Below are 72,089 nucleotides of genomic sequence, written 5' to 3' on the forward strand. Positions count from 1 at the left end.
TTGTCATAATTTTTCTATAGTAGGATATTTTGGATATAATAAGACTTTAGAGCTTATATCTAGAGATTTTTAGTAGCTTCAAATATAGAAGGCTATTAAAGAACTTATACAGACATGTGATCTTTGTTCAAGATCAAAAACTCCTCGTCATTGATCTTATGGACTCCTCCAACTATTACCTATACTAGAACAACCATGGTTTCTTGTCTCTATGGATTTTATCACAAAACTTCTAATTTCAAGTTCATATGATTTCATACTGGAGATTGTAGATCGTTTCATCAAGATGGCATATTTTGTACTATGTGCAAAATCTATCATAGGTGAAGGAATGGCTAAACTCTTCCTTGACAATATCTATTGCTATCATGGATTACCAAAGGATATAATATCAGACAAAAAAACATAGTTTTTATCAAGTTTTTAAAAAACTCTTTTCAAGATATTGAAGGTGGATATAAAATTATCTTTGACTTTCCACCCTCAAACTGATGGGCAAATAAAATGGATAAATTAAGTTTTAGAGCAGTATTTAAGGTGTACCATCAACTATCAATAAGATGATTGGACAATTCTTTTGCCATTGGTAGAGTTTGCTTATAATAATTGATATATTCTTCTACTCAAGAAACACCTTTCTTTGCCAATTACGATTATCATTTATGATTTGATACTTTTGACTTTTTAAAATTTGATAATCTTATAATGGAAGATGTGGCAAATTGATTTTTAGAGTTACATGCAATGATGAATGCATAATTAAAAGAAGCTCAAGAATGACAAAATGCCAACATAGATGTCTATTGCAAGGAACAATCTCAATTCTATGTGAGGAATAAGGTATGGTTACTTCATTGTAATATTAAAACTATTTGTTTTTGTGACAAGCTGGATTATTGTAGGCTTCGACCATTTTCTATTTGTGAACAGATCAATCTAGTTGCTTATTAATTACACCTATCAAAATCTATAAAAATCCATCTTGTATTCTATGTGTCTTTACTTGAGTCATATAAATCAATGTATATATAAAGAAGTAGACAAATGCTACTACCTCCTATAGAAGTGGATAACAATGAAGAATTTAAGGTAGAAGAAGTCTTAGATTCAAGGCAGTACCAAAATAGGTTAGAATATGTGGTACATTGATGTGGATATGATATTAATGAATGCACATGAGAGCCATCTAGGAATCTAATAAATACATCAGCCAAAGTTATAGCTTTTTATTAACAACATCCATAAAAACCAAAATAAAGAATTAAGAAATTCTTTGCTATAAAGCAAAGCAAGCCCAATGGAGATTTTATTCTATCTTGTATCATTGTTTCTTTGGATTTTTTAATACTCAGGAGATGGAGAATTAACAACCAGTAGATTCAACTCAAGAGCTATCATTTATTGAGCTAATAGATGAAACATTGTGACTATTATAACTTTTGAGATGGCAAAATCAAGATAAAGATCCTCAAGAATGACATATTCTTCCTCGAATAGATGGCAAGATACAATACGTTTGGTACCATGATCTTAGAAGGGCCTCTCGATGTTTAGTAATACTTTTAGAGATAAAAACTACTCTTGATGGTATTACTAATGTTTTGTTTGAAGGAAGTTATGAAAGCCTCAATAATGATCAAATATCAGGGTGGTCTTCTTGCCCTAGTATGGGACATTATTAATAGCTGAAAGGACATATCAACTACTTTTGAAGAGAATAAAGATTAGAGTACGTTGTCATAGTATGTATTTTCTATCCGGAAATATACTAGGTATCTGATTGTAGAGAGCTTATTTTTGGTTCAATGGCTTCTTACTCAAGAACCAATTTATCTTCAATAGAGAATCAAAACAAACAATTAAGAAAAGAAATTTACATAACTTAATCAAACAAAGCGTTTATATATCATAATCTTTTGTACATAAATTTTATCTATATAATCTTAAAAAAGTCTTTATATTCTTAACTACATCTTTAACTTCTTGAATTTATCAAACTATTTTTTAGTTGGTAATTATAGTTAAAATCACCCAACTTGAATTTTATTTATAGCACTTAGAAATTACTAAAATTTTATGAATATAGTAACTAAAATAGTAATAATAACCAAAAATAGTAAGAATAATTGGCTTTGGTAATAATAACCAGTAGCAATAACTATAATCGATAGCAATAATAGTAATAAATACTTAATAACAATGATCAATAATTAGTAATAATAACTAATAGTAGTAATAGTAACTAATAATAGTAATAATAATTAAAAACTAATAATAATAATCAATAACCAGTAACAGTAATCAATAGTGAATAACAGTAACTAATAGTAGTAATAGTAACTAATAACTAGTAACAATAACCAATAACTAATTACAATAGCCAATAATTAGTAATAGTAACTCCTTCAAAACATAATTTTTTTGCAAAGGTTTTCTTCTTTTTAAACTTTAGAAATTCATATCTCTTGATCTAATTGTTTAATTTTTGTTAAATTTATAAATAATATAGAATTTAACCTTAAGAATTATTATTAAAAAAATCAATTATAATTTGCTACCAATCGTTTGGCATCTTAATTCACAAGAATTTGAGTACTATTTTCTTCATATCTCACAAATTCAAAATCCAAATACCACAAAACTTATATATAAAGTTTAATAATATAAAAATATACATTTTTGAAATTTTTAAGACAAAATCTTGTCAAATTGTACAAAATATAGCTCAAAATCCAACCACTAGTAATTCAAGTCACTTACTACTCCTTAGATTCCAAGCATTGACTTCAACTTCTAATGTCTCCTTTTTCATGGCTTAGAATTCATCAAAAAGTATATGTAAAATATAGCCAAAATAATGTTCTGTCTAATCTTAGTTATCGATCTTCTTTTGCTTTTTGTATGCATATGTTATATCCAAAAGAATGACAATAAATACAAAATTGACACCTCGACTTTGAGCACCTATATTACTTTCATGAAAACTCCAAATGACTCAAAATTTTTACCAAAACCATAATAAAAAACCTGAACCTACTGACCCTAGCCTTTGATGTTTGAATCTCTCCAAAGAACTAACTCTAATTCCTAATATGGCCTCAGGTAGCCTCCTTGAAGTCCATTGGGTATGATTTTTGACCAATAGGAATAGACATTTGTATCATCCATCTCCATTTATCTATATGGATGCCCTAACCATTCTTTTTGCTTCCAAAATCCCTCTTCAAATTTTTTTTGTATCAGATTCCTATAATATTTTTCCATGTTACTAAATAAATTATACATTAAATATATAATCACATTATTTTCACACGGTAGCCAAACCACAACATGATAATGTGGCAAATATAGTTTAGTGCAATTTAGACCTCATCAACATGTAATCACCACTCTTTGTAGAACTTGTCCCTAAAAGGGGGAGTAATATCATGAATATACATATTTACCTTGATAATTATCTAGATAATAAAAATAGGTAGAAGTAAGTCAAAGTAAATAAATATGATAATATCTTGTGAAAAGCTTCCTAGAAGCTTCATAGACGTTGCTTTGCCTTTATACATGTCTATAAGTGATTGATAGGTTAAAAATTTGGCCAACAAGGAGGCCACATGTCAACATGTTGATCACTTGTAGTACAAGTTGGACATATGGTGCATACCTAAGAAACTTGCCTTGTAAATTAGACATGTGTTTTGCAAGTTGGACACATATTAGAGATTCTATAGTATATCGCAACATAATTCTTAGTTAAGTAATATATATAGAGGTAAGAATGAAGCCTTCTTCACTCTTATCAACTCCTTTCTTGTTTTTAGTCTAGTTTCAAGAGTCTTATGTTTTTTAGTCTTTGGCAATAGCCATTCCAATTCTTCCTTGAATATACATACTTTCTTCTATTTTGTTACTTTCCTTTTCATACAGATTTGACGAGTTTATGTATCTTCTTTTAGTTTGTGTCCTTGACAACATGAATAGATAATCAATTTATTAGATCATCCTATCTAGTAATTTGCTAGATGTTATTGCCAATAAGTTTTAAGTCATTTCTAATAATTATTTTTTTCAGCATAACTCATTATACTTCACCACAAAGAACTAGATTTTTCTAAAAACTTAAGTTTTATGCTTAAACATTTATTAGGATTTGCTTTCACCTAATATATTGATGCTTTATTGTTTGAGATTTTAAATGCTTCTTTTGAAAGCATCTTCATCCTTCCCTATCAAAGTTGATCTTTAATTTCTCTCTACTTTCTTTTAAATATATCATTTCATCTTTGAAAAAAGAAAACACTTTTATGTAGTTCCTTTGTAAAATCTTTCTATTCTCTTATTGGATAATCCATGCTATCACACCACATGTACCTATACACTATATTTTCCATAGGTTTTGATTTTTGTCTTATTGATGTTATTGATGATTGACTCTTCTCTTCAAGTTTTATAAATTTTATTTATAAATCTTTCATCTCTCATATGATTTCATTAATGTCCATTTCTTCTTTCTTTGAAGATTGTAACCATTGAAGATTGAAACATAGGCATAGAATGATTAGTAGGTATTTTTACCTCACATGGTTATTGAATATCTATTCTATTTTTTTCTTTCTCTCTTTGTAAGCAATCCTATTCCCTCTTCCACTTCCTTCCAATTTATTGTCAATCTATCTTTTTTTTTTTTTTTTTTTAAATAAAATTTTTAATTTTTCTTATAATTTTTTTTCAGATTTCTAAAGAAATAGCTCTATTTTGCTTAGATCTAGTAATTATCTTTCATTCTAATTCTTTAATATAACACCTCAAGTACCTTGTAATATCTTTTTCTTTGATTTCATTAATTTTATCTATAAATGCTTATAAAGCCTTGTTTGCCAAATCTTCTTTGTAATCTTTAATTTGTTATCATTACATGAATAGAATAAAAGCCACAAATATGCTTGCATAGCTAGGATCAAAATACATATCTTATTGTCTACTTGAAAAATAATCTATTGATACTAAACATGGATGGATGATAAAATTAGAAAATAATTTAAAAAAAGATTTGTATAGAGCTTGTCCAAATATTAAAGTGACGATATGAGATGTTATTCATGAACAAAAAAATTTGTACAAAATATGTCTATATATCCTATTATATTAAGACAACCATATATTATTGCCACATAAATAAAAACGAAGGTTATGGATGATGATTCAGCTCATGCAAGGATAAAAAATTAACATAGAAAGTAAGTAGTGTAATTTTTAAAAATTTGTGTTAATCATGAAAGAAATTAAGATAGTTTGAGAGAGCATCATTTGCTAAGGATATACAAAGAATTTAAAGATCTCAACAGCTCATAGGATTTTTACTAAAGACTATTGTGAAATGGAGTTGCAATATAAAAAACATGATAGTTTTTAGTCTAGTAAAAAAAAATGAGGCCATTATAAAATTATTATAAGATGGATATATTTTATTCAAAATATAAATAAATTTAAAATAATAATAAAAATAAATATAAAAAATATAGAACATGAGTTGAAGAAATGTAGAGTCATTGACGTAGATGAATATATATCACGGTGTTGTGATGTAATACAACTATATAGTGAAATTATAATCAAAATTGAATTTCTAATTAATATCTAGTTATCTTGGTTTAATTATAATTTGAGATATCTAAACATGGCTTTTATAAAAGCCTCTTAGTTTATTTTCTTATCTTAATAATTACTAGATTGAAGGTTAGTTAATAATTTTATCTTCTAGGTTGTAGAGATTCTTCTACTACCTGAGAAAGACCATAAATTGATGAAATCAAATTAGAAGAGATAAATAATTAGTATAGTTGATACTAAGGTTAAGTCGAAAGTAGGGTTGGACTAAAAAATCCTTATAATAGGATAGATTGATACTCAAGGGTCGACCATTTGTGAGACAGGGTCAAAATCAGACCTCTGGCCATTAAAACGACGGCCTAGGGCAAAATAGGGTTTCATTTGAAGGTCGAAGGTTAGGACTTGAGAGCTAGTTTGAAGTTCATTCCAGAGACATAAGATTTGTTTTGAGAGGATTTTAGGAAGGTTAGCAATTGTTGTTCAAAGTCAAGATTTGTATCAGTGATTTGGGTTTTATATAATATAATTAGGACTAGCAATTTTGGCTAGTTCGTGCAATTGGCATGACATCTATAGTTGAAAATTTTATATTGTTTGTATTATTGGGTGTGCTAAGTGTATACAAAATTTTGTGATAATCTAATAGCGTGGTTTAGAGATATCTAGTTTTTAGCACAAGAGGGTTTCAAAAGGTGATAGTTTGAGGTTGGGTAGGATTTCTATGATATTTGAAGATCTATTAGTCGGATTAAGGTGAAAATTGGCATGGTTTTGGAGGACTTAAAGATCAAGCTACTTACAAATTTTGAGACAAAGTTAATAGTTGAAGAAGGAGAAATCATTGTTGGAATTTCTGCTTCACTTTTCAAGTTGACGGCCGAGTGACATTGGTGCAATTTTTGGAGGTTTTCTCACAATCTATAAGTTGGATTGGGCTAAAAATTCTTAAGCATTTAGAAGACTTGTATTGAAAATTATATGCAAAATTCCACATCAAGTGGACGGTCGGATTGGATGCTACAGCTTATTAAAGCTCACTGATTAGGATTGGAGTTTACAAGAAATAAATCTAAATTGCTTAAATATGAAAGTAACAAGATAATTGGGATTTATGTATGGTTAAGACTACTAAGAAGAGTATTTTAAGCACTTTTGAATTGAAATTCAGATTATATTATTCTTGCATAGATGAAACCTATTAGGATTTCTTGGCTACTTGTAAAACATAATCTCACCTTCTACAGCTAAGTGCTCGGTGCATTCTTGAGCAAAACAACATATAATATGACAATGGATGTTTGAAGAACATTTCTTTGGTGATGCTATGGATAATTTGGAAATATTGTTGGATTTGGATTTTAAAGGTAGTAATAAAATAATAAATATGCATTCTAAACAATTTTATGATGAAGTAAAAAAATATATAAATAAGTATGAAGTGAAGGTAAACACAAAATATAAGACTGTTGCAATGAAGATTAAACTAGTAGCATTGTCACTACCATTGGATTTTGAAGAAAGAATTGAGAAGGCTTCTATGGAATCTAATTTAAGAAATCTATGAAAAATAGATCATAAATTTAAAGATGAATTGATATTAGATGATTTAAAAGTTTGGTGTAAGGTTTTTTTGACAAGAGATAAAGAAAGTTGTTTAAAAGAAATGCTTTCATGACAATAGTATATACATGTTACAAAAACTTAATGGAATAAAATTAAAGACATCTATAGCAAGGAATTGAGTCAAATTATTTAGACAAAATGGTGTATGCATATGCTTTAGTAAAGAATAAAATCTATTGAGTGATACTAAAATGGAAGTAAAAGAGCAGATTGAAGACCAAGAATTTGATCAAGATGAAAAAAATCCCACAATAATATATTAAAGAATCATTAGTACATGCTAGAGGATGCACAAATTCAAGAGAGATAGTTGTTGTATAATAACACAACTATTAAGTGAAAGAAGAAAGAATATATTTTATTATAAAAAAAACCTCATTAAAAATATATAATAGAGAAATATGAATAAGTAATAGGCAGGTAGGAAAATCTATTAGTATTAGAATTGCCTTTTATGAAAATAGATTCTATTTAGGTTGTAGAGCCATAAATAAGAAAAAAAAAATGTAGATTTAAAAAATAAAGAATATAGATATATGTAAGAAAGAATTAGGAGTTGATTTTATTAAAATTTATCTCAAATAAATAAAAATTGATACCTAAAAAGGACTCTTTACCAATTGGATTGAAAATTAGATCCTAAGGCACAAAATTAAGCACTTATGGCAACTCTTAGGTTTTTTTGCAAATTAAAAAATAAAATTTGAAAGCAGACTTGAAGAAAGATTTTTGAATGTTGGTTTCATATTATTTGAATTAATATTGATATTTTAAAGGATTTTCAAAGTTAATAATGTACTTGATAGATTTAAATTTTGAGAAATAAAAATAGATTTATAAATTTCATAATTTTATGAATTTCATACAATATATATAGGTGAAAATTGAAAATTTTATTGTTGTGCTTATTGTAAATGTATGAGAGAAATTTGAAGTTAATTGATCATTTAAATTAAAGTATATGAGGATTTTTGTGAAATATGACCTTAAAAATATCAGATTTAAGGTCAGTGAATGATTTTGAAATCTAGCAATATTTACTAGTTGGATTGAAATAAAATATGGTGAGAAAAATTAAGAATTAAATATCTATATACATTCTAAGTTTTGGAGCAATTGAATAGTTTAACAAGAAAATAATGGTGGTGAAAGATCAATATTGAAGTCGGATAAGGAAAGCAGCCAATGATTAAGAGGTTTTGAGAGCTTTTCTTATAATTGATAAGTCTAATTTTTTTCAAATTTTGTGTACTTATTAATTATTTATTGATTGAAGTTTTGATGAAATTTGAGTTAAGATCTACAATTAAATTAATATTTATTGAGGTTTTGAATAGCTATAGTAATTAATTGAAATCTACTCAGAATTTTTTTGAATTTTTTTAGGATTTAAGATTTGATTAAGATTTGATTAAGATTTATCTAAGAATTAATTAAAATTTAATTATTTTTTAATTAGGATTTTTTTAAAATCTAAAATTTTATTAAGCTTTGGATAGAATTGATTTAAAGTTTATTAGAATTTGTTCAAGATCATATTAGGATTTTATTAGGATTCAATTAATTTTTTTATTTTTGATATTATTTTATTATATGTATTTTATTAAGATTAATTTCTGATTTCTTTATTTTTCTTTTTTAAGTTCTTAAGACTTTTTTTGGATTTAATTAAAATTTAATTGTCATTCTTATAATTTAATTGGAGTTTATTTAGGATTCTATTAGAGTGGTTAGAATCATCTTATTGCAAGTTCCATGTTTCATTTTATAGTTAGGTATCCAATACATTCTTAAATAGACTTTACATAATATAACACCACACCAACTACAAACTTCTTGATAACATTGTCACATAACTTCTAGTTAGACAGTATATGTAGAGATAAAAGTGAAGACTTCTTGACTCTTGTCAATTCTTTTCTTTCTTTTATTTTAATTTTAAGGATCTTTAATTTTTTTTCTTTTAATAATATCCATTCTATTATTTTTTAATTATATATATATTTTATTTTATTTTATTTTATTTTTTGAAAAATATCTCATTATTTTATTTGTATTTATTTAATTCTTATTCTTGATGGATTGATAAGAATATACTTATAATATTACTATTTTTCTTTTCTTAATTAAGAATAAATTATTCTATTTTATTGATAAGACATAAATATAAGTCGATTATTTATTTTTAGATTGATATTTTTTTATATTATTTTTATTTTTAAGTTTTATTTTCTATTTATCTTAAGAAATATTATATATCTTCTTTTTTATTGTATTATCATGGTATAACTTGTTGAAATAAAGAGTGCAATAATTTAAATGTAAGCGTAATTAAAAAAATTAATGCTTATAATGTATCAACTCAATTTTCAGTTACAAGAAGCAACAAGATTGGCACAAAATAAAGATATAGAGATGATTGAAGGTGCTTCAATATCTATATCAAATCATATTACTTTTCTTATATTGAAACACCTTTCAAGTTATAAAAAACAAAGAATTACCTTACCTAAGAAATTTAATGGCATAAGATTGAAGCTTTAAAGATTTATCTATCAACTACAACTTATGATTGAATTATGATCTCAAAGTTGTCCTATTCTAAGATTACAAGTTAGATTCATTAATATTATTATCATGATTTTTATCTTTTTTTTGAATAATGTGATCTATTTTTGAATAATTTTGATGTTTTTTTGGCATAGTTTAAATCCATGTATAGAAAATATGATATAATTTGCATTGTAATCAATAAGATTTGTATTTTGTAAGAAGAAAATCAATCAATAATATTATATATTTTACAATTTGAACAACTTACAAGTAATATTAAGTGAAATAATGGTGCACTCATTAGCCAATTTTTCTACAGATTACAATATGAAGTAGAAAAATTGTTACTCAACTTATTTGATTCTCAAACATTGAATCAAGCAATTAACTTCACTATGAAATTTGACAATTGACTATTTGAATTTCAATCTAAGATTTGTATAAATGGACCTCAGTATTTTTATAAATTAATAGCAATATCAATATCTTTTAAATATATATATATATATATATATATATATATATATTTAAAAATAGAAGATATGCAAATTGATGTGGTACATTTTAAACTTTTTATTAAAAAAAAAGACTTGTCATCAATAAGAAGGATTATGCTTATATTATAAAAAACCTAAGTATATTGTTTAATATTGTCAAAAGAAACAATGTAACTAAAAGATAAAGAGTATGGCTATTAAAGAAGACAATATGTCAAAAAATAAGTTTTTTAGCTATAATAGGATTTGTGTGGTTGAAACATATACAACACCTAGTAAAGATCATATTCTCTCCTTAGAATCTTCTCTTTGTTTTACCATAGATGTTAGTTTAAGACTTAAACATCACAAAGTATTTGCCTTGCTAGATTCAAGAGTCTTAATTTGTTTCTTAAATGAAAAATTTGTTAAAAGACATAGTATATTTTTAATAAAGAAAATGAAATGTATTTATATAGAAATCATAGATTTTTATGTATTGTATTTTGAAGATATTACTTACAAAATCTTTTTTATAGAAATAGCAATTAATGGTCATAGTAGCTTTATGATATTTGATATAATTAAATCTTGCTATAATCTAATTATTTTAGATTTATTGTACCTAAAAAAATATACTCTTTATAGGATTTCAACCAAAAATATAATCCTAAGATTTTTAACTATTTCCAAAGTATAACTAAGAATTTTATTAAGCTAATAAAAAATCAAAATTCTAGTGCAAACAAATCTATATTTGTATATATAAGAAATTTTTTGTATGTTGCAAAAAAAACACCTTATATTATTTATGCTACATTTATTTTTAATAATAGAATTTTTTTAAGTAGCATTTCAAACCAATATTAAAATCATCAAGATATTTTTGAGAATAAGAATACAGATACTTATCTAAGATAATGCCTCTATAATTTCTCAATTAATCTTCAAGAAGGAAATCAATTGCTATTTGGATCAATCTATAATTTATTACAAAATGAGTTGGCTGAACTTAAGGAGTAAATTGATGAAAATTTGGCTAAGAATTTTATACTCTATTTAAAATTTCTAGTAGGAATTCATATCTAGTTTGTGAAGAAAAAAGATAGATCATTGCAGATATTTGTGGATTATTGAAAACTTAATAAGATCACCATAATTCTTTATCTTTGATATTAGAACTTCTTGATCAATTGAATCAAGTTAAGATCTTTATTAAAATAAATCTATGAGGAACATACAACTAAGTATACATTAAAAAAGATGAATGAAAGTTAATATTTTGAACCAAATATGGACAATTTATATATATTATTATGCCTTTTGGACTTATAAATGCCTCAATTGCTTTTAAAAATCTTATGAATAATGTCTTTTGAAAATTTTTAGATTATTTTGTCATTTTTTATCTAGATAACATTTTAATTTATTCTAAGAATATAAAAGAGTGTAAAATTCATATTTGTCATGTGTTACAAAAATTTAGAGGTGTAGGTCTATATGCTAAGATTAAAAAGTATACATTTCACAATACTCAAGTTGGCTTCTTATAATATATCATTTTAAATAATGGCCTTATAATAGATCTTTAAAAAGTTTAAAATATTATAAATTAAAATTTTCTAAAAAAAATAAGAAATATCTAATATTTTTAAAAATTTGCTAATTATTTTAAAGTCTTTATTAAAAAAAAAATTCAAGTTGTAACTGTATTTATATGTTTGATTTATAAAGAAAAACTTAAGTAGAATAAAGAAGTGAAAACATCATTTCAAGCTTTAAAAAAAATATTTATGTCTACACTAATCTTGTATTATGTCAATTTTTTCATAATAGTTTTTATAGAAATAGATATATTAGACTTTGCTTTGGATGCAATATTTTCATAAATAGGAACAAATGACAAATTCCACGATGTTGTTTTTTATTTGAAAAAAGTTTCAATAATCAAGATCAATTACAAGATCCACAACAAAAAAAAAATTATAATTATAGATCATTTTAAGAATAGCATCATTATCTAGAAGGTACTTCCAATCTAATCACTGTATTTAGGAATCACAAGAACCTCAAATATTTCATGTCAGTATATTAAATTATTTATTAATTCAATCTTTTTTAAGCAAGTTTAATTAAATATATCCTTTGATGCTCTTATTCATGATATTAAGAATATTTTTTTAAAGTTTTATGATATTTTTAAGTTCAAATTCAAGAAAAGTCTATTTTATTTTAAAAGATACTTATATAATCCAAAAGATGAAATATAATCATGTATTTTTAAGCCTATCATAGTTTTTCAATGATAGGATATTTTAAATATAATAAGATGGTATAACTTGTACTATGTACAAAATCAATCATGTATAAAGAAATAGTGAAGCTTTTCATTAATAATATATATTACTATTATGAATTATCAAGGAATATCATATCGAATAGATGGTCTAAATTTATATCAAGATCCTTGAGAATCATTTTTAAAATATTGAAGGTGGACATAAAGCTATCTTTGGCTTTTCATTTTTAAATTGATAGACAAATAGAGCAAGTAAATTAAGTTTTAGAGCAATATTTGAAATATACCATCAATTACCATCAAGATGATTAGAAAACTTTTTTTCTATTAAAAAATTTTGTTGATAATAATATGTTATTATTTTCTACTCAATAAATATATATTTTTTAATTAATTATGACTAACTTCTACAACTTAACACTTTTAACTTTTTAAAAGTTGATAATCTTATAATAAAAGATTTAGAAAATTATTTATCAAAAATACATGTAATAATAAAGATATAACTAAAAGAAGCTCAAGAATAAAAAAAGATCAAAACAAATGCCTATTGCAAGGAACAACATCAATTCTATGTTGGTAATAAGGTATGATTATTTTGTTATAATGTCAAGTCTATTTGCTCTTGTAACAAGTTGGATTACCTTAGACTTTGATAATTTTTTATTTGTGAATAAATTTAATTAATTGCTTGTGGATTATATTTACTAGAGTCTATGAAACATAGACTCTAATAAATATTTTATATGTTTCTTTTTGAACCATATAAAATAATACATATACCAAATAAAAGACAAGTTCCACATCTTCTAATAGAAATACATAACAATCAAGATTTTGAGGTAGAAAAAGTCTTACATTCAAGGCAACACCAACTTACATTGAAATATCTTATTCATTGGTATGGACATGATATCAATGAATATATATAAGAGCTAATAAAGAATCTTGCAAATGCATCAAAAAAGGTCAAAGCTTTTTATCAAAAACATCCAACAAAATCAAGATGAAGTATCAAGCAATTCTTTGCTATAAAAGAAATGATATTCAATGAAGATTTTATTCCATCTTTTATCCTTCATTGTCATTTCATTGTATTTGTAGCGCTAATGAGATAGAGAATCAATAATCAACAAATTCAATTCAAGAACTATTATTTACTGAGTTATCGGATAAGACATTCCAATTGTCACATTCTTTAAAATGACGTAATAGAAATAAAGACCTTCAAAAATTACATATCTATTCTTAAATAGATAGCAAGATATAATGCATTTGATATTAGGATCTTGAAAGAAACTCTAAATATTTAGTATAGGATATTCTAATAGTTTCTTAATTAGATAGTATATATAGAGGCAAGAATGAGGCCTTCCTCACTTTTATAAATTCTTTTTTTGCTTCTAGTTTAGTTTCAAGGATCTATAATTTTCTTCTCTTTTGGCAATAGCCATTTCAATTTCTTTTTGAATATATATACTTATTTTCTTTTTGTCATCTTTTTTTGAAAAAAGTCTCACCAATTTATTTTCATTTATTGAGTTCTTGTTCTTGATACTCTAATATATAAATAGTATAAGTAGAAATATGGGCTATAATACGACTTGCTTTATTTGTACAAATCCTAAGATTGCTATTTGAAATGCACGGCATAACAAAATGTACTTGCGAACATCTTGATGAAGTATAGGTGTGAACTAAAATAAACCTCCACTAATTAAAAGTCAATCCTAATTCACAACAATTTAATTATTTAAAAGTAGTAATTACTCCCAAGTTAACATTTATCTAATTTCTAATAAGTCCTATAACATTCTAGTTGTGAATTAAAATAACCACTCTAATATGTGATTTCTTCCAACTCACAACTATTAATAAACTTATAAACTAATTATCTAAATGCTTTCAATTATTTTTTGCTTAAAAATCTTTAAGCTTTCTAATGAATTTAATGGTACATTTTCAAGTTCACAATACCATACAAACTTCTTAACAATTCAAAAGACCACACACTTGAAAGAGAAATTTTTATATGATTTTTATTTTTATTTATTTTTCTAATATTAATTATCATCCAAATTTAGATTTTTCATGTAAGATAAATTTTCAAAATTTGTAAATGAGTTGTCATCTACAAATAAACATTCATCCAATTCTAATCAACATTCATCTATAAAGTTTCATCCATCAAAATCCTAATTCATCCATATATGACCTAATTTAATCAAAGTGATTTTAATCATGTAATTATTTTTATTCAATCTAAACTCTCAATGACAACAATTGATAGGCTTGCCTACTTCTCGTAATGCTTTTGGCCTTGGAATCCAGCCTGTTGAAGGATTGGACTTGAAGGAACTTGGTGAAGACCAATCTCCGTATTCATTGAGAGTCGTCCTTCCCTGATCACATTCGACTACAACTATTGATACAACCACATTCAAGCTAGACCTAACAGCACTACACCAAATTGACCTTTGAAGATCACAAATCTACAGAGATCACAACAGAAGCCTTCACTACGTCCAAATTCCTCCACGTTGACAAGTAATCCACCATCTGCAGACACAACTCTGACTAGCCCAAAAACCAACCTTGTCCTCCACCAGATTATTTCAGATGGTACAGAAACATTTTGGTATTAAGCAGGCAAGAAAAACGTACAATGCGATGACAGAGAGACAACAGTAGTAGAGGAGGAACGATGCCCTACCACTCTCATGTCGAGCGGAGCCTCGCATTGTTCACACCCACAATACTAGTCCATGAAGGCAACACTGCAGCCAACCAACGCCACCTCCACTGTTGCAATGAAACAGTATCCCACACTAGCCGCAACAACTCACCGGCGAGGAGGCACAACCGAGAATATTAGAGATCTTTGACCAGCACACAAAAGCAAGAAGAACCCGATGCTGCACCGCAGCAATCCGACAAAAACAACTAGGGAAAAAATAAGGCCACCTCGACGTAGAAGACCGCCTTGGACCTCCTGTACCGGTTGATAGAAGAAGAAAAAAATCAACCTCCTAGCACGTAATCAGAAGCACGATGAACATGTAATAACCCTTGCAATTCTTCATTCAATAGGATTTAGCCCAATGCCACACCCTCCAACAAATAAAATCAACAACAGAATGAGGAAAAAGTGTATGTGATTTCTACGTATAGCCGCATTCACCCAGTAGAAGGCCAACCCACGGACTCCGCTTCTTGCGGAGCTCTCAACTGTATATGAAAAAAAAAAAAAAAAAAAGAAAAAAAACTTGGGGTTTGAGCTCAGACCCTTATCGACACCTAATCTTTTCCCAGAAGCGAAGGTTGGCAACCACTGCTCAACACCAGATAGGTATATACTCGGCACCCTGCTTCCGGTTTCAGTACCATATTCCATATATAACATCCAATATTGTACTACTTACACCGTATGCTGGACACCGTATTGTACCAGTAGAAATATTGTCTTCTCACCATATCGTATTTGTATATTATACATCCAGTATAGTATTGTATTCCATGTGTATTACCTAGCCTTATACAAATTGTATCCAACTGGTATTTTGACAGTATTTTGCTTGTATCTACACTATCTTTGTAATCTCTAGTATTTCATATTAAAAAGATCTCATATTATGTATGACCTCTATACAATATCCATTACATATTAAATTGTATACTATATATTGTATAGTAATTGGACCCAGATTATACTAAAATTTTAACTATTTTAGATTCTTTTTAGATGCTCCAAAGATATTAAAAATATGCCAATTGAATACCCTCCATGACACCTTTTAAAATTAGAATTTTCTACTAGAATTCCCATATAACTAGAATTAATCTATAAACTCTATTTTATTTTTATTTAGCATTCTCTACATTCATCTTCAACTAATGATTGCTAATTGATACTACTCTTGCATTCTTTTGTCCTAAAACAACCAGTGAGTCAATTTGGTGGTCTATAGTAAGCCACCAATACTATGCAGCACGAAGTTTCTCAATTGTGGCATCAGCTCTTAGGTGTCTTCTTGTCGAACCATTATATGATACTTGAATCAACTTATTTTGCCGGACTACTGAGATGCATAATTGAGTAATGTAATGTATTTTAAGCTTGTATAGATTATCAATGCTATACATATACAATAATTCTTTATATGTAAAATTGAGATGACTCAATTCCATATGTATAGATAGAATTTGTTTGATGGTAAGATATTTGATAATATCATGTGTTTAATCATTTACGGGCAATGTTACAACCACAACAACACTATATATATATATATATATATATATATATGTGTGTGTGTGTGTGTGTGTATGTATGGATCTAAGAATAATTTGTTAATATTTGAGTCTAATAAAGAATTAAGTTTTCTTGACAAATAATCCACAATTATGTTTTATTTTTCAAAGATCTGAATAACTTCAAAGTCATATTTCATGAGTAGCATTATTCATCTTGCTATTTTTTTGGTGATCACTGATTGATTTATTAAATAGAATAATAATTAATGATCAATAACAATTCATTACTAAAACTTTGCATTATCGTATAACGTGAATTCTTGCTTAAAAATTCACTAAGTACCTAATTATAGGAGGTAAATAAAAAAAAATGCAACAATAAGATCTTATCAAGTCTAATAGAATCATAAATAAATTCTAATTAATCCTTAACAAATTTAATAAAATTTTAACCATTTAAAAAAAAATTAAAAGAAATTAATAAAGAAATATGAAAAATTTATAAATTAATTTAAAAATAAAATAATAAAAAAAATCCTAAAAAAATCCTAAAATAAAAAATTTAAAGAAAAAATGAAAATCCTTAAAAAAAATAATAAGATAAAATCTTAAAGAAATAATAAAAATCCTTTTAAAAATACTAAAAATAAATTTTAAAAATATTCTCTAAATAAATTCTAAATAAATCCTAAGTAAATTCTAATCAAACTTTAGTGTAGTCCTAAACAAATTCTAATGAAATTAGTACAAATCCTAAATAAATCCTAATAAAATCCTAAACCTACTTTAATTAAATTCTAATTAAATTCTAAACTAATTCTAATCAAATTCTAATCAAATCTAAATCAAATATTTATCCAAATCTTAATCAAATCCTAACCAAATCCTAAATAAATCCTAGACAATTCCAAAAAAATCCAAAGAAAATCTTAATTAATTTCTATAATTTTTTAAAAATCTTACTAAATTGCTACTAAATTTAAAAAAAATTAAACTTCACCAATTAAATAAAAAAGTTTCTAAACCTCTCTAATGTTGATTCGCTTCCTTTTCCAACCTTAATGTTAAACTTTCAACAATGATTTCTCCTTGCTAAACTATTCAATTGCTTCAAGAATTAGCTCATGGATATATTTCTAAGTCCAAATAGCCTTTACCAAATTCTTTCTTCAATCAAACAAGTGGATTTTGTAAGATTACAAAACTCTACTTTTTGAGACCATAACCCTTTTAAACATCAATAACCCTTAATTCAACTCTTTGATTAAGTTCAAACTCATAGCATATATTGAACACATATATATCCACAAAATTTTAAAATTTCACTTGTAGATCTACTACCAAACTTACGGAATTTTCCAAAAAGTATCTCTTATTTTATTTCACAAATCTAGAGTCACCTAAAATAAAGTGTGACTTTGCAAAGCTCTTAAAAAGTCAATACAAATTCAAATTATCCCAAATTAATGTCTACTGATACTTTATCAAGTTTTCTCTCTAACCTTCCTCTTTGTTGTGCCAAAGAATCCAAGAATCATTATCAAGGCTTGGTTTTGTGCCTCAAGGTCTGATTTCGACTCTAATTCATAACCGGCCTTCTTTGGGTATCAATATCTATTTTTTCTAGGTAATTTTTATTATAATTTAATTTTAACTTCTTTCTAAAGATGCCTATATTATTAATTTTTCTAATCTATTTTATTTTTTCTTATTTATGGCTCTACAATATAATTAGAAGTTACTTTTTTAAAAGACAGTATTACTACTAAATTTTTTACTATCTTCTTATCTTTTATCTATATTTTTTTACTTTATCTTTTAACTTGGATCTTCTATAATAAGATCCATATTATCATCTTTCACCATATAGTTATGTTATAACACAATAATATGAAAAAAAAATTTATAATTTAGTGTCAATAATATTAGATGGTTTATATACATGCATTTGTCTTCATCAAAAGCTTTAGAAACCACCAAGTTCTAATAAAATTTGTAGTTATATTTGGATTAATTAAGTTCCAATATAAGAGAGATTAGATGTACTAATTTTTTATAAAGGCTTTGTTGAACTAAACAATCTTGAGTACACTTTTTATTACTTTTTGATTACAAGACTTAGACATATTTGGGATTTATTTGATTTTCTTAAGGTTTAGAAATTGGCTCAAGCCACAAATGATGTATTCAAATATGAGCCCAAAAAAAAAAAAACAAAAAAAAAAAAAACAAAAACATACATTTATTTGTGTTGAAGCTTATGCCATATTTTTGACAAGCTTTAAAGATTTGCCACAAATGTTATATATGTTCTTTCTTGGATCCATAGATTATTCTAACATTAAAATATATTCTTAAGAAATTCTTGAGGTATGGCTTAAAAGTAAACTCCATCATAAGTTGGAACATCTTTAGTGTATTTTTAGACCAAACAATATTTGTTTGAATTATAATAACTTCTACATTGTGGAAAAAGTAATTTTGTTTTTGTCTTGTTGCACCATAGCTACTAGTTAATATCTCAAGAAGTAGTCTATGAAGCTATACATTTCATGGTCATCTACCTCGTCAATAATCTCTTCTATACTCTAAAGGAGATAATAATCTTTTTTGATGGTGATATTTAGCATGCAAAAATCTATGCAAATTTGTAGAGTTCATTATTTTTTTAGAATGATTATCATGTATGACAACTATGAGCAAAATAAATTTGGCTTGTAAGAGTTTTACTAACTTGTGCCTCATGATTTCCACATAGTTGGGATTTATTTGATATTTCTTTTGTTGAAATGGCATGGCATTCAAGACAAGTTTAATCCAATGCTCTACTATCTTTGTAAATATTTCCTTCAAATTCTTAAGTGACCATGTAAATATATATTGATATTTATATAATAATAAGATTACAATGGTTTTTATGTTATTATACTATTGTTGATATTATAGGCAAGTGTAGCTATTTAATGCTTGTGATTGTTATCTACTTCAATATAGATTATGGTGATTTTGATACATCACCTAATGTTGTCGTGTATGAGTACAATCATTGATTTGGTGATTTCCTCCACATTCAAAATATGGGCATGTTTCTATTGGTTGGTTGTTTGGTGTTCCATTGCATTGTGGATGGAACATGTCACATTTGATTTCTTCTTGCAATTTTATGGTTACAATAATTGACTTTCCTTGGATATTATTCAAAAAATTGTTTGGATTTGAGGGATCCCACCAATAGTCTCCAAAGTCAAAGTGCATCTTGTGGCAACATTTACACATTGCCAAAGTTTTTTCTAAGTTATTTTATTTGGATTCTTGTGTGAATGATAACATATGTCCAATCTCAAGAGCAGCCTAAATTGTTTCTTCCATAATTTTGAATCACGGACACTACTGTTGTCTTGCATTATTTTGGTATCCTTTAGTATTGTCACATTCATCAGTAGGTGAGAAATAATGGACAATGTAAATATTGGATATGTGCAACAATAAAAATATCAAGCTACAAGCATAAGGAGATATCCAATATGGGTCGCTTTGTTGAATAATTAGGAGTCTTTTTTGTGACCATGGGCGAGGTTTCCAATTAAGGAACAAAATGAACTCAAGATTGAACCTCTAGTAAGATGGCCGACAAGCAATCTGATTTGCATTTCATTCCTTCCTATTTTGTTGGATCATTTTGCCGGATGGTGTGCTGAGGTAAAAGCGACAAATCTAGATGGGGATAAGATGTTAATGTTTGTTTTTCTGCTGCAACATGCGATACCGACGGCGATCCTGTTTTTGATAATAAATGAGAGATTTGAGTGAAGCACTTTGACCTTTGCTTACACACACACATGTTCAGGAAGTAAGCGACAGCCTGCACTGCCTCCCCCCCTACTCGGTCGCTGAGGAGTTGCTGGATGCGAATTCTAGTGGCTTGGGGAACAAGGGTGCTAAGTTCTTTGTATTTCTTGAGGACATCGGATTTGTGCTGGATGTAGTAGATAAAAAGGCAAATATCACACATGCCCCTGAACTTTCTCAAAATATCAAGAACACCCTTCAAGTTTTGAAAATATCACACCTGCCCCTCTTGAAAATTGCAAATTTGCCCTTTAGGCTGATAACCTATCTTTTCCTATTTTTTTAGTTTTAACCAAAGCCTCCGCTTTTCCACAGTGCCTGGGCCCTGCACAAACTGTTGAGGTAAAAGATAAAGATATTGAGATAAATAAGTAATAGTAAAAATAGAATAAGTTATCTTATAGAGAATATTCTCTTAAGTAAGTTGCTAATGGTCAAAGGTAACTAAGGACTAAGTGGCGGCTAGGATCTCGACACGTGGCTAGGTTTAATGTCTCGACAAACGGCTAGGTTTAGAGTCTCGAGAGGCGGTTAAGTTTAGGGTCTCGAGTGGCGGCTAGTTATAGATGAATGTGGATGAAGTCTATACATATTGGATGTGAACTCTGATTATAAGTAACGGGTGTTGGAAGTAAGAGTCATCTCATTCCACACTTCTCTTATGTGAAACCTTGCTGATTTCTACTTACTTGTGTTATGCTTATAAAATATTTCTTCAATAGGTTATGGGCCCACTCACTCTCTGTTGTGCTATTCAAGTAAGTTGAAGTCATTTTCTCTTTGTTGCTTTTGTGTGGATTAGATCTTATGGTATTTGTTGATGTTAGGTTTGTTGGTATAAGGAGGCTATTGATATTAAACTTATACATCTCTAACATTGCTTTGTGGGTTCTTATCTCCTTGCTTTATGAGGTTAAGACTTTGTAGAAAGACCTTGTTAGTGTCTTTTGAGTTGGTGAAGTTTCTTCATTATCCTTGAGTGTTTTGATAAGAAAGTGATTAAGAGGAGTGATTGTGAGTTCCATGAGGGTGCAATTACTTATAGAAAGCTTCACAAGTTGAGTTGAAAGTGTTTTCAGTGAGATACCACTCTTTTGTTCATAACAGGGCATTCTGAGATTCTGCTAGTGCAAACTTCGTTTGCTGACTTTAAGCTTTTAGAGACTCCTTCTCTCAATATTTTTTGATACACTCCTCCTTAGACATGGCTTCTAGTGAGGGTGAAGGTTTGAGAGTGATTGAGAAGTTTAGAGGCAACAATTTCTACCATTGGAAGGTCAAAATGGAGCTTTTGTTGGCGTCTTTGGACCTTTGGGACATTGTAGATGAGAGTGAAGACCCTCCAAGTATAGATGCAAGCCCTAAGGACCACAAGGACTTCAAAAGACGTGAAAAGAAAGCTTTTGGCATGATTGCCACCAATTTGGATGAAGCCAACTTTTCTCACATTATCCATTGCAAAGGACCAGCGAAAGCATGGAAGACACTTTGCAACATATATGAGAGCAAGAACTTGTCCAACATCCTCTTCACAAGAACGAAATTCTTCACTTGTAAGATGGAAGAAGGTGAAGACCTCATGGCACATGTTAATAAGATAAAGGCTCTTGCAAATCAACTCGCAATTGTTGACAAGCCTTTAGAGGATGGTGATATTGTCATGACTCTCCTCATGAGTCTTTCCGAGTCCTACAACTACCTCATTGTGGCATTGGAGTCTTTGAGGTTGAAAGAGCTTACAATGGACTATGTGACATCAAGACTTGTACATGAAGTAACTAAAAGGAAAGAGAAGGAGCATCAAAGTGAAGATTCAGCTCTCTTCTCAAGACAAGGCAAAGGTACATATTCCAACCAACGTGAAAATGTGAGAAGCAATGCAAGAACTTGCTTCATTTGTGGAAAACCGGGTCATTTTGTGTGAAATTGCTACAAGGCCAAGAAAGAATATAGAGAAAATGCTAACAATGCATGTGATGAAGTTGGTGGAGATGATTATGCATTCATGGCAAATGAAGGCACGTCTATGGCTACCATGTCCAAATGGATCATTGATTCGGGTGCTACCAAGCACATGACTCCATACAAGTGTTCATTTGACACTTATGAGACTATTCCAACAACAAAAGTATGGTTAGGAGATAATGGCATGGTGCAAGCCATTGGAATTGGCTCCATTGTGGTGGAGATTGTTGTGAAGAATCAAATGAAGAAGATCAGATTGAAGGAAGTGTTACATGTGCCAAAGATGAAGAAAAACCTTCTTTCGGTGAATAAACTTGTTTCTCATGGTTGTAAGGTGCAATTTGATATGAATGGATGCTTTGTGAAGACAATGGATGGAGATAATCTTTTGAAAGGCTTTAGAGATGGAAATCTTTACTTCATCAATTGTAAGAAGGTGAATGGAGTTGAAGTGGTGGCATTTGCTGAATTTCCACAAGATCAAGACAAGTTTGGCATTTGGCATCAACGCCTTGGTCATTTGAACGCCAAAAGTATGAAGGAGCTCCAATCCATGGTTAGTGGCTTAGATCTTGGTCAATCATGCACAAATCTTACTTGTGACGGTTGTATTCAAGGCAAACAACAAAGAGCCTCATTTCCAAATGGAGTTGCAATACGTGCAACTAAATTGTTGGAGATTGTGCATTCTGATGTTTGTGGACCTATGAGGACACCATCAATGGCAAGATCAAGATACTTTGTTACATTTATTGATGACTTTTCAAGGAAGGTGTGGATTTTCATCCTTAAATCTAAGAGTGAATGCTTTTCAAAGTTTAAGGAATTTAAGGCACTTGTGAAGAAGCAATGTGAGTGCAAGATCAAGGTGTTGCGTACAGATAATGGAGGTACCAAGGCATATAGGCTCATGTGTTTGAATACCAAGAAGATTATCCAAAGTCGTGATGTTGAATTTATGGAGCATAAAAGTGCTTGTGAGCACTTGGAGATGTGTCCAAGTGGGAGTAATGGTGTGTTTGTGGACACATCTTCAATTTCAGCAACGAAAGAAGAAGAAGAAGATGAAGACAATGAAGATAGTGGAGATTTGAATCAACATAAAGAACCAAAGAAGATGAAGAAGAAGAAGAAGAAAGTATACAATTGGTATGACAAACAATGAAGAAGTTGAAGATGATGATGATGATGAGGAATACCAACCTTTGAGTGAGAAAAGACAAGGTTCAAAAGAAAAGAAGGTTGGAGAGCATCAAGGTGAATCTTCTTCAAATGATAGAAGATATCTTACAAGAGAAAGAAAACAACGTGGTGAATGGTGGAAGGACCACATCTTTCCTCAAGTAAGTGAAGAACATGCAAATGTTACAGTCCTTGCTGATCCATTGAATATATGTGATGCTATGAAGTCTACAAATGCGTTGAAGTGGAAGGAGGCTATGGAAGAAGAGTACAAATCTCTCATGAGCAATGGAACATGGGAATTGACTCAACTTCCACCAAATTGATCTTCAATTGGTTGTAAGTGGGTGTTTAGAACCAAGAGAGATGCAATGGGTGATATTGTGAGATATAAGGCAAGGCTAGTTGCCAAAGTATACTCACAAGTTGCTGGTATTGATTTCAATGAGACATTTGCTCCCGTGGCTAAGTTCACCACCATTAGAACCATTGTGGCAATTGGGGCAGCAATGGACTTGGAGATGCATCAAATGGATGTGAAGACGGCTTTCTTGAATGGAAAGTTGGAAGAAGACATCTACATGGATCAACTTTAAGGATTTGTAGAAGAAAGCAAGCAACATCTTATTTGTAAGTTGAAGAAATCCTTGTATGGACTCAAGCAATCTCCAAGGGCACGGTATCAAAGAATTGACACATTCTTTGTTAATGAGGGATTCCAAAGAAGTGAGGCTGACCATTCTATGTATGTGATACAATCAAAAGAATTCTTGATGATTGTTATTCTTTATGTAGATGATTTAATCATCTTAACTAATACTCTAAAGATGATGGATTGGTTGAAGGCAAAGTTGGAAAAGGAATATGAGATGAGTGATTTGGGAGAGCTTCACTATTGCTTAGGAGTGGAATTTGTAAGAAATCGTGCTAATAAGACCATCACAATGAGCCAAAGGAAGTACATTGAAGGAGTGTTGAAACGATTCAACATAGAGGATTGCAAGCCTATTGGAATACCTTTGGAGTCCAATTTGAAGTTGATGAAGCTCACGGATGAAGAGTTTGCACAAGTTGAAAGCCAAATGCAAGGTGTTTCATACAAGGCAGCAGTTGGGTCACTCATGTATGCAATGGTTGGTACAAAGATGGATCTTGTTTATGCGGTGAGTGTCGTAAGTCAATACATGTCAAAAGCAGGACCACTTCATTGGGCAACCATCAAGAAGATCATGAGGTGGTCAACAACGAGTTATGTATTCTTTGTTGGAGTGGGAGCAATTTCATGGAATTGTAAGAGGCAACCCACAATTACAAGGTCCACAATGGAGGCGGAGTACATGGTTAAGGCAAGTTTTGGAGGACATTGGACTTGTGCAATTGGAAGCAACTCTATTGAATTGTGACAATCAAGAATGCCTTGCTTTTGTAAAGAATCAAAAGCATCATTTAAAAACCAAGCACATTGACATTCAACATCACTTTATAAGAGAGAAGATTGAAATGGGAGTGATTGACTTGAAGTATTGTGCAACAGAAGATATGCTTGTTGATTTGTTAACAAAGGCATTGATAAAAGATAGACATCATATGTTGACAAAGGCATTAGATTTGAAGGGCTTTGACAATTAGCAAAGTGGGAGTGTTGAAGTAAAAGATAAAGATGTTGAGATAAATAGGTAATAGTAAAAGTAAAATAAGTTATCTTATAGAGAATATTCTCTTAGGTAAGTTGTTAATGGTCAAAGGCAACTAAGGACTAAGTGGCGGCTAAGGTCTCGACACGCGGCTAAGTTTAATGTCTCGACAGACGGCTAGGTTTAGAGTCTCGAGAGGCGGTTAAGTTTAGGGTCTCGAGTGGCGGCTAGTTATAGATGAATGTAGATGAAGTCTATATATATTGGATGTGAACTCTGATTATAAGTAACGGGTGTTGGAAGTAAGAGTCATCTCATTCCACACTTCTCTTATGTGCAACCTTGCTGATTTCTACTTACTTGTGTTATGCTTATAGTATTTCTTCAATACAAACCTCTTGCCCCCACTCAGTTTCAGCAAGTAATGCTCCGCTTGCAACTCCTCCACCTGCTGTTGCACCCTCTGCAGCACCCTGTGTCGTGTTGTAACACGAGTATACAGTGAAAATAAAAAGAAAGGAGAATTTTATTAATATTCAGTTACCTCAAATATTGGGAGCATCGACCAACTCCAGTACAAATACTGAGTGGTCAGGTTCAGTGACTCCGTTACAGTCAGCCGGAGCATACTGAAATGCCCCGTTCGATTCCAATAACGGGAGTCAGCAGGAAGAGAAGGACCAATTCACACGACGGGTTCGAAGAGCCAATTGGATCCAATTTCGATAATCCAATCCGGGTCCTCTTATCCAATATGAGACCTGTATTGGTGGGGCAACCCAATGCAGTCTAGTTACGGGAAATCCAGGTCTTACTACGGGTCTTAGCCAATCTGACGCGAGGACCAATTTGACCCAATTACGGGAACATCCAGGTTACTACGGGCATCTTTCCCAAGATAGGACCTGAATTGGTCGGGCGACTCAATGTGGTCCCGATTACGGGGTTCGATTCTGTTTCAGGCTGTCTTGTTCTCTGTGCCGTCTCAGGGAACGTTGTTTTTGATAAATGGATTTCTTAAAGGCAAAAACGGAGGAGAAAGCTTGACGGCGAGAGCCAATTTTGGATCCAAGCTTGAGGTGGGAGCCAATTCCGGATCTAAGACGGAAGATTGAAGAAATTCAGAGGATAAGGTTAGGTGGGATATAGTTTTAGGGGGTGGGTTTTTTTTTTTTTGAGGGAAATCGAGGGGGGAGCTAGTTTTCAAGCTTCTGCAAGGTTACCAGTTCGGGTTTTCATTGGAGGTTTTTTGAAGATCAGGGGAATTAGAGAGAGGAGCTTCATGCTTCGGGTCGGGGAATGAAAGACATAGAATTTGGATTTTTCTTCTTCGTAGAGTTTTGGGGAAGACTGAGGCAATCGTTGCTGAAGTCAGTGTTGTAATGGTGAATCAGAATTTTTAAATGAAGTGGGTTTGAATACTCTTGACTGTTTTGTGAAATCGAGTTACGTCTGTGATTGAAGGATTAAAAGGGTGTCTATAGGATTGAGTATGCGGAGTGAATGAAATTTATTGGGTTAATCTAACAAGACAGTCAGTGGATACAAGATCGTAAGTACAAAGCAGTATTGAAGGTTAACAGTTTGGGTTGTACGGGGTTCTCTGTAACGTCTAGAGACCTACCGGCTGGGGCAAAAAGGACTTCGACAAGCAGTCGAAGAGCACCCGTATAGATTTACGGTACATTGTTGCAGTCGTTTATATTCTAACAGTCAAAAACTGATAGACTGCTTGACTATCGGCGAATCTCCATACTACCTTCTACAGCCAGACGCCCGGCGCGTTCTCGAGCAGGAAAGCACGTAATACGACATAAGTGGTGAACCCGACGTGAAAGCTTGAGGTAGAAGGTATTGGATTTTGGTTGATTTTATCTTTATTTTTATGGAAAACGAAAATAAAAATTTTAAAGGATTTTTGGGAGAAGTTTCTGGTGGGGAGTCTTCTAAAGGACAAGGTATGCACATGGATCCGTCTATTGCTAGTTTGTTTCAAGCCTTCTCATTGTCAATGCAGCAACAACAAAGTAATGATCGAAAGGAAGCTTTGGCAACCAAAGCATTGCAAGCAGTGGTCAATAAAATTGATCAATTTGATGGGAGGAATATTTCAAGGTATTTAAGATGTTATGTTCGTGAAATGGAATTAAATCGGGTTTCTGAGAAGAAAATGGTTGCACTATTTGGACTTGCCACGATACCGGAGATAAGGGACCACATTACATCGATTACGGATCGTTGTGGGAATTCATGGGAGGATTTTTCACATGCATTGAAAGACAAATATTTCTTGGAAGATGCTGATCGCGTTACTAAGAAGCTGTTTCTGGGATGGATTGAACAGCCCAATAAGAATTTGCAAGCAACAGAGCTACTAAGGGAATTTGAGAGGCTGTACTCTCAATTATCGAAGGTAGAAAAATTGACATTGGAGCCGAACAAAGTTGATCTATTTCTTCAAGCTGCTGATGGAGAATTGCAAGAGAAATTAGAACCCCTTCTTGAAGACAAAGAAGAAGATGAAGGATTGACAACGAAGTGGAAGAACGTTGAAGATGCGGTGGGGTTGCTTACAAAAAAAGAAAGGAGGAAGGATAGGAGTAATATTCCGAAAACAGTACAAGCATCCAAAGCTCCAATACGTACAACACCACCGACAATGCCTACAGTTCAACCTTCGACATCCTTGTCAAAGAAAGCTGATATGGATATGGAAGAAATTATACGAGGAATGCGAGATCTTCAAATCAAATTAGCAAGACTTGAAGAGAATACTTCTATAAATAATTTGAAGAATGTTTCAAAACAAGGATATGTACAAAGATGCATTTGGTGTGATGATGCTTCACACACTAGAAAAGATTGCAATGAATTTAATAATATGATACGGCAGGGAATTATTTGCTGGAAAGATGGGAAGATAGCATTGAAAGATAGAGAGGATCTTCTTCAAACCAATTTTGGCAAAGGAGGAATGAGAGTCTTGGTTCAAGATTACTTAAAAGAGCATGAAACAGTAGTACGAGAAAGTGCAAGTTATGGTGCTAGAGTAGATGATGAAATTGGTGGAAGTACGGAAACTAGTGAGTTTTGGGCTTCTGCCATTTTTACAATAAAAGAAGGGAAATTACCTCGAGAAGCGTTATTGAGGACTGCAACTACAATACGAGGTAGAACAGGTTGGGAGGATCCTGTTGAGTCTCTTTCAGTTCATGCATATATTGCTAAGAGCCAACATGAAGCTTTGATGGAAGAAAAAAGACGAGGAAATTTTGATGATACTAGAGAAGGAAATTCTTCTAAGAGGCAAACTCGAGGAGACAAGGCTCGGGAGGCAGCTTCACAAGAATTGCCTGTAAAGGATACCTCAGCATCATTGGGAGAAAAAACAACGGAGACAAAAGATAAGGGCAAATCAATTGCTTATAAGCTACTTTCTGACATTGAAGCGGCAACAAATTTGAAAGGGGTGTTGGAAGAACGTATATTAAACGCTAAGGTGGAATTCACATTGAAAGAAGTCTTGGGAATTGCAAAGAAAGAGTTTCATGATATTATCATTGACAGCATTAAGCAAAAGAGGCAATTAATGAGCGAAACTGGAATGAGTCATGCTATTGATGCAAGAATATGTAGAGATGAAGAAGAGGTTGATATTGGTTACAAGCAACCAACAAATGAAAAGAATGGGTATAATCAACGAGTACGTTTCGAAGATTCTAGTGACAAGGAAATGGAAACTTTGAGCAATTATACTCGAAAGCATTGGGCAAGGGCAACTACTGAGCTATTGGTGAAAGTAGGAGATATAGAAGAACCAATAGTTGCTTTGGTAGACCATGGTTCTGAAATAAATCTCATGTCTAAAGATCTTTATAAGAAGCAAAAATGGCCAATTGATATGGAACATGGATGGGCAATACGAGCAGCTAATAACACACGAGGCGAATTATATGGAGCTTGTCCAGATGTCAAAATTCGGATTGGGGATGTTGCGACGGAGCAACATTTCTTCGTTCAAGATACAACATCTTATCCGTTGATTTTAGGACAACCTTATATCACGGCAACACGGATGGAAACAAAGGTACTTGACGATGGTTCTGCTTATGCAAGGGTACGGAGCGAAGATGGGAGGAAAGCTGTACAATTTCTAACAGTACCTCCTAACCATGAACGGAATCGAGATAGGTTGAGGGAGAAACCATTGCCAAAGATTGTTGAAGGATTTAAGGATTTTGGGGAGGTACCACTGTAAAGCGAGATTATGGAGGTACAAAAGAGGAGGTACTCTTGCGAGATGAAGGTGCCTTTGATGCGAGTTTTATTGGTATATTCGAGAATGGAAATATTTTGTATAAGAAAGTTGAAGATTTTAAAAGAAAAGAAAGAAAAAGATTATATGATATTGAAGGACAGTTATGCAAGATAGGTACATTGCAAGATGATGAGAGGATTTTGGATGTTTATGAAGAAAATGGACTGGAAGATTCATTGGAATTAATTACATCTATTGGGTTAGGGGATAATGATAAGATTGTTGAGATTCATTCGAGAGAGGTTTATACCATGCTTGAATCTTTTCAAGCACCAGAAGTCACAGTAGAGACGAGATATAAAACGGCAGATAAGAAGGTAAAGCCTGTTGCCGGACCATTACCAGAGGGTTCTAAAGAACAAATGGGAGAAGCATCAAAAGAAGCAAGTTTAAGAGATCCAATGAGTATTGGACATCAGTTTATTAAAGAGACTTTTGAAGAATTGAAGATTGGTTCTGATGGTTCTTTATTGCCGGAGGAAATTACTTGCTTCAAAAAGATGTTGGCTAAACAAGGTAGATCGTTTGCCTTCGAATCTCATGAAATTGGGTGTGTGGATCCAAATATTATAACACCTATGGTTATCTTCACTGTACCGCATGTACCTTGGAATCTAAGACCGATTCCAGTACCGAGGGCACATTTACCTAAATTGGTGGAACTATTGAAAGAAAAGATAAAGATGAAAATATTAGAACCTTCATTTGCGCCGTATTCTAGTCGATGGTTTACGGTACCTAAGAAGAATGGGTCACTGCGGTTTATTCAAGATATGCAGCCGGTGAATGCTTTAACTGTCAGGAATGCAGGAATTGGACCTATTGTGGATGAATTTGCTGAGGCGTTTGCTGGAAGGGCGATCTATTCAATGGGTGATTTGTATTCAGGTTATGATCAATTTCAACTTACCGAAGGAAGTAGAGATATGACAACGATGAGAACACCGCTTGGATTGGTTAGAATGTGTACTCTTCCTCAAGGCGCGACCAACTCAGTTGCGCATATGATGAATGGGATGAATAAGGTATTGAGAGATTTTATTCCAGAAAAGACTATGCCTTTTCTGGATGATGTTCCTATAAAAGGGTGCAGAGAAGGAGACAAGGATGAAACTTTAGATACGAGGGGATGTCGCAGATATGTTGTTGATCATATACAAGATTGTGAAAAGATTTTAACTCGGCTTGGAGAAGTTCATCTTACATTATCGGGTATGAAGTCCGTATTTGGAGTGCGAGAGGTTGTAATTGTTGGACATTTATGCGGATCTTACGGAAGAAAACCAGATCCGACTAAAGTTGATGCAATTGGAAGGATGAAAGAAGATTGTGGTTCTTTAACAGAGGTTCGCAGGTTTTTGGGTCCATGTGTATTTTATCGAATCTGGATCCCTCATTTTGCTCACATAACGGATCCATTATATGAACTGTTACGCAAGGGTTACCGATTTGAATGGAAAGAAAGGCATATTCAGGCAATGCAAAGATTGAAGAAATTATTGATGTCACCTCTAATATTGAGGAAGGTTGATTATAAGTGCAATAGACCAGTGATTCTTACTGTAGACGCTAGTCCAATTGCCGTTGGATGGGCGGTGGGTCAAGATGATTCGAATGGGAGTAGATTTGCAGTTCGATTTGGGGCTAAAGTTTTAAGTATTCGTCAGCGTGCATATTCGCAAGTCAAAAGAGAACTTTGGGGAGTCGTTTCGGCTATGAAAGCTGAAAAGGACTATTTGATTGGGGCAGTAGTAGTAATTGAAACAGATTGCTTGCCATTGCTTGGAATGATTATTAACTGTTCAACGCCAGATATTGCAATGTTGAGATGGATTGCTTATATTAAGTCACTAAATCCTGAATTTAAGCATATCACTGGAAAGGACAATTTAGTAGCAGACATGCTATCTCGAGTAAGATACGAGAGGGAGGACGAAATGGTTGAAGACATTGATGATGTCGGATTGAAATTCTATTCAATATCAAATCTCAACAGAGAAGACAAGCTATTTCTTGAAGAATCTTATGAAGGAGAATTATTGGATATTGGTCATTATTTGAATACCTTGTCTAAGTAAGGGAATTAGTCTACAGAAAAATTCAAACAAATAAGAAAAAAAGCATATGGATTTTTACTTCGAGATGGATTCTTATGGAAGAGACCGAAGATAGGAATTGGAATGCCACAACGAGTGATAGGCAAAAGGGAAGAAAAACTAAAATTATTAAAGGAGTTTCATGATAGTTTATGGGCAGGGCATAGAGGAATCTGGGCTACTTTTGCTAAACTCAAGGAACGATATTGGTGGAAAAATATGTATCGAGATGTGCTCTCATTTGTAGAGTCATGTGAAATCTGTCAATCGTATTCTAATATCCGACATCGAGATGGTCTTCATCCTACGTATCCTTTGGCTATTCATTTTAAATGGGTTGTTGATTTGGTTATTATGCCGGTTGGGTTATGGCAGATGAGATATTTGGTTTTAGCTCGTGAAGATTTATCAAATCAAGTAGAAGGAAGAGCATTGAGGACAAAAACTACAGAGGGGATTTGTAGGTTTTTGCTTGAAGATGTCATTTGCCGTTACAGGTGCGTAGGAAAAATCACTGCAGATCGTGGAGAATTAAATGCACAAGAAGCTCGTAAGTTCTTTGAAAAGTGTGGAGTTAAACTATCACTGACTACTGCTTATAATCCGGAAGGGGATGCGAAAAGCGAACGCGGTCACCCGCCGATTGTGAAAGCATTGGTTAAAGCTTGTAATGGGAAGGTTAAAGAGTGGCCACGGCTTTTGTCATTTGCATTATGGGCTGATCGAACAACACATAGTTCGGTGACAGGATATATGCCAGTAGAACTTATGACAGGTCAAAAACCAATTATGCCGATTGAAGAAAAGGTACTTACTTGGAGTATGCTACCATGGGAAGATGGATTGACAAGAGAAGAACTTCTGGCTATTAGGATTCGACAATTGGAGCAAAGAACGGAAGATGTCCAGATAGCATTGGAAAGGTTAAAAAGAGCAAGGTTACAAAACAAGGCGCGATTCGATAAGCAACATCGATTGAGACCAAAAGCAATCGAGGAAGGTGACTGGGTACTTGTTTATGACAATAGTCTGGATAATCAACATAGTACTTTGCGGAAATTTTCAAAACGTTGGTTTGGACCATATGTTGTAACAACTGTTGATGATAATGCGACTTACTCATTACGGGAGTTAGATGGTACAAAATTGAAAATACCAATTGCAGGGAAGAGAGTAAAAATATTTAAACGAAGACACGCAGAGATGAATATGGAAGACCTTAATGAAGGTACAGAGATTCCGCAGCAAGAAGATGAAAGTGATATGGATAATGAAGGTGACGAAGACGAACTGGACAAAGACGTAGGGGATATATTCTGAATCAAACAGCAATTGGGTAAATTGGTGCATACCGGAGGATGCACAAGTTCAGAGGGGGTGGATGTCGTGTTGTAACACGAGTATACAGTGAAAATAAAAAGAAAGGGGAATTTTATTAATATTCAGCTACCTCAAATATTGGGAGCATCGACCAACTCTAGTACAAATACTGAGTGGTCAGGTTTAGTGACTCCGTTACAGTCAGCCGGAGCATACTGAAATGCCCCGTTCGATTCCAATAACGGGAGTCAGCAGGAAGAGAAGGACCAATTCACACGACGGGTTCGAGGAGCCAATTGGATCCAATTTCGATAATCCAATCCGGGTCCTCTTACCCACTATGAGACCTGTATTGGTGGGGCAACCCAATGCAGTCTAGTTACGGGAAATCCAGGTCTTACTACGGGTCTTAGCCAATCTGACGCGAGGACAAATTTGACCCAGTTACGGGAAATCCAGGTCTTACTACGGGTCTTAGCCAATCTGACGCGAGGACCAATTTGACCCAATTACGGGAACATCCAGGTTACTACGGGCATCTTTCCCAAGATAGGACCTGAATTGGTTGGGCGACTCAATGTGGTCCCGATTACGGGGTTCGATTCTGTTTCAGGCTGTCCTGTTCTCTGTGCCGTCTCAGGGAACGTTGTTTTCGGTAAATGGATTTCTTAAAGGCAAAAACGGAGGAGAAAGCTTGACGGCGAGAGCCAATTTCGGATCCAAGCTTGAGGTGGGAGCCAATTCTGGATCTAAGACGGAAGATTGAAGAAATTCAGAGGATAAGGTTAGGTGGGATATAGTTTTGGGGGGTGGGGTTTTTTTTTTTTTGAGGGAAATCGAGGGGGGAGCTAGTTTTCAAGCTTCTGCAAGGTTACCAGTTCGGGTTTTCATTGGAGGTTTTTTGAAGATCAGGGGAATTAGAGAGAGGAGCTTCATGCTTCGGGTCGGGGAATGAAAGACATAGAATTTGGATTTTTCTTCTTCGTAGAGTTTTGGGGAAGACTGAGGCAATCGTTGCTGAAGTCAGTGTTGTAATGGTGAATCAGAATTTTTAAATGAAGTGGGTTTGAATACTCTTGACTGTTTTGTGAAATCGAGTTACGTCTGTGATTGAAGGATTAAAAGGGTGTCTATAGGATTGAGTATGCGGAGTGAATGAAATTTATTGGGTTAATCTAACAAGACAGTCAGTGGATACAAGATCGTAAGTACAAAGCAGTATTGAAGGTTAACAGTTTGGGTTGTACGGGGTTCTCTGTAACGTCTAGAGACCTACCGGCTGGGGCAAAAAGGACTTCAACAAGCAGTCGAAGAGCACCCGTATAGATTTACGGTACATTGTTGCAGTCGTTTATATTCCAGTAGTCAAAAACTGATAGACTGCTTGACTATCGGCGAATCTCCATACTACCTTCTACAGCCAGACGCCCGGCGCGTTCTCGAGCAAGAAAGCACGTAATACGACACCGGTGCAATACACGATGCTGCCAACTCACCCGCTCGGACAGCCAATTCTAGTGAACGAAGTGTTGCATCTGAGGCTTTCGAAAAGAATGCTAATGACGAACATTTTGTGAAGGCTTCAATTTCAAGTGCAGCCCCAATATCAAGTGGGAAGGTTTAACTGTTCATCATGTAAGTTGTTTACGTGTGGCATTCGTGGTCTGCTCATTAGATGGTGAGTATCCCCCGGTCTCACTCCTCGTATGGAACTGCCTACGGATATGCTCCTTACGGATTTGACTACAGACCGAGTCAATCTTACTTGTTATCAGGGGCATGTGTGATATTTGCCCAAGATATTATCAGGGGTATGAGGGGCAATTTTGTGATTATTAAGAATACAGGGGTATTCTTGATATTTCAGCAATCTACATGGGCATTTTTGAAATTTTTTCTAGAAAAATTATTATTCAAAAAAAAACTATTAAGCTAACTACAAAAATTTAGAGAACAATATAAGTTTTCTACTTTGATATATTATATCTTTTACACTTATATATTGAAAAATTCCAAATCCACAAAATTTAAAAAATGTTGATATATGATGTCTTTATAAATGGAATGAAAATATAATGTACAATTTATAAGTAATATAAGATCTAAAATAAAAAAAATTTTGAATTTAGTAATAATTACTTTTTTTTTGAAAATCATTGAAGTAATATAATTAAAATTTATTACCTATGAAAATATTGAGTTGTGAATTTAAGAACTCACAAACTTAGGCATGTGGAACAATATGAGAAATTACAATTTATTATGATATATGTCAGAACTAAAATATCTTTTTGTAGGAAAAATAAAAATAAAAATTATTTATATATTACATTAAAACTAATTAAATTGTATTATATATAAATAACTAATTATATTATCTATAAATAAAAAACTAAATACATTATCTATAAATAAAACACTTTATGTACTTATTAATAAAAATTTATTATGATTACATAAAACCATTTTATTTTCTGCTATTTAATATATTATCCAAGATTGCATCAACAAAATTTTTAATCTATAACTTATCAGTCATGAATTTTTTTTTCTTTATTCGATAAAAGAATAAAACTAATTAATTAATAAAACATGACATAATATTTGATTGTGGACAAATAGATTTTAAATAAGCATATCTATTGAAGTCTAAGAATAACTTTGTTGTGATTGCAATATAATTGAAATACAATTAAATATTATATCTAATTAGCATTATGTATCAAATTTATTAATTAAAAAATTATATATATATATATTTTACAAATAGAGTGCCAATCCAAATTCTTGGTTTTCCTTATAAGAATGCAAAACATAAAGTCACTAACAACTTACCTTCATACTAATGCAAATGAATAAAGTAAAATTAAAAATTAAATTAAAAAATCCAAATTTATATAATAAATTTTAATTTAAATAATATTATTTTTAACAGATATTTTATTTTTTTAGTTTCAATCAATATTTAAATAGAATGAAAGATAAACAAAGATATTTTAAAATAGAATTAAGATATATATATATATATATATATATGATTGATATACTATAACAAGAAAAGATGATATACTTTCTTCTAAGGTTGATTTTTTTTTTTTTTTTTAATACACTTCATCAATTGTACAAAAAATTAATATGTTTTCATTGATTCAGCTTTAAATTTTATTTTGAAATTGAGCTTCAAGCAACCAACATATGTTTTAATAGATATGAAATTTTAAATTGAATAAAAATACATAAATCTTTGTAAGAAATTGATTTTCTACTATGTAGTAATTAAAATATATGTATTTGGCCTTTTGGACTTTTATAATCTGTAGAGAAAAATATTCTAAAATTTAAATTTTATTTACAAAAAATACACATATATATAAATATAAATCAAGACTTATTAAAAAATTAATTTTGTAAGAAAACAACATAAGATTATGAAAATTAATTTTAAAACTTTATATTTAATTAAAAAAATTTAAAAATCAAGAAAGAAGAGGTTTCATAAAAATTAAAATTTTAACTATTTTTTATAGTTAATCTAATCATTATTCCTACTTATTTTATAAATAATTATGTTTAAAAACCTATCTTAAATATTTAAGTATTGCTATTATTAATTTAGAAGTATTAGATTTTTTTGTAATATTAATCAATAATTACACATATTAATTAAGTTGAGTATATAATTTTAATTCACACTTGTAAAAAAATATATGAGACTGAGTATTCATCTTATTTTCAAAAACAAGTAGTGATTTTTAGAGTATACATTTTTTAAAGATCACTCTACTAACCATACCAAAAAAATCACAAGATAAATTCAATGAAATATCAAGACTCAATTTACCTATTCTTGTATTTAATAGCAGCAATAATTTTAAACAAGCAAAGAAATTGTCACTATTATTGTTACCAATTCTGTTCCAAAAATTACCATCATCCACCACTAACAATACTTCTTTAAAGATTTTTTTGCTATTCAAAGAGCAATTTTAAAGAGTAGACTTCAAAAGAGTTGTTTTAGTGTTAGTTTCAAGTGATTTAAATCAACATTGAATTTTTGAGATCTTTTCAGATGATTTCAGATTTTAATAAATTAAATGACGTCTAAATATATAAGAAATTTGTGAATATTGTAGCACATAGTCAAGTAAAAATTTTTGGATTTATAAATGTGCATGTCTTGAATGTTTTTGCAAATTTAAGATCAATCAAATACTTAGATTGAAGTATACTAGAATTTAATTGGATTAGAATCTTAGATATTTAATTTTTAGAGTTAATAAAACTTTCTATAATAATAAGCAATATGCTAGTTTAATTAAAGTTGGATTTTTATAATTTTTTTTAAAAAATAATGAAGTTGGATTTTTTATAATTTTGGAGAGCAATTGAATGGTTTAAAAAAAAAAAAAAATTATTGCTAGAAAATTAACATGAAAGTTAGAGAAGAAAGACAAGCATATTTGAAATGTGTAAAAAGTTTTATTTAAGAGTGAAAATTACATTAATAGTTATTGAAGTTTTAAGCTTGCTACAAGGATCTGGTTAGGATTTACATAGGATTTCATTAATATTTTATTAGGATTTTTTAAAAATTTATTTTGGATTTAATTAGAAGTTACTTAAAAATTGATTAGGATTTATTTCACTTTTAATAAAGATTTGGTTAAAATTTGATTAAGTTTTAATTGAAATTTGATCAATATTTAATTAAAAATTGATTAAGGTTTAATTATAATTTAATAAAAATTTACTTACGATTTATTGAGAATTTATTTAGATTTTTTAAAGTATTTTTTAAAATATCATTAAATCTCTTTATGATTTTTTTTGAAATTCTTTAAGCTTTCTTATTATTCTTTTAGAATTTCTTTCTTTAAAATTGGTTGAGGTTAATAGGAACTTATAAAGGATTATACTAGAATTATTAGAGCCTTTTTTGTTGCAATTTTTAATTTATCTTCTAAAACCAAGTATAGAATAGGTAAATAAACTTTGTGGTAAGTTACTGGTTGATTATTGATAATCTTGAGAATTAGACTGATAGTTAGGCAGTTTAGTTGGTAATAGTAGGTTGATAGTGGAATAAATGGTTAAGAATTCAAAGGATCATAACCTTTGAAATCCATTGGCTGATGGTCCATCTTTTGGTAGGATAAAGAAGTTGAGGAAAGGGAGATTGGGGCCAAACTGTGATAGTTGTAAGCCGGGGCAAGCTTGGTGCTACTTGATTATGTTTCTTTGTTATTGACGAGTAATAGATAGTTTCTGAATATTGAAAAGTTAGTCTGAAGTGCTAGACTGTGACAGTCGTAAGTCGAGATATTGAATTTTGTGTGATGAATTAAGAAATTGAATACAATAGGTCAACTGAAGATCAGTAATTGAATATATATAAACCACAAAGAAAGTAAGTGGGAGATGAACGGATAAGAATATGGAAGTATTATTGAATTGATAGTCATAGAATGGATTAGGTGTTGAATTAAGACGGAAGTAGTAAGCCTTGGTGTTTTGTAGTTTGATAATTGATTTCAGATAGCTCGAGTATAGTCAATTGTGACATTAATAGACCCAATTCATATAACGAGTCTTTTCCCATATTTGAACCCACCTCTATTAGTTCAATTGCTTTGGTATATTGAAGCTTGAACACTATGAGAACAATACCAAGTATCTAGTGCATTTTCAAGTAAGATAATATATTATATATCATTGTTGGTTCAAATCCACAATGTTAGAATTCCATTTTTTTAAATAAAAAAATCTAAATATTAATACATTGTCGTAATACGTGAAGAGTTTATTAAATATATTAAAATACATGAAGTGTAGCTTGAAAGTGCACTAGGCACCTAGCTATAGAAGGTAGAATAGAAATTATAATAATAAAATCCTAATTCTAATAGAATACTAAATAAACTCTAATTAAACCTTAATAATGCTAAATAAGATTTAATCGAATTTAAAAAGAAACCTTAAAGAAATTACAAAAGAAACTATAAGAAATCTTAAAGAAGTTGAAAGATAATCCATAATAAATCTTAAAAGAATTCTTAAGAAGTACTAAATAAATATTAAAATAATCACAATATATCTTAAATAAATCTCAATTAAGTTCTAATTTAATCCGAGTAAAAATATTAATAGACTTTAATCAAATCCTAAAAAAATCCTAAATCTTAAACCAAACCTTAGACAAATTCTAATCAAATCTTAAATCCTAAAGCAAATCCTAATAAAATCCTAAATCCTAAATCAAGCCCTAGATAAATCCTAATCAAATCCTAAACCGTTAATCAAATCCTAACCAAATCCTAGATCCTAAACTAAAATCTAACTAAATCCTAAACCTTAAATTAAATCCTAATCAAATCTTAAATTCTAAACCAAATCCTAATCAAATCCTAAATCCTAAATTAAATCATAAGATAGTTTAGAACCTCAATATCTTTTGATTAAATTATTGATCTTATTTAAAATTTTATGAACCTTTCAATATCTTAATTAAAAATAAGTATAATAAATTTAAAGACAATCGCACTTACCAAATAGAAGAAAAATCCTAAAATCTGCTCAGTTGTTGATTGGTTTTTTTTTTCAATGTTGATATTAATGTTTTAGTCCTAATATCTCCCTTTTGCATTATGAAGTTAATCTCAAATTTCTCATATATATATGAAAACAAGTCTACTACCTATATACATAACTTTCATTCCAATCCAATTAGTAGATTGTAAGAAATCTTAGAAATCCTCACTTGACCTAAAATTCTACTTTCTAAGACCTTGACCTACTTAAACCTCAATAACCCTCAATTCAACTCTTAAATCAAGATAAAATTCTCAAAACATATTAAGTACAACTATAATCATTGATCCACAAAATTTTATATGTAGATCTACTACAAAACTCCTGAAACTATCTCAAATGTCAACCTTCTTTTATTTCACAAAAATCCGAGTCATCTAAAATAATCTTATTTTTAGAAGGCTCTTACAAAGTTATTACAAATCCAAATCATACAAAATCAATGCTCATAAAAAACTTCTCAAGTTTGCTATCATATTTCATTCTTTGATCTCTAAAAGAACCCTGAAGTCACCGTAGGTGTCTAGTTTTGTGTCTTGGGATCTGATTTCGACTTAGGTTGACAACACGTCCTTTTTCGATATCAATTCTTGGCTTTTTGAGATAAATTTTACTATAATCTATTCTTAACTCTTTCCTATACATGCATATAGCATTTAATTTTCAAATTTATTTTTTTTTGTTTTATTTATGGTTCTACAAAGAAATAGAAGGCTATTTTATAAAAAGTAATATTAGTACTTTTTAGTTTTATTACCCTTTTGACTATTATCTATATTTCTAAGATAATTTGCTATAATATTTTGAACTAAGATCTTCTATAGTATAATAATTTTCATATTCTTTTATTCATCAACTGTGTTACTCCATGAAAATGTCTACTATTGCACATAATCTATCACGGCTTATTAGGTTTTGTAATATAATCATACCTCTATTAATTACCTTATAAAAGAATTTATCTTTAAAGATAAAAATATAATAAAATGCAACAAAAAAATCAATGGAGTTGATTTCCATAAAGTTTTTTTTTTTACTACTTGTTAAAAGTCTATCAAATTTATTACTATAATAAATAATTTAAAATCTCTAATAAAAACGCACCATCAACTATTAGCTCATTTTTTTTAAGAAAGTTATATATCAATCTATTAAGAAGATAAATATATAAAATGTGAATGCATTACATATTATACTACTATTAAAATAGATTTCTTGCTATCATCCATAAGTGATAAGTCATCCAACATATTCTCTTAATGCAAGCATTGTAAGGTCAATCTTTTAGATATCTTTAATAAATTAATTAATGATTTGCAAAGAATAATCTTTCTTCTTTCTTCTTCTACCACCATGAAGATTCAAACTTGGAATCTTCTAAATACCACTCCTATACATTATCTGTTCACTATCACAAATTCCTAGCCATTACTTGATTTCTAAAGCATCAAAAAATTTTCCTATAAGATTATTGCCCAACCTCTTTTCTTTTATTAAACCTCTATTTTCAGAATCTATGACTTTTTTTTACCAAAATTTAAATACCTATTTATAAATCTACTAAAAACTTATCTGTAAATTTTTATATTAAATAAATATACTAATCATTAATTATTTTTAGATCCAAATTTTTTTCTTAATTTTAAATTTAATAAATAAAATATATATTAAAAAATAATAATTTACATGATTCTAATCTAATTTTTTTATTATATAAAATTTTATATTATGACATTGTATTTTTGTATTATAATACAACCATAAGGTAAAAATAAAAAAACTGATTTATACTTAAGAAAGACATGAGTAAAAGATAAGAAGGTAGTAAACATATTTAGTGTTAATATTTTTTTTTCTAAAATGACTTCTATTTACTTATAGGGCCATAAAATTAAAAATATCAAAATCAAGTAAAAAATAAATAACTAAGGAATCTTTAAAAAGAATTAAGAAAAAAATTTAGTAAAATTTACTTTTAAAAAATAAAAATTAATACTTGAAGAAGACTAGCTATAAACCAAGTTTGAAACTAAACCCTAAGGCACAAAATCGTGCATTGATAAGAATTTTGGGATTATTTTGTTGGTTAAAAAGTAAGATCAAAGAGTAAACTTTCTACAATTTTTAAAATGTTGATTTGGAGTAATTTTGATTAATACTGAATTTTTAAAAGCTTTCCAAAGTGAGGTATTTTAAGAAGTTTGGATTTTAGAAAAATAAAAGAGAGTTTATTTATTTGAAAATTCTAAGAATTCTAGCATATTGATAGATGAAAATTTTTAGATTCATACGTCTACTTATTTTATAAGTAATTTTTAAATTTGAAGGCAATTTCAAGATTAAATCGAAGATTACTGAAATTCAACAATCAAAGATGAATTTTAGGATCTTGGAATTTGGACTTTAAGGATCAATAAGGGTTTCTCTGATCTTAAATAATTTATTGATTGGATTGAAGAAAATTATTGTGAGCAGATTTTAAACTTATTTTTGAACAATTTTGCTAATTCATAATGCAAGTGAACGGCTCAATAAAAAGATATTGTTATTGGAAGATTAGGTTGAAGAGGGAGGATGGCCAACATCCAAGCAATTAAAGAGTTTTTTTCAGATTGATAAGTTAGACTTTTCTTTAAATTACTATACTAGTTATTAATCATTAAATTCTAATGTATTAAAATTTTTAAGCAAGATCAATGATTAAAGCAATAGTTTTTGAGATTTTAAGACTACCTGAGGATAAATTAAAATTAATTAGACTTTAGGTAAGATTTCATTAGAGTTTGATGGATATTTTTAGGATTTTATTAAATTTATTAAGATTTTTTTAAGATTTATTTTAGAATTTATTTAATTTTAAGAAATTCAAGATTTTAGGATTAAATAAATCCTAAGATCTGTTTAAAATTTAATTAGGATTATTAGAATTTATTTAGGATTTCTTTAAGATTTATATAGATTTTTATTAGAATATTTTTAGAATTCATATAAAGATTTTTGAAGGTTTTTTTGTTAATTTATTTTAAAAAAATTAAAGAAATTAATTTAAAAAAATAATTAATCAAGATTTATTCTTATTTCCTTTAAAAATTATTTTTTCAAAGTTTTCTTTAAGAATTTTTTTATAAATGCTTTATAAATTCTTTAGGATTTCTTCAAAACTTTTAATAATATTCTTTATGATTCTTTCTTTTTTTTTATGATTTATTTAATGATTCTTTTATAATTAAGATTTAATTAAGATTTAATTATAATTATTAAAATTTAATTAGATTTATTGATAGTTTTATTAGGATTGTTAGATTCTTTGTTTGTTGCAAATATAGTTTATCTTCTACAGTCAGATATCCAATTCATTCCTAAGTTAGTTTTCACATAATAAAACAATTTCAATTCACATGTATTTATCTTTTAAATATATATGTTAATAAGATGTTGATATTACCATTGAATTGTAAAAATGTTTATATTTTGCTAAGGGTATGAATTATAAATAATAAAATCTTCAATATACTCTTGTGTTACTAGAAAAGAGTAGGTATTCATTCAAGTATAGTATAATATTAGAATATAAATGGCTATTACTAAAGACAAGAAGATTAAAAACTTTTGAAACAAGACTCAGAATAAAAAAAAATATTGACAAGATTGAAGAAGGCTTCATTCTTGTCTCTATATATATGATCTAATTAAGAGTTATATGGTAACAATTTATAGGACCTCCAACATTTGTAGAACTTACAAGACAAGTTTTCTTTATATGTGCCATATGGCCAACTTGTAATACAAATTGTCAATATGTGCTAAATGTAGCTAACTAATTGGCTAAGTTTTTAACCTACTAATCACTCATAAACATATATAAAGTCAAACCATGTATATAAAGCTTGTAAAAAGATTTTCTTTAAGATATTATTAAGTCAATTTACTTCTATTTACTTCATTAATCTAGATAATATGTATGTCTATAATAGGCTTATTTAAGTAGTTTATAATTAAAATTTATAAAATCAATTATCACACTTTATAGCTAGATCAATTGCTTAATTCAATATTTGAAGATTACATTGTCATATTACTTGTTGTCTTATTTAGAAATACATTAGGAACCTGGCTGTAGAAGGAGAAATTATATTTTACAAGTATCTAAAAAACTCTAATAGGTTTCATCCATATAAGAAGAATGCAATTTGAATTTCAATTCAAAAGTGCTTAAATCCAATATAAAGTGCTCAAAAATACTCTTTTTAGTAACCTTTTAAGAATAGTTTAAGATATTAAAAGAATTTTTATAGCCTAAAAGGTAAAATTATCAACCAACTTGTAATCTACTAGTTATTAAGACAAGAAAATGAACAAAGAGGCTTTTATAAAAGCCATGTTTAAATATCTTAAATTATTATTGAATGAAGATGATCACATACTAATTATAAATTCATTTTTGATTATATTTTCATTATATAATCATATTATAACATGACAATATAAATTTAATATCAATTTTTTTTACCTCATATTATTATTTATAAAACAATTGGCTAATAAGTACAACATTCTATTTCATAATAGTTACAAGTTATTAAAATTATGAAGCATATAACATGATTGATCAATTGCTTTGATCCAAAATACCAATCTTCTTATTTGCAATACAAATTGTATCATATTTTCTACACATAGGAGAAGAGATGATTTAATGTAGATGTTGAAGCAATTCTAATCATATCTATATCTTTACTTTTAACTAAATTTATTGCTCATTTTGATAGTGAATTGAGCTGATATATTGTAAGCATTAATTCCTTCATTTGCCTTTACATTTATGATATTGCACTCTTTATTTCTATAAGTTTTATTATAATAACACAATAGAAAAGGATATATCACATATCACTTCAAACAAATAAAAAAATGACTCAAGAACAAAGAAATTTAAAAATATATATATATATATATATATATTAATTTAAAAGAAAATAATACATAACTTCTAATATACTTATGTCTTATTAAAAAAGGCAAATAATTCATTTTTAATTAAAAAAAAGTCAAAGCTTTAATATTATAAGTATATTTTTGTCAATTTTATTTTTTTTAAAATTAAAAATATAAATAAACAAGTAAAATATATATCAAATGAAGATATATATATATATATATATATATATATAGTTAAAAAGAAACTAAAATAGATATTTTCATTGATTAAAAAATTAGAGACTCTTGAAACTTTACTAAAACAAAAAAGAAGTTAATAACAGTAAAGAAGATCTCAGTTTTATTCTTATATATACCATATAATCAGGAACTATGTAGCAACATTTTATAGAACCTCCAACATATGTCCAACTTGCAAAATACATATCTAATGTAAAAAAAACAAGTTTCTTATATGTATAGTATTAAAGAAAAGAAGTCTAAAAGCTACAAACACTTAGCATTAGCAAGCTATGTACACAAACAAAAGTATGGAGTAAGATGATTCTTACTTCCAACACCCTTTACTTATAGGTGGTGGTTTACTAACCAACAAGGTAACTTGCATCTTTTTGATATTACATCCATTTCTACTTCATCCAACTAAACCTTAGGTTCTTTCTTAACCTAGCCGCCTCCTACAAATCCTAGGTACTACTATAGTAACTTTCTCTAACTCTTTGTTCCTTTTTTATTATTAGCAACATACTATGCTTAATTTCTATGTGGTTTTAACTAACCAAGTACTTGCTGATCTTTAACACTCTCACTTTGCTAATTTTCAAATGGCTTTCAATCCTAATCTCTATATCAACCCGTGATTTCTATCCTTCACTAATGCCTTTGTAAGCACATTAGCAAGCATGTCATTTGTAGCACAATACTTCATACCTATTATTCCATCTTCAATCTTTTCTCATATGAAATGATAAACATCAATGTGCTTGGTCCTTGAATGTTATTTTAGATTCTTGGTAAATGCAAGACATCCTTGATTGTCACACATAATTAGAATTGTATTAGTCCAATGTCTTCTAAGAGTTTTCTTATCCAAGACGCATCCATTGCAAAATGACTTGCTACCATGTACTCTGCTTCCATCATTGATCTTGCAATGGTAGGTTGTTTCTTGCAATTCCATGAAATAACTCTTATTCCAATGAAGAAGACATATTCAATTATGGATCTTCTATCATTTGCATCTCCAACCCAATCCGCATCACAATAACCTTACAAATCAATATTCTTACCACCAAGGTACAATTTGAAGTCCTTTGTACCTTTTAAGTATCTCAATATCATCTTTACAATTGTTCAATACAATGGTCTAGCCTTAGACATGTATTGGCTTACAACACTCACCGTTGTCGTACTGTAAATGCTTATAGTATATAAAAATTAATTAGAACATATTATATGTTTATAAGTCTTGATATGTGTTAGAATTTTTAATAGATTAATTTAAAGAGAGTGGATTTAAGAAACTTTATTTTCAGTTTTATCTTTTTTTATTATAGCATTTAAAAAAATTGTAAGACTTAAATGTTTAGTATAAAGCCTTGAGAGGAGATTAGAGCCTAAAGAAGAAATTTTAAACTAATAGGAGGCTTCTTGGAAGGGATGAAAGCAAAGCATGGTTGGATGAAGGTAAGGAATGAGAAACTTCATTCCTATTGGTCGAAGGCCATGCCCAATGGGCTTCAAGAAGGCTGCTCGAGGCCTTATTAGGAATTAGGGTTTCTTTTCCAAGGTCATTTGAACTTTTAAGGCTAGGGTCAATGAGTTCAGGGTTTTGGATATAATTTGAGTGAAGAATTTGTATGATTTTGAGTTTTTCTGAAGGAGATATAGATATTCAAAGTTAAGGTGTCAAATTTGTACCTACTATCACTCTTTGAAGCATAACATATGCATACAGAAAGCAATGAAAGATCGGCAATTGGAATTGGAGAGAAAACTTTCTTGGCTACATTTTACATATATTATTTGACAAATTTCAAGTCTAGATGAAGGAGTTATAGGGCATTGAAGATAGTACATATAATTCAAAGGCAGTAAGTGAGTCATTTAATTGATAGTAATGGTTGGAGCCATATCTTGAGTTTTTGGATGAATTTTTGGCTCAAAATTTTAATAAGTGTGAATTATTAGGTTAAAAAACTATAGATCAAAGTTTCATGTTATTTGAGTACTTATTTTTTGAGATATAAAGAAAATAGCACACATATATATATGTAAGCTAGGATTTAAAGCTATTGTTAGGATTTTGGTGATATCTCAAGATCCGTAATGAATTTGTAGTTGAATTTTTTTAAGATAGTTTTAGAAAGTATATTAGTACTTCATGTAAAATTTAGAATTTTTTGGACGGTCCGATCGTGAGATATGAGCTTTTGAAATTTAGATAACATCTCTCATAAGGATATATAAGGTTTTAAGATACTTTATCATACATTTGGGTGTTTTTTTGATACTTAGGCTTATGTATTGATTTAATTTCTCTAAAAGGAGAAATGTTATAAATATAAAAACTTGGCCTTTCTTATATTAAGACTTTATTGAACAATTAGTGGCACCCAAAAGCCCAGTGCTTCGTTAAAGCAAACTCTCTCTATCCCGACACTACATATGTAAGATCCACTCTTGTGGCCACCATTACATACATGAGTGAGCCTCCAAAGGTTTTCCAATGGACTTGCACTCCTCCATGTTGAATCATTTCAACACTTCTTCAATATACTTACTTTGGCTCATTGTAATAGTCTTGTTACTAAGATCTCTTACAAATTCCACTCCCAAGTAATAGTAAAACTCTCCCAAATCACTCATCTCATATTCCTTTTCTAATTTGTCCTTCATCCAATCCATCTTTTTCATATTTTTAGCCAAGATAATCATATCATCAAAATAAAAGATTATAATCAGCAAAAACTCTCTAGATTGCATTACATACAATGAATGATCAGCTTCAATCTTCATAAATCCTTCATTGACAAAGAATGTGTCAATCCATTGGTACTATTTTCTTGATGATTGTTTTAATCCATAAAAGGATTTCTTCAATTTGCACACAATATGTTTTTTGTCTTGTTATAAAAATCCTTGAAGTTGATCCATGTAAATTTTTTCTTGCAATTCTCCATTCAAAAATGCTATCTTCAAATCCATTTGGTATATTTCTAAGTCTATTGCTCTTCCAATTACAATAATGGTCTTAATGGTGGTGAATTTGGCAATGGGTACATAAGTCTCATTGAAATTAGTATTATCAACTTGTGAGTAACTTTTGGCAATTAATCATATCTTATACTTTTTCACCACATCTATTGCACCTTTTTTAGTCCTAAAGACCCACTTACAACCAACATTAGATTGATTTGCTAGAAGGGGTACCAATTCTCATGTACTATTGTCCATAAGAGATTGATACTCTTCTTCTATAGCCTTCTCCCACTTGATTGCACCTTGGAACTTCAATACATCACACAAAGATAATGGATCAACAAGAAGAGTAACATTTGCATATTTTTCACTTACTTGAGGAAAGATGTGATCCTTCTACCATTCACCATGTTGCCTTCTTTCTCTCTAAAGATATTTCTTTTCATTTGTAGAAGAAGATTCACCTTCTTGCACTCCATGTTCTTTTTCAACCTCCTTCCCTCTTAAACCTTTTCATTTTTCACTCAATGGTTGGTACTCCTCATCATCATTATCATCATAATCTTCAACATCTCTATTTCCTTCATTGTTGTTCCTAGCAATTGTAAGAGCCTTCATCTTTTCAATCCTATTTGGCTTTTCATCTTTATCATCTTCATTGTCTTCATCTTCTTATTTCTTTGTTGAAGTCAAAGATATGTCTACAAACACACCGCTACTCCAACTTAGACACATCTCCAAGTACTCACAAGCATTCTTGTGCTCTAAAAACTCAACATCATGACTTTTGATGATCTTCTTGGTTTCTAAGCACATTAGCCTATATGCCTTAGTACCTTCACAATAACCAAGAAACACACACTTTGTATCTTTTACATCAAGTTTGGACCTCATATAATCTGATGTTTTTGCATATGCAATGCAATCAAAGGTCTTCATATGGGAAATATAAAGTTGTCTCCCATTCCAAGCTTCTTATAGTATCATTGATGCAAGAGCACTTATTGGACACCTATTTCTTATATACACTACATTTACCACAGCTTCTATCCAAAATTCATAACCAAGGTTTTAAGCATGAAGCATGTTCCTTGCTATTTCTACAATGGTTTGATTTGTCCTTTTACCAACACCATTTTGTTGTGGAGTGTATGCAGTTGTGGTTTGTCTAGCAATTCCTTCATTCTTCAAATAAATATCAAATTTCTTAAATAAGTACTCACCTCTATTGTTCATATGTAATATCTTAATTTTACATTCACTTTATTTCTCAACAAGTGCTTTAAACTCTTTAAACCTCCAAAAATATTTATTCTTGGCTTTAAGAATGTAGATCCAAATCTTTCTTGAATAATCATCAATGAAAGTCAAAAGATACCTTGATCCTCTAATATTTGTATTCTTCATAGGTCCACATATATCAGAATGGACAATCTCTAACAACTTGGTAGCACGTGTTGCTACGCTATTTAGAAATGAGGCCTTTTGTTGTTTGCCTTGTATACATCCTTCATATGTAAGTTGTTTTATATTTTGGCTTGTATTGCCAAGATTTAAGCCACTTATCATAGACTTGAGCTCTCTCATATTCTTCACATTCAAATGGCCAAGGTGATGATGCCATATATTCAACTTGATTTGATTTGATGTTAACTTAACAAATGCAACTACTTCTATTCGATTCACCTTCTTACAAATGAGGTAGTATAAATTTTCCTCTCTAAAATCTTTGAAGACCTTATCTCTATTCAATGTTCTTACAAAATATCTATTTATATCAAATTAAACTTTAAAACCTTCTATTATAAGTTCATTCACCAAAAATAGGTTTTGTTTCATCTTAGGCACATAAAGAACGTTTTTGAATCTGATCATATTGATTTATCCATTCACAACTACCTCCACCATGATAGAGCCAATTCCAATAGCTTCACATGTACTACTATCTACCAACACCACATTTGATGCTGGAATAGCCTCATATGTGTCAAATGAATACTTATAAGCTGTCATATGCTTGGAACAACCTGAATCCACAATCCAACTTGACATGACAGCCATAGAAGTCCTATTTGTTGCCATGAATGTATAATCTTATCTTCCAAACTCATCTTGCATACTATTTGCATTCTCCTTCTCTATTATTTTGCCTTTATAGCAAATTTGAGGAAAATGGCCTACTTTGCTACAAATGAAGTAAGATTTGATATTATCTCATTGATTTGAATAGTTGCCCTTGCCTTGACATGAGTAGAGTGCTGAATCTTCACTTTGGGGCTCTTTTTCTTTCTTCTTGGTTACTTCATGGATAAGTCTTGCCATCACATAGTCCATTATAAGCTCTATTAGCTTAATGGACTCCAATGCCATAATGAGGTAGTTGTAAGATGTGGGAAGGCTCATCAGTAAGGACATGACAATATCACTTTCTTCTAAAGGCTTGTCAATAATTGCTAGTTGATTTGCAACAGCCTTTATTTTATTGACATGAGCCATGAGGTCTTCACCTTCTTCCATCTTGCAAATGAAGAACTTCTTCTTTGTAAAGATGATGTTGGATAAGTTCTTACTCTCATAGATATTGCAAAGAGTCTTTCATGCTTTCGCTAGTCTTTTACAAGAGATAATGTGGGAGAAGTTGGCTTCATCCACATTGATTACAATTAATCCAAAAGCCTTTTATTCATGACGTTTGACTTCTTTTTCTCCTTCATATCAACATCTATGCTTGGATCTTCTTCACTTTCATCTATAATATCTCAAAGATCCAAAGTTGCCAATAAAAGTTCCATTTTTACCTTCCAATGATAGAAACTTTTACCTCTGAACTTCTCAATTATTCTCAATCCTTCAGTGTCACTTAAAGCCATGTTAAAGGGAGAGATGTATCAAAAAAAATTTGAAAGAAGAAGTCCTAATGCTCTCAAAATCAGCGAGAAAGTATTGCTGCCTTAAAATCACAAAATCCTTGTTTGTGAACAAATTAGTGTTCTTTCTCTCAAAAACACTCTCAACTTCACTTCTAAGGCTTTTCACAAGTCTAATGACCTATTTTAATATCTCAAATCTGACTTGCCACTCAAATATCATTCTTATGCTCATAAATCACGTCTATACACTATAAGAGGCCTTTTAAGCACAATCAACATTTTTAGAACATGAAACTATAAAGTTAGACCATGATGGATCTATCTCAGTAATAACACAATGCAAGAGTTTTATAACTTTGTCTTAAGGTAAAAAACCAAATACCAATACTAAAATGTTCTTAACTACAAATAAGAGCAAATCAAGATGAAGATCTAGATTTGAATCTGAAAGTTAGGTACTTCTAAACCCTAACATCAGCAACAACAACTTGATCTACTCCACACATCAATAACCACTTCAAAAAACTTCAAAACACTCAAGCAAATGTGAGTAGGCCCATAACCTATAAGAGAAAAGAAGTCTTAAAGCTACAAATACTTAACATTAGCAAGGTTTGTATACAAACAAAAGTGTAGAGTAAGATGATTCTTACTTCCAACACCCTTTACTTATAGGTGGTGGTTTGTTAACCAACAAGGTAACTCTCATCCTTTTGATATTAAATCTATTTCTACTTCATCCAACTAAACCTTAGATTCTTTCTTATCTTAACCGCCACTTACAAATTCTAGGTGCCACCATAATAACTTCCTTTAATTTTTTGTTGCCTTTTGACTATTAGCAACATACTATGCTTAATCTCTACGTGGTTTTAAATAACCAAGTATTTGTTGATCTTAATCATATAGCACATAGTTAACTTGTACCACAAATAGCTAACATGTGCAATGTATGGCTAACTTATTAGCCATGCTTTCAACCTACCAATCAATTATATACACATAAATTCAAATTGATGTCTATAAAGCTTCTAAAAAGCTTTTATATAAAATAATATCAATATTTAGTTATTTTTACGCAGTATTATTTAATTTTTTATCTAAGTAATTTCTAATATTAATTATATTTATAAAAAGTAGTTGTGAAGGTCTTAATAATGATCAAGTAACAAAATATTATTCTTGAAATAATATGAAACATCAATAATAATTAAAAGAATATATTAATGATCTTTGTATAAAAGATAAATCAAAGTTTGTTGTTAGTATTATCTAATGAATCTTAGAGATCATCACTTTATGAAGCAATTTGACTATTTCTTATAAAACATATTTCTAAAAGAAAAGATAATATAATTAATGTTTATATTACTAAAGTAAATTAAAATAGATAGAAAAATATTTGCTAGATAATTTTTTTAAGAAGCTTAAAGAAAGTTATTAAAATATAGATTTGATATTTAGACATTTATAGAAATGTCACATAGCTAATTAAACTTATTATATAAATTTCGTACTTTTAAGAAGTTATTTTCAAAGCAAATTACAATTCGATATTTAAGCTATGAGCCTTATAATGACTAAAAAGCTTTTATATAACCTATTTTTTAGTTAGTATAAATAGAAGTAAGATTAAAGCCATTTTCAATCTTATTAATATATTTTTTGTGTTCTAATCTTAGTTCAAATTTTTTTAATTTCTTTATATTTGATAACAATCATTTAAGATTGTTTTCATCTTTTTTTTAAAAGAAAAATATTCATTAATTAAAAAAAATACAATTCAATATTTTAAATGATTTATTTGGTGAAATGTGCATTGGGTGACAATTTCTAGCAGGAAAAAAATAATCTTCTTATGCACAATACATTGTTTTCATACCAAAGTAGTAGGAAATTCATTTGCAATTATATGCTGTCATATTATGTATATTCTTACTTGAGAATGCATCATGCACCTAGCTATAGGAGGTAAGTAAAAATGAAAAAAAAATTCTATCAAGTATAATAGAGTCTCAAGTAAATTTCAAGTAATTTCTAATAATCCAATCAAATTTAAACTTCTCAAAATAAATTTTTAAAAAATCAAAAAAAAATTATAAAGAATCCTAAATAAATACTAAAAATTAAAATCATAATATAAATTTTATTGAAATTCCAATTAAATCTTAACCAAATTCTAAGTCATTTCTTAATTAAAGTCTTAATTAAATCTTAACCAAATTAAGATTTTAGGATTTTAATTAGGAATCTTAATCAAATCTTAGGTCAAACCTTAATAAAATTCTTAATTCTAACTGAATCTTAAGCCAAATCCTAAACAAAATCTTTATCAAATCTTGGATCTTGAACAAACTCTTAATAAATCTTATAGCAAAATGGAACCTCAACAACTAATAATCAAACCATTGATATCAATTCAAAATTCACACACTTTATGATGTCTTAGTTCAAAACAAAGATAAAAATAATGAAATCAATTGCACTTACCAATTGAGAGAAATGCAAGATAATCCAATCAAGTATTGTGTTGCTTCCTACTTCAACTTAAATGCTGAACTTCCAATAGCAAAATCTCCTTTTTGAACTATTGAATTACTTTCAAATTTTACATAAACATTAAAAATCGAGTCTAATATCCATATAAAAAAAATTTACTTCAATTTAATTAATACTTTGTAGAAGATCTTAGAAATATTTATTGACCCTCAAACTCCAATTTTTGAGACTTCAACATACAAAAACCTTCATATACTTTGATAGAACCTTTTTAATTGACTTCAAAATTTTTACACATATTTACAAATACTTCACCAACATACTACCCAAAATTTACTTGTATATACACCACAAAATTCAAAAAATCCTCGAATTTGTAAAAATATTTTTATTTCTCAAAATTCAAACCAACAAAGAATATTACTAACTTTGAAAATCCCTCAAAAATTTAATATTGATTCAATTGATATAAAATTAATATCCAAAAATCTCTCTTCAAAATTTTTTTCATATTCTACTCTCTAATCTATAAAAAAAAACCTCCTTGATATTGTAGGTGCATGGTTTTGTGTCTCAATGTCTAATTTTGATCCTAATTGATAACCAGTCCTCTCAAGATATCAATTCTTGGCTTCTTGAGGTAAATTTTGCTAAAATATATTATTAATTATTTCTTAGATATGCTTATATTATTTAATTTTCAAGCTATTTTTTTTTAATTAAGCTTTATTTAACAACTGCATATAATCCAGAAGGTAATGGTAAAAGTGAGCATAGGCATTCACCTATTGTTAAGGCATTAGTAAAGGCATGTAATGGAAAAGCACATGAATGGTCTAGACTACTACCATTTGCACTATAGACAGATCATACAACTCATAGTTTGGTAACAGGTTATATGCCTTCTGAATTAGTATATGGTCAAAAACCAGTAATGCCAATAGAAGATGTAGTACCTACATGGGATGTATTGCCTTGGAAGAATGATCTCAACAGAGAAGAAATTTTAGCATTACGGATTCAACAACTAGAAAGAAGACCCAACGATATTGAAATAGCAATAAAAAAATTGAAAGAAGCAAGGAAAAAGAATAAAGAAAGATTTGATAAAAAACATTGATTACGACCCAAGGCTATTGAAGATGGTGATTGGGTATTAGTTTATGATAGTAGCTTAGATAATCAACATAGTACTATGAAGAAGTTTGCAAAGAGATGGTTTGGACCTTATATTGTCAAAAGGGCACACAACAATCGAACATATTCATTACAAGAACTTGATGGTACAGAATTGAAGGTACCCATAGCAGGCAAACGAATCAAGTTATTTAAACAAAGAGATGAAGGTATTTGTTTTGATGAAGAACAAACTCAAATACAAGATATTGAGATTGGAATAGAAGAGAATATTGAAGATCAAGAATTGTACCAAGATGAAGAACATTCTACAACAACATATTGAAGAATCGTTGGCACATGTCGGAGGATGCACAGATTCAAGGGAGATGGATGTCGTGATGTAACACGATTAATAGGTGAAAGAGTGTGGAGATTATTATAATTTAAGAGATCTTAGTTCAAAGTATTAGAAAAAATTATCTTAGAAATATAGTTAATAGCCAAAGGGGTAGAAAAATTAAAAGGTATCAATGCTGCCTTTTAGAAAGGTGACTTCTACTTACTTTGTAGTACCATAAGTAAGGCAAATCAAAGTAGATTGGGAAAATAAATGATATAGGAATATTTAGAAGAAAATTAAGAGTAAATTCTAGAAAAAAAAAAAATCTTAGAAAAACTAGATATTGATACCCGGAGAAGGCCGGTTATGAACCAGGGTCGAAATCAGACCCTGAGGCACAAAACCGAGTCTCGACGACGACTCCGGGACTGTTTGGCAGATCGGAGAAAGGGGTTGGAGAGAAGGTTGGATAGGGTTTCTATGGGCATTGATTTTGGGTGATTTGGAGTTGATATGAATTCGTAAGAGCTTTGTAAAGTTGAGTTTTTTTTTGGATGACTTGGGTTTTATGAAATAAAATAGGATTTATGTTTTGAGTGATTTCGAGAGTTTTGTTGTAGATCTATGGGTGAATTTTTTGGAGTTCATGGTTATAGTTGTGTTGAATACATGTTGTAAATTTGAGCTTGATCTAACGGTTGAGCTGAGAGACATTGAGGTTTAAGTGAGTCAAGGTCTCAGAAAGTAGAATTTTAGGTCTAGTGAGGAATTTTAATATTTCATGCAATCTACTAGTTGGATTGGAGTAAGACTTGTGTGAGAGGATATTAGACTTGTTTTCCTATGTCCATGAGAAATTTGAAACCAATCGAATGGCGCAAAGAAGAAAAATTGGCTCTGGAAGGTTGGCAACAAGATTGGAGAAGGAGGCCGGCTAACACCCAAACACATTTTTGAAGTTTTCGTCAATTTGGTAAGTCCGATCCTTTTCAAAAAAAATTTTCTTGTTTTGAACTTGATTTTTAAGAAGTGTGAAAATTTTGAATTGAGATCAACGGTTTATTCATTAGATATTGAGGTTTAAATCTGTCATAGGAATTACTAGGATTTGGATTAGGGTTTGGCTAGGGTTCGGTTTAGGATTTGGATTAGGGTTTGGATTAGGGTTTATATTAGGGTTTGGCTAGGATTTGGATTAGGGTTTGGATTAGGGTTTAGGGTTTGGTTAGGATTTGATTTAGGGTTTGGATTAGGGTTTGGATTAGGGTTTGGTTAGGATTTGGATTAGAGTTTAGGATTGGATTAGGGTTTGGATTAGGGTTTGGATTAGGGTTTAGGATTTGGTTAGGGTTTGATTTAGGATTTGGATTAGAGTTTGGTTAGGGTTTGATTTAGGATTTGGATTAGAGTTTGGTTAGGGTTTGATTTAAGGTTTGGTTTAGAGTTTAGGATTTGGATTAGAGTTTAGGGTTGGATTAGGGTTTAGATTAGGGTTTGGATTAAGGTTTAGGATTTGGTTAGGGTTTGATTTAGGGTTTAGATTAGGATTTGGTTAGGATTTGATTTAAGGTTTGATTTAGGGTTTAGGGTTGGATTAGGGTTTGGTTTAGGATTTGATTTAGGGTTTGATTTAAGGTTTAGGGTTTGGAATAGGGTTTAATTTAAGATTTGTTTAGGATTTGACTTAGGATTTAGGAATTATTAGGGTTTAAGATTTAATTAGATTTGGTCTAAAGTTGAGTGAAATTCAATAGGGTTTTAACTAGAATTAAATTAAGGTTGAATTGACATATATTTGAGTAAAATTTGTGATCATTCTAATATTTCTTTAAGAATTTTATTGTTTGTTGGAAATTTCTTTGACTTGTTTTAAATTTGATTACGTTTGTTTACCATTATTATAGTCTAATTAGAGAATTGTTAGTATTCTATTTAGGATTTTGTTATCGCAATTTCTATTCTTCCTTCTACAGCCAGGTGCCCGGAGCATTCTCAAGCAAGACTTCATGCATTACGATAGCGGATTCCAAAGGTTATGACCCTTTAAATTCTTAATCATTTATTCTACTAACAACCTACTATTATTAACTAAATTACCTAACTATTAGTTTAATTCTCAAGGTTATCAATAATTAACCAGTAACTTATCACAAAGTTTATTTACCTATTCTATATAGCCCCACTTCTACTTGTGCAGCGCCTTTGCAAATACACAATTATTACCTATCTAAAAACTACTTAACAAAATTCTACAAAGGTACTATTTCCTCTGGCCCATCCAATTGATCATTTTTTGCATTATCGAATGTGTGTTCTACCGAATCTGGTTCCAATTATAAATCTTCTTCCTCCTCCTTCAATCCGTCTATTGACTCCTTCTTCAATTGATTTGAGAGATCTTCATTATACTCTCTCAATTCATGGACTTGAGCTTCCAATTTCAAGATCTAAACATCCCGAAGTTTCAATTGTTGTTGCTATTGACTCATCCATTTTGGAACATCTTCAATCTACACTTATTACTAGCTCCTTACTATTAACTCTTAACTGGAACTACTACTCTCAAAAACACAAGAAATACAAGAAAATAGCACTCCAACCAACCCAAAACAACACCATAGAATGACTTTAATTGGTGCTCCACTCCTATTCTTTTATTACCTGATGATAATGACAATATATTCCCAATACTGTCCGTAAAAGGTAATGGGAAGTAATCTTTCTTAGTGGCTACATTAAGTTTCCGGAAATCCTAACAAATTCAGATTTTTCCGTTTTTTTTCGGCACCATCACAATTGGAGAAACCTACTCACTATTTGGTATCGAGTAAATAAAACCAACTACAAGAAGCTTGTCTAATTCCTCCTTCACTATGAGGAAATATTTAAGATTAAGGTGATGTTGCCTCTGCCATACTGGTTTACCGTTCTCTTTTAAAATGATACGATGCTCACAAACTTCAGTGGGGATACCTTTTAGATCAACATAAGTCCAAGCAAAAGCTGATTTATGATGCAAGAAAAAAAAATTTCAACAAGTTAACTCCTGTTCGTTAATACCTTCGTACACTTTAATTGTCCAAGGCTCTGCTATGGTTGCCAAGTTAATAATTTGACATAAAGATGCAACAGCGATGTTCGGTTTCAAGTCCCTTATTAGTTTAAAATCAGTCGATAAGTTTGACATGTGCGAAGTATTGAATCTTGTTTCTAGGGCACTCACATCGTGCACATCATACTTGGTCATCCAATCAATACTAACTTTAGTAAAGATTTTTGAATTCATGGGGTATATCAAGTACTCCCCCGGACCGCCACATTGATACACCACTTTAGGGTGTTGGTCTGTTTCCACAGACGCCTTCATAATTGATGCTACTACATCATCATTGATGCTAAGCTCATCGTCTAATATCAATTCACATACTGGCAATTGAGATTCCCCATGATAGTATACTGGGTACATTTGTAACACCATTTTATCTCTGCCCTTGCCAATTGTGAAAGTACCCCGATCCCAATTGTTCTTGGCCTTTGCTTAATAAAGTTAGGATCGTCCCAATAAAATTAAATATGATAAAGTCAAACATTGTAACCAAAAGACGATGTAGTTAATTTCATATGCAATACCAGTAATTATAATTTGAACACTCTATAAAATACCTATTGATTTAACTTGGCTATTAACTGCCATCCGTAACACCAATGTTTTGGATAATAAGTATTCCAAATCTAAAGCATCCATTGTATCAACATTCATTAAATTGATGCTGGAACCACCATCCACCTGAACACCCAAGATCATAACACCGTCAATCAAAACATCGATAGTTGGTGCACTTGGGTCAGGGTTCAAACTGACTTTACAAACTTCCTTATTGCGTTGCCTATGCCATGTTAACGATAAATTTAATGTAAAATGATACTCTAGTGCAACCGCTAGAAGTTGCTTCATAGAAATAGAAGATTGAATAGTATCTAGATCCTTCAAAATGTGATAGGATTTCATATGTAAGGTAATACTCAATACCCTCTTACTTTTCATTGGTTTGAATTTAACTCCGTGAGGTAAGATATTCTTCTGCCCTAGACTCAGAATTAGAATAGTAGATGGAGCTTCTTTGGAATTTACGCCCTCAAAAGGATCTTTCAACAAAAAGGACGTTTCTCGAAACTGTGTAGAGAACGGAATAACTTAACACAAAAACGAAGCCTCCATATTTGGTACCTCATTGGAGTGCACAACTGATTCAAGTCTTATAGTGAGTAAGGGGTCCATGTCAGGACCTGGATTGGATGGCCCCATAATTGGATCGAATTGGTCCTTCACTTCAAGATCACCCAAATATTGAATTGGTCCTTTCTCCTTTTTTTGACTTCTTGTATGGACAACTTGGACTACTTCTACCCGATGAACTGGTGATTCTTGTGTCCTATTATTTTTTTCTTCTACAATTTGTACAGTCGACTGTATCTTTTGATCATGATTATTAGAGTTAAATGGAACATTGCATTAATAATAAAAATGACCCAATTACTTGTAATTTCTACATACTAGAGCATATTCGTCTATAAACCTTAGATTAGGGCATTCACTGGCATAATGACCAATTTGTGGGCACTGGTAGCAACATAGTGGTTTTCGACCCATATTGTCAAGTACACTTGAAGTTTCCACTGAAATATATCTATTAGATCGATTCTAGGTAGCCATAGTAAATGATCCTGGCTGACCAATTGCTATTGGTCAAAAATTGGACTGTTGAGTTGGTATAGTTTGGAGATTATTTTCTTGATTATTTCCACCGTTCTACATCATTGTTCCATAAATCAGATTATAATTAGTATTTTGAAAATTCTCAAAGCCATGATTAAGTCAATTTGAGCGATTACTATTCCAACCACTCATATTTTCAGTCTGTACTTGATTAACATCCTATTGAGTTGGCTGTATTGTCTGGTTATTGAACTATTATTGCCTTTGTAAATACTAGTAGTTTTGGATAGGGTGCTTTCCTCCACAAAATGTACATTGAATACCCGTTTGTTCGGATGATGGATATTCCGTATCAAAATGACCTTGTTCCTTACAATTATTACACTATACATTAGGTCTCATATTAGAAGGTTTATGTCATTTTTTCTTATCTTTAGCCAAATTCATGGCCAATTCTTCTATCTTCTTTGTTAGATTTAATAACAAGGCTTCATTTGGATCTTTAACAGTCGCATTTGTAAGCAACTCTGATTATTGATAGGTTGACAATGTACAATAAGGTGTCATTGTTATTGGCGCTATTGCTTGGAGTAGTGTAGCATTAATTGGTTTTTGCAACATAACATTCTTCATGTTGGATGCAGCCATTTGTGGATAATTATCCATTGATACATTTTCCGATTGTATTTGTTGGCTTCTTGAACTTGGAATCATCGTGGCCCCCATTGTTAACAATTGGTCATAATGACATTCTTCCCACACCTTTGTTTGTACCAACGATGCTTCTATCTTAGCTGATTGAGCCTCTTTTCCAAACATTTTTAATTCTGGTGGATGCAAACCATTGATTAATATCAACAATATAAATGCATTTGGCATTTGATTATTTATTCACTTACAAAGTATATCTATGATCTGGCCATAATAGGACTCTATTGATTCCCCCCTCAAACATCCTGCTACTCATAAAACTTTCTCTAAGCCGATCTTCAAATCCAATTGGTCTAAAATGGATTAGGAAGGCATTCCTCAAGGTCTCCCAATTGGAAAATCTATCCACTGGTTGTCAAATATACCATTCAAAAGCTGTATCTTTTAAAGTTATTGGCAACCATCTCAATCAAATATCTTTAATTCTACCATTATTAGCCACGCAAGCTATCAAGAATTGACATATATGGTAATCGAGATCAAAGTCCGACCAACCACTAAAAGTAGGTAATGGTGCTACACTTGTGATTTGATCTCCTATTGCTCCCATTTGTACTGCAATTGGTACTTCTGGCAGTCCCGTGGCCATTGGTGTTATCACAAGTCTCTTTGCTATTTGAATTTGAATTTTTCTTCTTTTGATTTTACTTGGACCTACAATTCCTTTTTGTCGTTCCCGTTAGAGATTTCTTATGCGTAATTATTCCTGTCTTTCTTTTGCTTATCAATTAATTCTTTGGTAATCCTCCCCTTCATGATTATCATTCATAATCTTTCATTCTTCTTTACAAAATCAATACTGCCTTGAATTATAACTCACATATTTGTAACCCTAAAACTGGTTCTTCTCATGTTCTCATTCAACATATAATTCCATCTCCCATACAATCAATTTTTAACATTTCATATTGTTATCATTTCCTTGGCAGCGGCGCCAAAATATTGTTCTCGTTGTATTTAAGCTTCAATATATCAAAGCAATTGAACTAATAGAGGTGGATTCGAATAAGAAAAAAGACTCGTTATATAAATTGGGTCTATTAGTGTCACAATTGGCTGTACTCAAGCTATCTAAAATCAATTATCAAACTACAAAACACCAAGGCTTACTACTTTCGTCTTAATTGAATCCATAATCCATTCTACGACTATCAATTCAACAATACTTCCATATTCTTATCTGTTCATCTCTCACTTACTTTCTTTGTGGTTAATATATATTCAATTACTGATCTCTAGCTTATCTATTGTATTCAGTTTCTCAATTCATCACACAAAATTATGACTTTTATAGTCTGGCTCTTGGCTTACGACTCTCACAGTCTGGCTCTTGGCTTACGACTCTCACAGTTTGGCTCTTAGCTTACGACTCTCACAGTCTAGCTCTTGGCTTACGACTCTCACAATCTGACTACTAGCTTATGAGTCTCATAGTGTGGCCCTTGGCTTACTACTCTCACAATCTAGCACTCTAGACTAACTTCTCAGTATTCAGAAACTATTTATTACTCGTCAACAACAAAGAAACAAAAAGAGGTAGCACCAAGCTTACTCCAGCTTACGACTATCAAAGTCTAGCTCTCGGCTTATGACTCTCACAGTCTGGCCCCCGACTTACGACTCTTAGAGTCTGATTCTCAACTTACGACTTTCACACTCTCGCCCTGATCTCTCTTTCCTCAACTTCTTTATCCTACCAAAAAGTTGATCTATCGGCCAACAGATTCCAAAGATTATGATCCTTTGAATTCTTAACCATTTATTCCACTAACAACCTACTGTTACCAACTAAACTGCCTAACCATCAGTGTAATTCCCAAGGTTATCAATAACCAACCAATAACTTACAACAAAATTTATTTACATATTCTATAGTAGGTGTAAGAGCTTTCATGCATGCCACAAATGAAGGATTATCTTTAGTTATATGTGCTATGCCCATTGCTGATGGTGAAAAGATATCATGTAGTATTCTTAGCGAGTATCAAGATTTCTAAGACATTTTTGAAAAGAAGAATACAAATATTCCTCTAAAGTACTGTCCTTATGATTATTCCATCAATCTTCAAGAAGGAATTCAACCACCATTTGGACCAATCTATAGCCTATTACAAAATGAATTGGGTGCACTCAAAGAATATATTGATGAAAACTTGGCTAAAAATTTTATACGCTATTATAAATCTCCAATTGGTGCTCCTATCTTATTTGTGAAGAAAAAAGACAGATCTATACAGATGTGTGTGGATTATCAAGGACTTAATAAGATCACCATTAATAATAAGTATTCTCTACCTTTGATTTTAAGACTTCTAGATTAACTAAATTAAGTAAAGATCTATATAAAAATTGATCTATAAGGAGCATATAATTTTGGTCCATATAAAAAAGAGGAAAAAAATAAAAGATCGTTTTTGAAACTAGATATGGATATTTTGAATATAATGTCATGCCTTTTGGACTCACAAATGCATTACTTACTTTTCAACATCTATTGAATGATGTCTTTTGTGAATTTCTTGATGATTTTTTTGTTTATTATTTGGACGATATTTTAATTTATTCTAAGAATACAAAAGAGCATGAAATTCATGTTTGTTATGTATTACAAAAACTAAAAGATGTAGAATTATATGCAAAGATGAAAAAGTATATATTCTACACTACTCAAGTTGATTTTTTGGGATGTATTATTTCCAATGAAGGCCTTATGATGGATCCAAAGAAGATCCAAACTATCATAGATTGGAAGATTTTAAGAACAATAATATATAAGCAATACTTTTTAAATTTTGCCAATTATTATCAAATCTTAATCAAAAAAAATTTCAAGTTATAATTCCACTTATACGTTTGACTTATAAAGACAAACTTGAGTAAAATAAAGAAGCTGAAGCATTATTTCTTACTTTGAAGAAGAAATTTATTTTTGTACCAACTTTGTAATACATCAAATTTTTTAAGGCGTTCTTTATTCTACTCAAATTTTTCTTAGGTACAGTATTGTCACAAATGGGAATAGATGACAAACTCCATCTAATAGCTTTTTATTCCAAAAAATTTTGAACAACGAAGATTAACTATGAGAACTTTAACAAAGAATTTTTTGCGATTGTGGATTCATTTTAAGAATGGCGTTATTATCTAGAAGGTGCTTGAAGTCCACTCACAATATATATAGATCACAAGAACCTTGACTATTTCATGTTGGCACATGTTTTGAATTGTTGCCAAGTCCGTTGGAACATGTTATTATCAAGATTTGATTTCAAGATCACATATCGACCTGAAAAAAAACAAGGTTTATCAAATATTCTTTTTAGATGCTCTTATTTTGTACCAAAAGAAAGAAATGTATCTTTTTATCAATAAAAAATAATCTTCTTGAAGCTAAAGTATTTTCATCTTCGAGCAATGAAATCAACATTGATTGTTGATTAGACCTTCATCAAACAAATTTAATCAAGTATGTTCTCTAATTCTCTTATTTATGATATCAAAAATCTTTCTTTTAAGTCTTATGATGTTTCAAAGTTTGAATTCAAAAACAACCTACTTCATTTCAAAGGATGCTTATATGTTCTAAAAGGAGAAGCACATTTACGTATTCTTCAAGTACGTCATGACTTTTTAGCAATAGGACATTTTGGATACAATAAGACTTTAAAGCTTATATCTAAAGGTTTTTGGTGGCTACAAATGTAAAAGGAAATAAAAGACTTTTTTTAGTCATATGATGTTTGTTCAAGATCAAAAATTCATCATCATCAATCCCATGGACTTCTCCAACTATTGTCCTATATCCAAATAACCATGGTCTTACATTTCTTTGGATTTTATTACAAATCTTTCAAGTTCAAGTTCACATGACTTTATACTTATATTTGTAGATTGCTTCACCAAAATGGCACATTTTGTACCATGTACAAAATTTGTATCAAGATTTAGAAAATCTTATTCAAGTTGAATCTCCCTCTCAAATTGATAGAGAAATTCAATTTGTATCAAGATTTAAAAAATCCTATTCATAATTTTAAAGGTGGATATAAAGCTTTTTTTAGCTTTTTATCTTCAAATTGATAGATGAATCAAGTTTGAAGTAGTATTTGAAGTGTACCATCAACTATCATCAAGATGAGTAAACAACTCTTTTGCCATTGATAAAATTTACATACAATAATTTGGTATATTCTTCTACTTAACAAACATCTCTCTTTGTCAATTATGGTTATCATCCATGACTTAATACTTTTGACTTTTTAATAATTGATAATTCTATGGCAGAAGATTTAGCAAATCATTTGTTAAAGCTACATGTGATAATAAAGAAATAATTAAAGGAAGTTCAAGAATAACAAAAGATCAATGCACATGCGTATTACAAGGAACAACTATAATTCAATGTAGGTAACAAGATAAAGTTACTTCATTGCAATATCAAGACTACTTGTCCTTGTGATAAGTTGGACTATCATAAGCTGGGATTTTTTTATATTTGTGAATAAATCAATCTTAATGATTGTTGATTACATCTATCAAAGTCTATAAAAATCCACTCTATATTTTACGTGAGAGGGCCTATCAACCATCTTCAAAGAGAACAAAGGTCAAAGTATGTGGCAAATATAATTTGCCACATCTTAGATTTCTTCAACATATGAAGAGTGATCCTCATAGAACTCGCCCTTAGAAAAGAGGATAATGTAATGGACATATATAGGTATTCTAATAAATACCTGTATAATTACATAGGAATAGATAAAAGTAAATAAAATTAAGTTAATTTCATAAGGCCATTTAGAAAAGCTTCCTATAAGCTTCATAGATGTTACTTGACTTTACATATATTTGTAGTTGATTGATAGGTTAGAAACTTAATCAAAAAGTTAATTATATATTAATAGCTTACAAAATAAAGCTAATTATATAATGCATGTATAGAAAACTTGCCTTGCAAGTTAAAATACATGTCTTATATAGTCAATACGTTTTGGAGGTCCTATATGAGATTGCCACATAGCTCCTAATTAAGAGTATATATGCAAGTAAGAGTGAAGCCTTCTTCACTTATGTCAATGCCTTTTTAGTCCTTAATCTTGATTTAAGTTTTTTTAGTCTTTAGTCTCATTTCAAGACTTTCTAGTCTTGTTTTTTTTGGCAATAGTCATTCTAGTTCAATATTATATTATCTTTAAGTAACTTTCTAGTTTCTTTCAGTGACACAAGAATGTATTGAGGATTTTCTTTCTTTGAGATTCATATCCTTGACACTTGGTTTTGTACAACTTCTAAGATGCATCAAGTTTTTTTCATCTTGGTCAAATCTTTGATCTTCAATTTATTTTTTTACCTCCATTTCAATGTCTTATAATTGATTTTATTCTTCAATAAAAGAAATATCTTTTCTTTTTTTTAAATAATTTAATTCATTTTTCTACTATAGGTATCTTCAATTCTATACTATTAAGTTTTCATAATAAGTATATTCTATTGTTGTGTATTTATTTGACAATATAAGACTCAAACCATCTTTATACAAATTTCTTTGTTGTTTGAACATGATTAGATTTTCTAAGGTCTAAAAGTTTACTACTTTCATAACAACAAAGATCTCAAGACAACGTTGTCGTATAATAATATAATTATATGATAAAAAATTAAAACATGGATATTGTTATAGAAGAGCCTAATAGAAAGATGTACTAAAAAAATAAGAATAAATAATAGGAAGGTAATAAAAGATTTGATCTTAATGTTGTCTTTTAGAAAAAAAAACTTTTATTTGCTTTTTAAGGACATAAATACCTCAAATCAAAATAAATGAGATAAGTAATTGATATAGACATGTTTAGAAAAAAATTAACAATAGATTCAAGTAAAAATTACCTCAAATTACCAAATATTGATATCCAAAGAGAAGCAGTTGTCAACTTGGGTCAAAATCAGACCTTGATATACAAAACCATGCACCTACGACAACTTTGAGGTTCTTTTGGATGTCAAAGAATGGAATTTGAGAGCAAACTTATAAAGAAATTTTTATGCATTGATTTTATGTCAATTGAGTTAATATTTAAGTTTTTGGAAGATTTTTAAATTTAGTAATGTTCTTGGTTAAATTAGATTTTAAAAAATAAAATTATATTTGTAAAATTGAAGATTTATTGAATTATATGGTGTGTATACAAGTAAATTTTGGATAATACATTAGTGTTCTAGTTGTTAGTATGTATACAAATTTTGAGATCAATCAAATGATTGAATCAAAGCATGTGAAGGTTTTTGCAGATTGAGGTCTCAAAAATTGGAATTTGAAGGTTAGTGAATATTTTTAAGATCTTTAGCAATTTTTTGATTAGATTGAAGTGAACTTTTTTGAGTGGAGTCTAGTCTTGATTTTCAATAGTTTTGGTGTATTTTAGAGGCAATTCAATGATTCAAGAAGGAGATATTGGTACTAGAAGTTCAATATTTAGATTGGAGTAGGAAACGAGCCAATATTTGAGTAGAATTTAGGATCAATATTTTATTTGGTAAGTTTGATCTTCTTAAAATTTTATATGCTTATTGCCAATTTAGTTGTTGAGAGGTGTGTATAATCTTAAGTAAGATCAATGATATAATTAATAGATAATGAGGTTCTAAAATATCATAAAATTAGATTAATTTGATTAGAGTTTGGTTTAGGATTTAAGAATTGGTTAGGATTTAGGATTTGTTTAGAATTTAGGATTATTTAGAATTTAGTTAGGATTCGACTTAGATTTAAGTAAAGACTACTGGGATTTTAACTAAGATTAAATTAAGATTTGGTTGGAATTTATTTAAGATATATTTAAGATTTTATTCTAATACTTTTTTAGAATTTCTTTAGGATTTCTTCATACTTCTTTTGTAATTTCTTTAAAGTTTCTTAGGATTTGATTAAATCTTGATTAAAATTTTTAAGATTTAATTAAAATTATTTAAGATTCTATTAGAATTAGAATCTTATTGTTGTAATTTTCTTTTTACTTTCTTCAACTAGGTACTTAATGCATTTTCAAGGCTTCATATAATTCAACAATGTAAGATCAAGCATACTAGAACAAATTTGAAAGCAACTTAATAGAATAGAATATGAAAGCTAAGACTAAATAAAATATAATAGAATCAAATAGAATAAAAAAAAATTAAAATAAAAAAGTAATCAAATTTTACTAAAAAAAAGAGTCTAAAGCAATATTTGATCAAATATCCAAATGGTCTCAATTAGTCTTATTTATATTTTGTTCAAATATCTTTGGAACTTTCTAAAATTTCTTTAATGGTAGATCATATCAAAATAATTGTCCTTTTAAAAGACTTTAGAGATAGGCCTCACCTTGAGAACCATCTTAAACCATTTTAAAAGATTCTGTAGTATGTCTCACATTAATCACCACTCTAACCTTAATTCTAGAAACTTCACAAAAATTATTTTAACTACATATCTCTATGTACAAATAATATAAATATCTTGTTCATATCCTATTATAGTTAATTATCTTCTATTATTATGAAACATCCTTGTTTTGCTTTTGATGGTATTTCCAAATAGTTTCCTAATAATGAGTGAGATTTTGTGTAGGTTCCTATATTGTATCATCAATAAAATAACCTTTCTAGAGAACTTTATATTGAAGTTGCAGATGTCCATTGTCATGGCAAAGCTAGCAATGCACCAAAATATTGTCCACTTCATACTGCTGTTGGCCATCAATCTCAACTAATGATAATAGTGATGGCGGTAGTAGTTAGTGTCGATTTGAAAAGTACCTTGATTCAATATGAAACTCCTTGAGTTAAAAAAATATAGAAGATCTAATAGATCCAAATATGTGGCAGAAGCTTGAGGCAATATGCAACTTTAAAAAATATTATAAAAACGTGAAAAGATCCAAGCTATCAAGGTCCTAGCTTACAAACTTAGGTTGATGTAGTAAGTGGAAGGTTGGTATTGGAGAGTAATACCTAGTCACCCTCGTAAAAGGTCTTGTATTATTGGTGGTTATCTGCATACAACTTTTGATGATTTTGTGTACTAAGAAGATTATGTTATATCTCTTGCAAGATTGTTGTAAGCGATAATATAAATTCTTTTATTGTCAAATTATTGGTATTAATGGAATAATAAAGAATTATTAGCATAATTGGATATTAATTAGTATTAAAGAAGAATAGTAAATAATCAATATTTGCTTGAATACTATCATTATAAGCAAACTTTAAAGATGTTAAATATTCATTCCAATTATTATGGTGAATCACTACAAATGCTTGTAGTATATCTTCTAGGGTCTAATTTGTATACTTTTTTTGTCCATCTATTTGAGGATGGAAGGCCATAGACATTCAATTCATGTACTGAATAGCTTAAATAAGGCTTACCAAAAAATTTCTATGAAATACAAATTTTGATCTGAAATGATGACACAAAGTAATCCATGGTGGCGAAAGACAATGTCAATAAAGACTTGTGCATGTGTTGAGGCATCAATAATAGAGCGTACTACATCTAATTGAAGTTGCTTCAAGAATTGATCTACAAAGATAACAACTACAATGTAATTGTGAAGCATGTGCGACAAACACATAATGAAATCCATACTCATTTTTTTCCAATGTACCATAGGTAGTGGAATTGGCTACAATAGCCAAAAGATGCCACATTGAATACTTTGTTACATTGGTATGATTCATAATGTACAAAAGCTTGAACATCACAATCTAAACCTATCCAAAAGAATGTCCTTGAGATCCATTTTAGAGTCTTTTGTATACTAAATATCTAGATATTGGAATATTGTGTCTTTCTTGAAGTATATGCATCCAAAGTATAGCATTATTAGGTACATAAATTTGCTTCTTGAAATAAAAGAAGCCATCATTGATATGAAAATCTCGATATTGCATATTATCTACTTTCAATTGATTAATAATCATCTTGAAATAAGCATTGTGATGCGTAACTTGCTTCCATTTTTCTCCTCTCATTAAATTTGAATGATATTACAAATAATAGCGACTTTTGCCTTGTCATTTTGATTTATATTTTAAGTCAAGTTTCTTTAATAAGGTATCAAGGTATGGTGTATTGATGCCCTTGCTTCTACCCAAGCTAAATATCAAAGAACTACAATTGATCCTGTAAATAATGATGTCGTGATTTTATATTTTTTAGATGCATATCATGTAGCAAGGATTAGTGATCAGTCCAAATAGTAATTCGCTTCTCCAACAAATAGTATCACCACATCTTTGTGGCATGTACAATTTCTAATTGTTCTTAATTACATACAAAATAATTATGCTCTATCCTTCTAAATTTGCTTGATTCATACACCATAAGTTGAAAGCTCCTATTAAAGTCTTATTTAAGAATCATACCAATAATAAAGTTAAAAGTATCAATATCAAGTATATATAGAAAGTCAAGATCATACGGTTACAATATTAGAGTAGTTAACAATACTTCTTTCAATTCCTTGAAGGTCTTTTTTTATTCTAGTTTTTATTCAAATAAAGCATTGTTTTCTAATAAGCTTATGAATGAGGCAAAAATGTGTATAAATCCATGAACAAAATGGCAATAGTATCTAGCAAGGCCTAATAATGAGAAAATTTCAAAAGTATCTTTGAGAGTTGTCCATTCCTCCACTACTTTCACCTTGTTTTGCTTTATGTGCATGCCTTTAGAGGATACTATATGCTTCAAAAGATGACCTTCGACTTCTAAAGTTCATATTTTGATTACTTACAATAGAAGTGACTATCATGTAATCAATGCAGCACTTTCCATAGATGTTGCTCATGCTTTTCAAAGATTTTATTATAGACTAAGATATCATCAATGAAAACAACCACATATTTATCCAAAAGGTCCTCAAATAATTTATTCATGTAATCCATAAAAGAGGCTAAAGCATTGATAAGGCCAAAAGATAATATAAGCGACTCAAAATGTCCATAGTGTGTATAAAATGCCATCTTTTCTATATCTTCTTCGGTAATAGGAGTCTGCCAATAACCACTTTAAAGGTCTAATTTACTAAAGATGATTGCACCTTAAAGTTAGTCAAAAAATTCATTGACACATGTAACTAGATATGCATTCTTGATAATTTGTTTATTGAAGCTTTGATAATCAATGCAAAGTTAAAGTCCACAATCTTTTTTGGATACAAAGAGTACAAATCCTCCCCATTGTGACATGTTTTTTCAAATAAAGTCCTTCTGTAAGAATTTATCCAATGTCTTTTACAACTCTTTAAGTTCATTTGGTCTTAGGCAATAATTAGGCCGACATATCGATTTGGCTCCAAGCACTAGTTCTATTTGGAAGAAGGTACCTCAATAAAGTGGCATATCACTATATAAGTCAGTTGAAAAAATATTCTAATATTCATGTATGAATTGCTCTACTCCTTTTGTTCTTTTAGCTATCTTTTTTTTACTAGTAAGGCCTAATTTAAAACCACCACATATATCGGTTACTTATATTGTATTTGTTTTATCATAAAGGTCATTCCTACAAGTAAGTTCTTAGTTGCAAAACATTTTGCTATCCTACTTGATATAAGGGCACAAAGAGTCACTATGCATCTTCCATCTTTAAAAAAGATTGTCCTTGTTAGCTAATCAACTTGTTTATTTTCTACCTCTAGCCGTGGTATACCAAGGATAATATCATATCTAAGCTTTGTTACTCTGAATTTTTTTCTCAAGATATAGGTGTCACTCAATCTTAGGATTTCTTCTTCACTTATTTGATTCAACACATTTTTTTCGATCATCTATTAGGTATATAGTCCCTCCTTTGATCACATTTTTTTAATCTCAAGTTGATTGGCAATTGACATCAAGATGTAATTTTTTGTAGAATCGTAATTTTCAAGCACTCGACATAACTATCTTCTTAGTTGACTCATCTAATAGTTGTGCAAGGCTATGCCATTTGTCTTTGAGAAACATCAACTATTTCCAGTAGTGGCCTTCAATGCCTTTACTAAGAAGCCTCGTTTTCTTGCTCCACTTCTTCATCAACTTGGTGACCCTTGAGATTATGAATCTTTTGTGATTTGTTGGTGCTTAAACTTTGATGTTAAAAATAATCTTTGATTTAGTGGTCTAGCTTTTGACAATAAAAGTACAATCTTTTTTGTGCCAATATTTGTCATTTCTATGGTATCAATAATCCTTGCAAAGTATCAATCTCCATCAACATTGATTGTTATGTTGTAGTATTGATTAGTGGCATAGAATTCGTTGCTATAAGTCGTACTCTATAATTTTTGAAATCTATAGTATCGACCCTCTTTATAATCCTAATTGCCTCCTCAAATGTTTATGGATTCTTTAATTCCAACTTTCGTTGGATCACAAATTTCAACCCTTATACAAACCAATCCATCACCTTTACCTCTAAAATATTGCTAATTTAGAGACATATGGACTTAAACCAAGAAACATAATCTTATATTGACCTGAATTGTATAAGGTTAGGAAACTAAGTAAGTGCTAACTTCCTCGCATTCATGGATCAAAATTGACTCCTAAGCTCAGTTTTAAACTCTTCTTAGTCACAAAGTCCACCTTTGGCTCTTTAGCTTTGAACTTGATGTCACCACCAAATGGCTATTGTACCTCTCAAATAACTAGATGCATGTATTATTTCTTTGTTGATATTTGTCTTAGATAATTGGAAGTATTGTCACATGCTAAAGAGCCATTGGTATATATCTTCTTGCTTTGAGGTTCTTGAGTATGTATTAAGCTTGTCTAATTTTAATCTAGCAAATATCAACTCCCTTGCCTTAAAAGCTTCTATTTATCCCTGCATAATAACTATCTCGCTTATGAAGTATTGTATCTAAGTTTTCATTTGGAATTGCTCTGTCATATCTCCCATA

At 30.1% G+C, this 72,089-nt stretch overlaps 1 long non-coding RNA gene across 1 annotated transcript; it reads right to left on the bottom strand.

The window, feature by feature from the left end:
* Positions 1-14,788: 14,788 nt before the first annotated feature.
* LOC149986286 (uncharacterized) lies at positions 14,789-16,259 on the bottom strand. The gene is made up of 2 exons (XR_016501052.1): positions 15,223-16,259; positions 14,789-14,960 (listed from the first exon to the last, which is right to left on the bottom strand). It is a non-coding gene; the product is annotated as an uncharacterized LOC149986286 (long non-coding RNA).
* Between the last annotated feature and the right edge of the window lie 55,830 nt (positions 16,260-72,089).

Source organism: Physcomitrium patens, chromosome 25 (genome assembly GCF_059467195.1).
Source record: "Physcomitrium patens ecotype Gransden chromosome 25, ASM5946719v1, whole genome shotgun sequence".
Lineage (NCBI taxonomy): Eukaryota > Viridiplantae > Streptophyta > Bryopsida > Funariales > Funariaceae > Physcomitrium > Physcomitrium patens.